Source organism: Schistocerca gregaria, unplaced genomic scaffold (genome assembly GCF_023897955.1).
Source record: "Schistocerca gregaria isolate iqSchGreg1 unplaced genomic scaffold, iqSchGreg1.2 ptg000352l, whole genome shotgun sequence".
Lineage (NCBI taxonomy): Eukaryota > Metazoa > Arthropoda > Insecta > Orthoptera > Acrididae > Schistocerca > Schistocerca gregaria.
Window position 1 is genome coordinate 1634287 of NW_026061812.1, and position 72089 is coordinate 1706375.

Sequence of the window (72089 nt, forward strand, 5' to 3'; positions counted from 1 at the left end):
TTTAGCTGGCTTTGGAGTCTTGGACATGAGGTAGGACCTTAAGATACTGCATGAAAGGAGGACTAGCAGCCGCGTTGCACGGGAGTATTTTGAAAAGTGTTCATATGTAGTAAAAAAGTGAGAAATCCGTCCGTTTTCGTCATTTGTTATCGAATCAACTTGAAGCCAGATCGTCACATGGTACTTATCGTCTGCAAAGCTATTTCGCGTGATGCGGTATGCGGAGACACTAAAAGCACCATAGTAGAACACAGATGAAGATTCTAAGTTGATGTAATAGCCAATAAGAAGTAGTAAAATTCAAGATTTAGGTATCGATTACTGACTATTTTGCTGGCTTTGGTGCCTTGGACATGAGCTAGGACCTTAAGATTCTGCATGAAAAGAGAACTAGCAGCCGCGTTGCACGGGAGTATGTGAAAAGTGTTCATATGTAGTAAAAACCTGAGAAATCCGTCCATTTTCGTCATTTGTTATCGAATCGACTTAAAGCCACATCGTCACATTGGCCGCTTTTCTCTCTGAAACGGTTGTACTTATCGTCTGCAAAGCTATGTCGCGTGCTGCAGTATGCGGAGACACTAAAAGCACCATAGTAGAACACAGATGAAGCTTCTAAGTTGATGTAATAGCATGCAGGAAGTAGTACAATTCAAGTTTAGGTATCGATTATTGATTTTTAGCTGGCTTTGGTGCCTTGGATATGATATAGGACCTTAAGATTCTGCATGAAAGGAGAACTAGCAGCCGAGTTGCACGGGAAAATGTGAAAAGTGTTCATATGTAGTAAAAACCAGAGAAATCCGTCCGTTTTCGTCATTTGTTATCGAATCGACTGAAAGCCAGATCGTCACATTGGCCGCTCTTCTCTCTGAAACGGTTGTACTTATCGTCTGCAAAGCTATGTCGCGTGCTGCGGTATGCGGAGACACTAAAAGCACCATAGTAGAACACAGATGAAGCTTCTAAGTTGATGTAATAGCTAGTAAGAAGTAGTACAGTTCTAGTTTTAGGTATCGATTATTGACTATTTAGCTGGCTTTGGTGCCTTGGACTTCAGCTAGGAGCTTAAGACTCTGCATGAAAGGAGGACTAGCAGCCGCGTTGCACGGAGTATGTGAAAATTGTTCATATGTAGTAAAATCATGAGAATCCGTCCGTTTTCGTCATTTGTTATGGAATCGACCTAAAGCCAGGTCGTCACATTGGCCGCTCTTCTCTCTGAAACGGTTGTACTTATCGTCTGCAAAGCTATGTCGCGTGCTGCGGTATGCGGAGACACTAAAAGCACCATAGTAGAACACAGATGAAGCTTCTAAGTTGATGTAATAGCTAGTAAGAAGTAGTACAGTTCAAGTTTTAGGTACCAATTATTGACTTTTTAGCTATCTTTGGTGCCTTGGACATGCGCTAGGACCTTAAGATTCTGCATGAAAGGAGGACTAGCAGTCGAGTTGCACGGGAGAATGTGAAAAATGTTCATATGTAGTAAAAACCTAAAGAAATCCGTCCGTTTTCGTCATTTGTTATCGAATCGACTTAAAGCCAGATCGTCACATTGGCCGCTCTTCTCTATGAAACGGTTGTACTTATCGTCTGCAATGCTATGTCGCGTGCTGCGGTATGCGGAGACACTAAAAGCACCATAGTAGAACACAGATGAAGCTTCTAAGTTGATGTAATAGCCAGTAAGAAGTAGTATAGTTCAAGTTTTAGGTATCGATTATTCAATATTTTGCTGGCTTTTGTGCCTTTATACATGAGCTAGGAGCTTAAGAATCTGCATGAAAAGAGGACTAGCAGCCGCGTTGCACGGGAGTATGTGAAAAGTGTTCATATGTAGTAACAACCTGAGAAATCCGTCCGTTTTCGTCATTTGTTATCGAATCGACTTAAAGCCAGATCGTCACATTGGCCGCTCTTCTCTCTGAAACGGTTGTACTTATCGTCTGCAAAGCTATGTCGCGTGCTGCGGTATGCGGAGACACTAAACCACCATAGTAGAACATAGATGAAGCTTCTAAGTTGATGTAATAGCCAGTAAGAAGTAGTACAATTTACGTTTTAGGTATCGATTTTTGACTTTTTAGCTGGCTTTGGAGTCTTGGACATGAGGTAGGACCTTAAGATACTGCATGAAAGGAGGACTAGCAGCCGCGTTGCACGGGAGTATTTTGAAAAGTGTTCATATGTAGTAAAAAAGTGAGAAATCCGTCCGTTTTCGTCATTTGTTATCGAATCAACTTGAAGGCAGATCGTCACATGGTACTTATCGTCTGCAAAGCTATGTCGCGTGATGCGGTATGCGGAGACACTAAAAGCACCATAGTAGAACACAGATGAAGATTCTAAGTTGATGTAATAGCCAATAAGAAGTAGTAAAATTCAAGATTTAGGTATCGATTACTGACTATTTTGCTGGCTTTGGTGCCTTGGACATGAGCTAGGACCTTAAGATTCTGCATGAAAAGAGAACTAGCAGCCGCGTTGCACGGGAGTATGTGAAAAGTGTTCATATGTAGAAAAAACCTGAGAAATCCGTCCATTTTCGTCATTTGTTATCGAATCGACTTAAAGCCACATCGTCACATTGTCCGCTTTTCTCTCTGAAACGGTTGTACTTATCGTCTGCAAAGCTATGTCGCGTGCTGCAGTATGCGGAGACACTAAAAGCACCATAGTAGAACACAGATGAAGCTTCTAAGTTGATGTAATAGCATGCAGGAAGTAGTACAATTCAAGTTTTGGGTATCGATTATTGATTTTTAGCTGGCTTTGGTGCCTTGGATATGATATAGGACCTTAAGATTCTGCATGAAAGGAGAACTAGCAGCCGAGTTGCACGGGAAAATGTGAAAAGTGTTCATATGTAGTAAAAACCAGAGAAATCCGTCCGTTTTCGTCATTTGTTATCGAATCGACTGAAAGCCAGATCGTCACATTGGCCGCTCTTCTCTCTGAAACGGTTGTACTTATCGTCTGCAATGCTATGTCGCGTGCTGCGGTATGCGGAGACACTAAAAGCACCATAGTAGAACACAGATGAAGCTTCTAAGTTGATGTAATAGCTAGTAAGAAGTAGTACAGTTCTAGTTTTAGGTATCGATTATTGACTATTTAGCTGGCTTTGGTGCCTTGGACTTTAGCTAGGAGCTTACGACTCTGCATGAAAGGAGGACTAGCAGCCGCGTTGCACGGAGTATGTGAAAATTGTTCATATGTAGTAAAATCATGAGAATCCGTCCGTTTTCGTCATTTGTTATGGAATCGACCTAAAGCCAGGTCGTCACATTGGCCGCTCTTCTCTCTGAAACGGTTGTACTTATCGTCTGCAAAGCTATGTCGCGTGCTGCGGTATGCGGAGACACTAAAAGCACCATAGTAGAACACAGATGAAGCTTCTAAGTTGATGTAATAGCTAGTAAGAAGTAGTACAGTTCAAGTTTTAGGTACCAATTATTGACTATTTAGATGGCTTTGGTGCCTTGGACATTAGCTAGGAGCTTAAGATTCTGCATGAAAGGAGGACTAGCAGCCGCGTTGCACGGGAGTATGTGAAAAGTGTTCATATGTAGTAAAAACCTGAGAAATCCGTCCGTTTTCGTCATTTGTTATCGAATCGACTTAAGGCCAGATCGACACATTGGCCGCTCTTCTCTCTGAACGGTTGTACTTATCGTCTGCAAAGCTATGTCCCGTGCTGCGGTATGCGGAGACACTAAAAGCACCATAGTAGAACACAGATGAAGCTTCTAAGTAATGTAATAGCCAGTAACAAGTAGTACAGTTCAACTTTTAGGTATCGAGTTTTGACTTTTTAGCTGGCTTTGGAGCCTTGGACATGAGCTAGGAATTAAGATTCTGCATGAAAGGAGGACTAGCAGCCGAGTTGCATGGGAGAATGTGAAAAGTGTTCATATGTAGTAAAAACCTAAAGAAATCCGTCCGTTTTCGTCATTTGTTATGGAATCGACTTAGAGCCAGATCGTCACATTGGCCGCTCTTCTCACTGTAAAGGTTGTACTTATCGTCTCCAAAGCTATGTCGCGTCCTGCGGTATGCGAAGACACTAAAAGCACCATAGTAGAACACAGATGAAGCTTCTAAGTTGATGTAATAGCTAGTAAGAAGTAGTACAGTTCAAGTTTTAGGTATCGATTATTGACTATTTAGATGGCTTTGGTGCCTTGGACATTAGCTAGGAGCTTAAGATTCTGCATGAAAGGAGGACTAGCAGCCGCGTTGCACGGGAGTATGTGAAAAGTGTTCATATGTAGTAAAAACCTGAGGAATCCGTCCGTTTTCGTCATTTGTTATCGAATCGACTGAAAGCCAGATCGTCACATTGGCCGCTCTTCTCTCTGAACGGTTGTACTTATCGTCTGCAAAGCTATGTAGCGTGCTGCGGTATGCGGAGACACTAAAAGCACCATAGTAGAACACAGATGAAGCTTCTAAGTAATGTAATAGCCAGTAACAAGTAGTACAGTTCAACTTTTAGGTATCGATTATTGACTTTTTAGCTATCTTTGGTGCCTTGGACATGCGCTAGGACCATAAGATTCTGCATGAAAGGAGGACTAGCAGCCGCGTTGCATGGGAGTATGTGAAAAGTGTTCATATGTAGTAAAAACCTGAGAAATCCGTCCGTTTTCGTCATTTGTTATCGAATCGATTTAAAGCCAGATCGTCACATTGGCCGCCCTTCTCTCTGAAACGGTTGTACGTATCGTCTGCAAAGCTATGTCGCGTGCTGCGGTATGCGGAGACACTAAAAGCACCATAGTAGAACACAGATGAAGCTTCTAAGTTGATGTAATAGCATGCAGGAAGTAGTACAATTCAAGTTTTAGTTATCGATTATTAATTTTTAGCTGGCTTTGGTGCCTTGGATTGGAGATAGGACCTTAAGATTCTGCATGAAAGGAGGACTAGCAGTCGAGTTGCACGGGAGAATGTGAAAAATGTTCATATGTATAAAAAACCCAAAGAAATCCGTCCGTTTTCGTCATTTGTTATCGAATCGACTTAAAGCCAGATCGTCACATTGGCCGCTCTTCTCTCTGAAACGGTTGTACTAATCGTCTGCAAAGCTATGTCGCGTGCTGCGGTATGCGGAGACACTAAAAGCACCATAGTAGAACACAGATGAAGCTTCTAAGTTGATGTAATAACCAGTAAGAAGTAGTACAGTTCAAGTTTTTGGTATCGATTATTCACTATTTTGCTGGCTTTTGTGCCTTTGTACATGAGCTAGGAGCTTACGATTCTGCATGAAAGGAGGACTAGCAGCCGCGTTGCACGGGAGTATGTGAAAAGTGTTCATATGTAGTAAAAACCAGAGAAATCCGTCCGTTTTCGTCATTTGTTATCGAATCGACTGAAAGCCAGATCGTCACATTGGCCGCTCTTCTCTCTGAAACGGTTGTACTTATCGTCTGCAAAGCTATGTCGCGTGCTGCGGTATGCGGAGACACTTAAATCACCATTGTAGAACACAGATGAAGCTTCTAAGTTGAAGTAATATCCAGTTAAATGTAGTACAATTCAAGACTTAAGTTCGATTATTGATTTTTTACCATTCTTTGGTGCCTTGGACATGAGCTAGGACCTTAAGATTCTGCATGAGAGGAGGACTAGCAGCCGAGTGGCATGGGAGAATGTGAAAAGTGTTCATATGTAGTAAAAACCTAAAGAAATCCGTCCGTTTTCGTCATTTGTTATCGAATCGACTTAAAGCCAGATCGTCACATTGGCCGCTCTTCTCTATGAAACGGTTGTACTTATCGTCTGCAATGCTATGTCGCGTGCTGCGGTATGCGGAGACACTAAAAGCACCATAGTAGAACACAGATGAAGCTTCTAAGTTGATGTAATAGCCAGTAAGAAGTAGTATAGTTCAAGTTTTAGGTATCGATTATTCACTATTTTGCTGGCTTTTGTGCCTTTATACATGAGGTAGGAGCTTAAGAATCTGCATGAAAAGAGGACTAGCAGCCGCGTTGCACGGGAGTATGTGAAAAGTGTTCATATGTAGTAACAACCTGAGAAATCCGTCCGTTTTCGTCATTTGTTATCGAATCGACTTAAAGCCAGATCGTCACATTGGCCGCTCTTCTCTCTGAAACGGTTGTACTTTTCGTCTGCAAAGCTATGTCGCGTGCTGCGGTATGCGGAGACACTAAACCACCATAGTAGAACATAGATGAAGCTTCTAAGTTGATGTAATAGCCAGTAAGAAGTAGTACAATTTACGTTTTAGGTATCGATTTTTGACTTTTTAGCTGGCTTTGGAGCCTTGGACATGAGGTAGGACCTTAAGATTCTGCATGAAAGGAGGACTAGCAGCCGCGTTGCACGGGAGTATTTTGAAAAGTGTTCATATGTAGTAAAAAAGTGAGAAATCCGTCCGTTTTCGTCATTTGTTATGGAATCGACTTAAAGCCAGGTCGTCACATTGGCCGCTCTTCTCTCTGAAACGGTTGTACTTATCGTCTGCAAAGCTATGTCGCGTGCTGCGGTATGCGGAGACACTAAAAGCACCATAGTAGAACACAGATGAAGCTTCTAAGTTGATGTAATAGCTAGTAAGAAGTAGTACAGTTCAAGTTTTAGGTATCGATTATTGACTATTTAGATGGCTTTGGTGCCTTGGACATTAGCTAGGAGCTTAAGATTCTGCATGAAAGGAGGACTAGCAGCCGCGTTGCACAGGAGTATGTGAAAAGTGTTCATATGTAGTAAAAACCTGAAAAAACCGTCCGTTTTCGTCATTTGTTATCGAATCGACTGAAAGCCAGATCGTCACATTGGCCGCTCTTCTCTCTGAACGGTTGTACTTTTCGTCTGCAAAGCTATGTCGCGTGCTGCGGTATGCGGAGACACTAAAAGCACCATAGTAGAACACAGATGAAGCTTCTAAGTAATGTAATAGCCAGTAACAAGTAATACAGTTCAACTTTTAGGTATCGATTATTGACTTTTTAGCTATCTTTGGTGCCTTGGACATGCGCTAGGACCTTAAGATTCTGCATGAAAGGAGGACTAGCAGTCGAGTTGCACGGGAGAATGTGAAAAATGTTCATATGTAGTAAAAACCTAAAGAAATCCGTCCGTTTTCGTCATTTGTTATCGAATCGACTTAAAGCCAGATCGTCACATTGGCCGCTCTTCTCTATGAAACGGTTGTACTTATCGTCTGCAATGCTATGTCGCGTGCTGCGGTATGCGGAGACACTAAAAGCACCATAGTAGAACACAGATGAAGCTTCTAAGTTGATGTAATAGCCAGTAAGAAGTAGTATAGTTCAAGTTTTAGGTATCGATTATTCACTATTTTGCTGGCTTTTGTGCCTTTATACATGAGCTAGGAGCTTAAGAATCTGCATGAAAAGAGGACTAGCAGCCGCGTTGCACGGGAGTATGTGAAAAGTGTTCATATGTAGTAACAACCTGAGAAATCCGTCCGTTTTCGTCATTTGTTATCGAATCGACTTAAAGCCAGATCGTCACATTGGCCGCTCTTCTCTCTGAAACGGTTGTACTTATCGTCTGCAAAGCTATGTCGCGTGCTGCGGTATGCGGAGACACTAAACCACCATAGTAGAACATAGATGAAGCTTCTAAGTTGATGTAATAGCCAGTAAGAAGTAGTACAATTTACGTTTTAGGTATCGATTTTTGACTTTTTAGCTGGCTTTGGAGCCTTGGACATGAGGTAGGACCTTAAGATTCTGCATGAAAGGAGGACTAGCAGCCGCGTTGCACGGGAGTATTTTGAAAAGTGTTCATATGTAGTAAAAAAGTGAGAAATCCGTCCGTTTTCGTCATTTGTTATCGAATCAACTTGAATCCAGATCGTCACATGGTACTTATCGTCTGCAAAGCTATGTCGCGTGATGCGGTATGCGGAGACACTAAAAGCACCATAGTAGAACACAGATGAAGATTCTAAGTTGATGTAATAGCCAATAAGAAGTAGTAAAATTCAAGATTTAGGTATCGATTACTGACTATTTTGCTGGCTTTGGTGCCTTGGACATGAGCTAGGACCTTAAGATTCTGCATGAAAAGAGAACTAGCAGCCGCGTTGCACGGGAGTATGTGAAAAGTGTTCATATGTAGTAAAAACCTGAGAAATCCGTCCATTTTCGTCATTTGTTATCGAATCGACTTAAAGCCACATCGTCACATTGGCCGCTTTTCTCTCTGAAACGGTTGTACTTATCGTCTGCAAAGCTATGTCGCGTGCTGCAGTATGCGGAGACACTAAAAGAACCATAGTAGAACACAGATGAAGCTTCTAAGTTGATGTAATAGCATGCAGGAAGTAGTACAATTCAAGTTTTGGGTATCGATTATTGATTTTTAGCTGGCTTTGGTGCCTTGGATATGATATAGGACCTTAAGATTCTGCGTGAAAGGAGAACTAGCAGCCGAGTTGCACGGGAAAATGTGAAAAGTGTTCATATGTAGTAAAAACCAGAGAAATCCGTCCGTTTTCGTCATTTGTTATCGAATCGACTGAAAGCCAGATCGTCACATTGGCCGCTCTTCTCTCTGAAACGGTTGTACTTATCGTCTGCAAAGCTATGTCGCGTGCTGCGGTATGCGGAGACACTAAAAGCACCATAGTAGAACACAGATGAAGCTTCTAAGTTGATGTAATAGCTAGTAAGAAGTAGTACAGTTCTAGTTTTAGGTATCGATTATTGACTATTTAGCTGGCTTTGGTGCCTTGGACTTTAGCTAGGAGCTTAAGACTCTGCATGAAAGGAGGACTAGCAGCCGCGTTGCACGGAGTATGTGAAAATTGTTCATATGTAGTAAAATCATGAGAATCCGTCCGTTTTCGTCATTTGTTATGGAATCGACCTAAAGCCAGGTCGTCACATTGGCCGCTCTTCTCTCTGAAACGGTTGTACATATCGTCTGCAAAGCTATGTCGCGTGCTGCGGTATGCGGAGACACTAAAAGCACCATAGTAGAACACAGATGAAGCTTCTAAGTTGATGTAATAGCTAGTAAGAAGTAGTACAGTTCAAGTTTTAGGTACCAATTATTGACTATTTAGATGGCTTTGGTGCCTTGGACATTAGCTAGGAGCTTAAGATTCTGCATGAAAGGAGGACTAGCAGCCGCGTTGCACGGGAGTATGTGAAAAGTGTTCATATGTAGTAAAAACCTGAGAAATCCGTCCGTTTTCGTCATTTGTTATCGAATCGACTTAAGGCCAGATCGACACATTGGCCGCTCTTCTCTCTGAACGGTTGTACTTAAGGTCTGCAAAGCTATGTCGCGTGCTGCGGTATGCGGAGACACTAAAAGCACCATAGTAGAACACAGATGAAGCTTCTAAGTAATGTAATAGCCAGTAACAAGTAGTACAGTTCAACTTTTAGGTATCGATTTTTGACTTTTTAGCTGGCTTTGGAGCCTTGGACATGAGCTAGGAATTAAGATTCTGCATGAAAGGAGGACTAGCAGCCGAGTTGCATGGGAGAATGTGAAAAGTGTTCATATGTAGTAAAAACCTAAAGAAATCCGTCCGTTTTCGTCATTTGTTATGGAATCGACTTAAAGCCAGATCGTCACATTGGCCGCTCTTCTCACTGTAAAGGTTGTACTTATCGTCTCCAAAGCTATGTCGCGTCCTGCGGTATGCGAAGACACTAAAAGCACCATAGTAGAACACAGATGAAGCTTCTAAGTTGATGTAATAGCTAGTAAGAAGTAGTACAGTTCAAGTTTTAGGTATCGATTATTGACTATTTAGATGGCTTTGGTGCCTTGGACATTAGCTAGGAGCTTAAGATTCTGCATGAAAGGAGGACTAGCAGCCGCGTTGCACGGGAGTATGTGAAAAGTGTTCATATGTAGTAAAAACCTGAGGAATCCGTCCGTTTTCGTCATTTGTTATCGAATCGACTGAAAGCCAGATCGTCACATTGGCCGCTCTTCTCTCTGAACGGTTGTACTTATCGTCTGCAAAGCTATGTAGCGTGCTGCGGTATGCGGAGACACTAAAAGCACCATAGTAGAACACAGATGAAGCTTCTAAGTAATGTAATAGCCAGTAACAAGTAGTACAGTTCAACTTTTAGGTATCGAGTATTGACTTTTTAGCTATCTTTGGTGCTTTGGACATGCGCTAGGACCATAAGATTCTGCATGAAAGGAGGACTAGCAGCCGCGTTGCATGGGAGTATGTGAAAAGTGTTCATATGTAGTAAAAACCTGAGAAATCCGTCCGTTTTCGTCATTTGTTATCGAATCGATTTAAAGCCAGATCGTCACATTGGCCGCCCTTCTCTCTGAAACGGTTGTACGTATCGTCTGCAAAGCTATGTCGCGTGCTGCGGTATGCGGAGACACTAAAAGCACCATAGTAGAACACAGATGAAGCTTCTAAGTTGATGTAATAGCATGCAGGAAGTAGTACAATTCAAGTTTTAGTTATCGATTATTAATTTTTAGCTGGCTTTGGTGCCTTGGATTGGATATAGGACCTTAAGATTCTGCATGAAAGGAGGACTAGCAGTCGAGTTGCACGGGAGAATGTGAAAAATGTTCATATGTATAAAAAACCCAAAGAAATCCGTCCGTTTTCGTCATTTGTTATCGAATCGACTTAAAGCCAGATCGTCACATTGGCCGCTCTTCTCTCTGAAACGGTTGTACTAATCGTCTGCAAAGCCATGTCGCGTGCTGCGGTATGCGGAGACACTAAAAGCACCATAGTAGAACACAGATGAAGCTTCTAAGTTGATGTAATAGCCAGTAAGAAGTAGTACAATTCAAGTTTTATGTATCGATTATTGACTTTTTAGCTGGCTTCGGTGCCTTGGACATGAGCTAGGACCTTAAGATTCTGCATGAAAGGAGGACTTGCAGCCGAGTTGCATGGGAGAATGTGAAAAGTGTTCATATGTAGTAAAAATATGAGAAATCCGTCCGTTTTCGTCATTTGTTATCGAATCGACTAAAAGCCAGATCGTCACATTGACCGCTCTTCTCTCTGAAACGGTTGTACTTATCGTCTGCAAAGCTATGTCGCGTGCTGCGGTATGCGGAGACACTAATAGCACCATAGTAGAACACAGATGAAGCTTCTAAGTTGATGTAATAGCATGCAGGAAGTAGTACAATTCAAGTTTTAGGTATCGATTATTGACTTTTTAGCTGGCTTTGGTGGCTTGGACATGAGCTAGGACCTTAAGATTCTGCATGAAAGAAGGACTAGCAGCCGAGTTGCACGGGAGAATGTGACAAGTGTTCAAGTGTAGTAAAAACCTGAGAAATCCGTCCGTTTTCGTCATTTGTTATCGAATCGACTTAAAGCCAGATCGTCACATTGGCCGATCTTCTCTCTGAAACGGTAGTACTTATCGTCTGCAAAGCTATGTCGCGTGCTGCGGTATGCGGAGACACTAAAAGCACCATAGTAGAACACAGATGAAGCTTCTAAGTTGATGTAATAACCAGTAAGAAGTAGTACAGTTCAAGTTTTTGGTATCGATTACTGACTATTTTGCTGGCTTTTGTGCCTTGGACATGAGCTAGGAGCTTAAGATTCTGCATGAAAGGAGGACTAGCAGCCGAGTTGCACGGGAGAATGTCAAAAGTGTTCATATGTAGTAAAAACCTGAGAAATCCGTCCGTTTTCATAATTTGTTATAGAATCTACTTAAATCAGGATCATCACATTGGCTGCAGTTCTGTCTGAAACGGTTGTACTTATCGTCTGCAAAGCTATGTCGCGTGCTGCGGTATGCGGAGACACTAAAAGCACCATAGTAGAACATAGATGAAGCTTCTAAGTTGATGTAATAGCCAGTAAGAAGTAGTACAATTTACGTTTTTGGTATCGATTATTGACTTTTTAGCTGGCTTTGGTGCCTTGGACATGAGCTAGGACCTTAAGATTCTGCATGAAAGGAGGACTAGCAGCCGAGTTTCATGGGAGAATGCGAAAAGTGTTCATATGTAGTAAAAACCTGAGAAATCCGTCCGTTTTCGTCATTTGTTATCGAATCGACTTAAAGCAAGATCGTCACATTGGCCGCCCTTCTCTCTGAAACGGTTGTACTTATCGTCTGCAAAGCTATGTCGCGTGCAGCGGTATGCGGAGACACTAAAAGCACCATAGTAGAACACAGATGAAGCTTCTAAGTTGATGTAATAGCCAGTAAGAAGTAGTAAAATTCAAGTTTTAGGTATCGATTACTGACTATTTTGCTGGCTTTGGTGCATTGGACATGAGCTAGGACCTTAAGATTTTGCATGAAAGGAGAACTAGCAATCGCGTTGCACGGGAGTATGTGAAAAGTGTTCATATGTAGTAAAAACCTGCGAAATCCGTCCGTTTTCGTCATTTGTTATCGAATCGATTTAAAGCCAGATCGTCACATTGCCGCCCTTCTCTCTGAAACGGTTGTACGTATCGTCTGCAAAGCTATGTCGCGTGCTGCGGTATGCGGAGACACTAAAAGCACCATAGTAGAACACAGATGAAGCTACTAAGTTGATGTAATAGCCAGTAAGGAGTAGTACAATTCAAGTTTTAGGTATCGAATATTGACTTTTTAGCTGGCTTTGGCGCCTTGGACATGAGCTAGGACCTTAAGAATCTGCATGAAAGGAGGACTAGCAGCCGCGTTGCACGGGACTGTGTGACAAGTGTTCATATGTAGTAAAAACCTGAGAAATCCGTCCATTTTCGTCATTTGTTATCGAATCGACTTAAAGCCAGTTCGTCACATTGGCCCCTCTTCTCTCTGAAACGGTTGTACTTATCGTCTGCAAAGCTATGTCGCGTGCTGCGGTATGCGGAGACACTAAAAGCACCATAGTAGAACACAGATGAAGATTCTAAGTTAATGTAATAGCCAGTAAGGAGTAGTACAATTCAAGTTTTAGGTATCGAATATTGACTTTTTAGCTGGCTTTGGTGCCTTGGACAAGAGCTAGGACATTAAGATTCTGCATGAAAGGAGGACTAGCAGCCGAGTTTAATGGGAGAATGCGAAAAGTGTTCATATGTAGTAAAAACATGAGAAATCCGTCCGTTTTCGTCATTTGTTATCGAATCGACTTAAAGCAAGATCGTCACATTGGCCGCTCTTCTCTCTGAAACGGTTGTACTAATCGTCTGCAAAGCTATGTCGCGTGCTGCGGTATGCGGAGACACTAAAAGCACCATAGTAGAACACAGATGAAGCTTCTAAGTTGATGTAATAGCCAGTAAGAAGTAGTACAATTCAAGTTTTATGTATCGATTATTGACTTTTTAGCTGGCTTCGGTGCCTTGGACATGAGCTAGGACCTTAAGATTCTGCATGAAAGGAGGACTAGCAGCCGAGTTGCATTGGAGAATGTGAAAAGTGTTCATATGTAGTAAAAATATGAGAAATACGTCCGTTTTCGTCATTTGTTATCGAATCGACTAAAAGCCAGATCGTCACATTGACCGCTCTTCTCTGTGAAACGGTTGTACTTATCGTCTGCAAAGCTATGTCGCGTGCTGCGGTATGCGGAGACACTAATAGCACCATAGTAGAACACAGATGAAGCTTCTAAGTTGATGTAATAGCATGCAGGAAGTAGTACAATTCAAGTTTTAGGTATCGATTATTGACTTTTTAGCTGGCTTTGGTGCCTTGGACATGAGCTAGGACCTTAAGATTCTGCATGAAAGAAGGACTAGCAGCCGAGTTGCACGGGAGAATGTGACAAGTGTTCAAATGTAGTAAAAACCTGAGAAATCCGTCCGTTTTCGTCATTTGTTATCGAATCGACTTAAAGCCAGATCGTCACATTGGCCGATCTTCTCTCTGAAACGGTAGTACTTATCGTCTGCAAAGCTATGTCGCGTGCTGCGGTATGCGGAGACACTAAAAGCACCATAGTAGAACAGAGATGAAGCTTCTAAGTTGATGTAATAACCAGTAAGAAGTAGTACAGTTCAAGTTTTTGGTATCGATTATTGACTTTTTTGCTGGCTTTGGTGCCTTGGACAAGAGCTAGGACCTTAAGATTCTGCATGAAAGGAGGACTAGCAGCCGAGTTGCACGGGAGAATGTGAAAAGTGTTCATATGTAGGAAAAACCTGAGAAATCCGTCCGTTTTCGTCATTTGTTATCGAATCGACTTAAAGCCAGATCGTCACATTGGCCCCTCTTCTGTGAAACGGTTGTACTTATCGTCTGCAAAGCTATGTCGCGTGCTGCGTTATGCGGAGACACTAAAAGCACCATAGTAGAACACAGATGAAGCTTCTAAGTTGATGTAATAACCAGTAAGAAGTAGTACAATTCAAGTTTTAAGTATAGATTACTGACTTTTTAGCTGGCTTTGGTGCCTTGGACATGAGCTAGGACCTTAAGATTCTGCATGAAAGAAGGACTAGCGGCCGAGTTGCACGGGAGAATTTAACAAGTGTTCAAATGTAGTAAAAACCTGAGAAATACGTCCGTTTTCATAATTTGTTATAGAAACGACTTAAATCAGTATCGTCACATTGGCGGCAGTTCTGTCTGAAACGGTTGTACTTATTGTCTGCACAGCTATGTCGCGTGCTGCGGTATGCGGAGACACTAAAAGCACCATAGTAGAACATAGATGAAGCTTCTATGTTGATGTAATAGCCTGTAAGAAGTAGTACAATTTACGATTTAGGTATCGATTTTTGACTTTTTAGCTGGCTTTGGTGCCTTGGACATGAGCTAGGACCTTAAGATTCTGCATGAAAGGAGGACTAGCAGCCGAGTTTAATGGGAGAATGCGAAAAGTGTTCATATGTAGTAAAAACATGAGAAATCCGTCCGTTTTCGTCATTTGTTATCGAATCGACTTAAAGCAAGATCGTCACATTGGCCGCTCTTCTCTCTGAAACGGTTGTACTAATCGTCTGCAAAGCTATGTCGCGTGCTGCGGTATGCGGAGACACTAAAAGCACCATAGTAGAACACAGATGAAGCTTCTAAGTTGATGTAATAGCCAGTAAGAAGTAGTACAATTCAAGTTTTATGTATCGATTACTGACTTTTTAGCTGGCTTCGGTGCCTTGGACATGAGCTAGGACCTTAAGATTCTGCATGAAAGGAGGACTAGCAGCCGAGTTGCATGGGAGAATGTGAAAAGTGTTCATATGTAGTAAAAATATGAGAAATACGTCCGTTTTCGTCATTTGTTATCGAATCGACTAAAAGCCAGATCGTCACATTGACCGCTCTTCTCTCTGAAACGGTTGTACTTATCGTCTGCAAAGCTATGTCGCGTGCTGCGGTATGCGGAGACACTAATAGCACCATAGTAGAACACAGATGATGCTTCTAAGTTGATGTAATAGCATGCAGGAAGTAGGACAATTCAAGTTTTAGGTATCGATTATTGATTTTTAGCTGGCTTTGGTGCCTTGGATATGAGATAGGACCTTAAGATTCTGCATGAAAGGAGGACTGGCAGTCGAGTTGCACGGGAGAATGTGAAAAGTGTTCATATGTAGTAAAAACCTAAAGAAATCTGTCCGTTTTCGTCATTTGTTATCGAATCGACTTAAAGCCAGATCGTCACATTGGCCCCTCTTCTCTGAAACGGTTGTACTTATCGTCTGCAAAGCTATCTCGCGTGTTGCGTTATGCCGAGACACTAAAAGCACCATAGTAGAGCACAGATGAAGCTTCTAGGTTGATGTAATAACCAGTAAAAAGTAGTACAATTCAAGTTTTAGGTATAGATTATTGACTTTTTAGCTGGCTTTGGTGCCTTGGACATGAGCTAGGACCTTAAGATTCTGCATGAAAGGAGGACTAGCAGCCGAGTTTAATGGGAGAATGCGAAAAGTGTTCACATGTAGTAAAAACATGAGAAATCAGTCCGTTTTTGTCATTTGTTATCGAATCGACTTAAAGCAAGATCGTCACATTGGCCGCTCTTCTCTCTGAAACGGTTGTACTAATCGTCTGCAAAGCTATGTCGCGTGCTGCGGTATGCGGAGACACTGAAAGCACCATAGTAGAACACAGATGAAGCTTCTAAGTTGATGTAATAGCCAGTAAGAAGTAGTACAATTCAAGTTTTATGTATCGATTATTGACTTTTTAGCTGGCTTCGGTGCCTTGGACATGAGCTAGGACCTTAAGATTCTGCATGAAAGGAGGACTAGCAGCCGAGTTGCATGGGAGAATGTGAAAAGTGTTCATATGTAGTAAAAATATGAGAAATCCGTCCGTTTTCGTCATTTGTTATCGAATCGACTAAAAGCCAGATCGTCACATTGACCGCTCTTCTCTCTGAAACGGTTGTACTTATCGTCTGCAAAGCTATGTCGCGTGCTGCGGTATGCGGAGACACTAATAGCACCATAGTAGAACACAGATGACGCTTCTAAGTTGATGTAATAGCATGCAGGAAGTAGTACAATTCAAGTTTTAGGTATCGATTATTGACTTTTTAGCTGGCTTTGGTGCCTTGGACAATAGCTAGGACCTTAAGATTCTGCATAAAAGAAGGACTAGCAGCCGAGTTGCACGGGAGAATGTGACAAGTGTTCAAATGTAGTAAAAACCTGAGAAATACGTCCGTTTTCGTCATTTGTTATCGAATCGACTTAAAGCCAGATCGTCACATTCGCCGATCTTCTCTCTGAAACGGTAGTACTTATCGTCTGCAAAGCTATGTCGCGTGCTGCGGTATGCGGAGACACTAAAAGCACCATAGTAGAACACAGATGAAGCTTCTAAGTTGATGTAATAACCAGTAAGAAGTAGTACAGTTCAAGTTTTTGGTATCGATTATTGACTTTTTTGCTGGCTTTGGTGCCTTGGACATGAGCTAGGACCTTAAGATTCTGCATGAAAGGAGGACTAGCAGCCGAGTTGCACGGGAGAATGTGAAAAGTGTTCATATGTAGGAAAAACCTGAGAAATCCGTCCGTTTTCGTCATTTGTTATCGAATCGACTTAAAGCCAGATCGTCACATTGGCCCCTCTTCTGTGAAACGGTTGTACTTATCGTCTGCAAAGCTATGTCGCGTGCTGCGTTATGCGGAGACACTAAAAGCACCATAGTAGAACACAGATGAAGCTTCTAAGTTGATGTAATAACCAGTAAGAAGTAGTACAATTCAAGTTTTAAGTATAGATTACTGACTTTTTAGCTGGCTTTGGTGCCTTGGACATGAGCTAGGACCTTAAGATTCTGCATGAAAGAAGGACTAGCGGCCGAGTTGCACGGGAGAATTTAACAAGTGTTCAAATGTAGTAAAAACCTGAGAAATACGTCCGTTTTCATAATTTGTTATAGAATCGACTTAAATCAGGATCGTCACATTGGCGGCAGTTCTGTCTGAAACGGTTGTACTTATCGTCTGCACAGCTATGTCGCGTGCTGCGGTATGCGGAGACACTAAAAGCACCATAGTAGAACATAGATGAAGCTTCTATGTTGATGTAATAGCCTGTAAGAAGTAGTACAATTTACGATTTAGGTATCGATTTTTGACTTTTTAGCTGGCTTTGGTGCCTTGGACATGAGCTAGGACCTTAAGATTCTGCATGAAAGGAGGACTAGCAGCCGAGTTTAATGGGAGAATGCGAAAAGTGTTCATATGTAGTAAAAACATGAGAAATCCGTCCGTTTTCGTCATTTGTTATCGAATCGACTTAAAGCAAGATCGTCACATTGGCCGCTCTTCTCTCTGAAACGGTTGTACTAATCGTCTGCAAAGCTATGTCGCGTGCTGCGGTATGCGGAGACACTAAAAGCACCATAGTAGAACACAGATGAAGCTTCTAAGTTGATGTAATAGCCAGTAAGAAGTAGTACAATTCAAGTTTTATGTATCGATTATTGACTTTTTAGCTGGCTTCGGTGCCTTAACCATGAGCTAGGACCTTAAGATTCTGCATGAAAGGAGGACTAGCAGTCGAGTTGCACGGAAAAATGTGAAAAGTGTTCATATGTAGTAAAAACCTAAACAAATCTGTCCGTTTTCGTCATTTGTTATCGAATCGACTTAAAGCCAGATCGTCACATTGGCCCCTCTTCTCTGAAACGGTTGTACTTATCGTCTGCAAAGCTATGTCGCGTGCTGCGTTATGCCGAGACACTAAAAGCACCATAGTAGAGCACAGATGAAGCTTCTAGGTTGATGTAATAACCAGTAAAAAGTAGTACAATTCAAGTTTTAGGTATAGATTATTGACTTTTTAGCTGGCTTTGGTGCCTTGGACATGAGCTAGGACCTTAAGATTCTGCATGAAAGAAGGACTAGCAGCCACGTTGCACGGGAGTATGTGAAAAGTGTTCATATGTAGTAAAAACCTTAGAAATCCGTCCGTTTTCGTCATTTGTTATCGAATCGACTTAAAGTCAGATCGTCACATTGGCCGCTCTTCTCTCTGAAACGGTTGTACTTATCGTCTGCACAGCTATGTCGCGTGCTGCGGTATGCGGAGACACTAAAAGCACCATAGTAGAACATAGATGAAGCTTCTAAGTTGATGTAATAGCCAGTAAGAAGTAGTACAATTTACGTTTTTGGTATCGATTTTTGACCTTTTAGCTGGCTTTGGTGCCTTGGACATGAGCCAGGACCTTAAGATTCTGCATGAAAGGAGGACTACCAGCCGAGTTTCATGGGAGAATGCGAAAAGTGTTCATATGTAGTAAAAACCTGAGAAATCCGTCCGTTTTCGTCATTTGTTATCGAATCGACTTAAAGCAAGATCGTCACATTGGCCGCTCTTTTCTCTGAAACGGTTGTACTTATCGTCTGCAAAGCTATGTCGCGTGCAGCGGTATGCGGAGACACTAAAAGCACCATAGTAGAACACAGATGAAGCTTCTAAGTTGATGTAATAGCTAGTAAGAAGTAGTACAATTTACGTTTTAGGTATCGATTTTTGACTTTTTAGCTGGCTTTGGAGCCTTGGACATGAGGTAGGACCTTAAGACTCTGCATGAAAGGAGGACTAGCAGCCGAGTTGCACGGGAGTATTGTGAAAAGTGTTCATATGTAGGAAAAACCTGAGAAATCCGTCCGTTTTCGTCATTTGTTGTCGAATCGACTTAAAGCAAGATCGTCACATTGGCCCCTCTTCTGTGAAACGGTTGTACTTATCGTCTGCAAAGCTATGTCGCGTGCTGCGTTATGCGGAGACACTAAAACCACCATAGTAGAACACAGATGAAGCTTGTAAGTTGATGTAATAACCAGTAAGAAGTAGTACAATTCAAGTTTTAAGTATAGATTATTGACTTTTTAGCTGGCTTTGGTGCCTTGGACATGAGCTAGGACCTTAAGATTCTGCATGAAAGGAGGACTACCAGCCGAGTTTCATGGGAGAATGCGAAAAGTGTTCATATGTAGTAAAAACCTGAGAAATCCGTCCGTTTTCGTCATTTGTTATCGAATCGACTTAAAGCAAGATCGTCACATTGGCCGCTCTTCTCTCTGAAACGGTTGTACTTATCGTCTGCAAAGCTATGTCGCGTGCAGCGGTATGCGGAGACACTAAAAGCACCATAGTAGAACACAGATGAAGCTTCTAAGTTGATGTAATAGCCAGTAAGAAGTAGTACAATTTACGTTTTAGGTATCGATTTTTGACTTTTTAGCTGGCTTTGGAGCCTTGGACATGAGGTAGGACCTTAAGATTCTGCATGAAAGGAGGACTAGCAGTCGAGTTGCACGGGAGAATGTGAAAAATGTTCATATGTATAAAAAACCCAAAGAAATCCGTCCGTTTTCGTCATTTGTTATCGAATCGACTGAAAGCCAGATCGTCACATTAGCCGCTCTTCTCTCTGAAAAGGTTGTACTTATCGTCTTCAAAGCTATGTCGCGTGCTGCTGTATGCTGAGACACTAAAAGCACCATAGTAGAACACAGATGAAGCTTCTAAGTTGATGTAACAGCCATTAAGAAGTAGTACAATTCAAGTTTTAGGTATCGATTATTGACTTTTTTGCTGGCTTTGGTGCCTTGGACAAGAGCTAGGACCTTAAGATTCTGCATGAAAGGAGGACTAGCAGCCGAGTTGCACGGGAGAATGTGAAAAGTGTTCATATGTAGTAAAAATATGAGAAATACGTCCGTTTTCGTCATTTGTTATCGAATCGACTAAAAGCAAGATCGTCACATTGACCGCTCTTCTCTCTGAAACGGTTGTACTTATCGTCTGCAAAGCTATGTCGCGTGCTGCGGTATGCGGAGACACTAATAGCACCATAGTAGAACACAGATGATGCTTCTAAGCTGATGTAATAGCATGCAGGAAGTAGTACAATTCAAGTTTTAGGTATCGATTATTGATTTTTAGCTGGCTTTGGTGCCTTGGATATGAGATAGGACCTTAAGATTCTGCATGAAAGGAGGCCTAGCAGTCGAGTTGCACGGGAGAATGTGAAAAGTGTTCATATGTAGTAAAATACTAAAGAAATCTGTCCGTTTTCGTCATTTGTTATCGAATCGACTTAAAGCCAGATCGTCACATTGGCCCCTCTTCTCTGAAACGGTTGTACTTATCGTCTGCAAAGCTATCTCGCGTGCTGCGTTATGCCGAGACACTAAAAGCACCATAGTAGAGCACAGATGAAGCTTCTAAGTTGATGTAATAACCAGTAAAAAGTAGTACAATTCAAGTTTTAGGTATAGATTATTGAATTTTTAGCTGGCTTTGGTGCCTTGGACATGAGCTAGGACCTTAAGATTCTGCATGAAAGAAGGACTAGCAGCCGAGTTGCACGGGAGAATGTGTCAAGTGTTCAAATGTAGTAAAAACCTGAGAAATCCGTCCGTTTTCGTCATTTGTTATCGAATCGACTTAAAGCCAGATCGTCACATTGGCCGATCTTCTCTCTGAAACGGTAGTACTAATCGTCTGCAAAGCTATGTCGCGTGCTGCGGTATGCGGAGACACTAAAAGCACCATAGTAGAACACAGATGAAGCTTCTAAGTTGATGTAATAACCAGTAAGAAGTAGTACAGTTCAAGTTTTTGGTATCGATTATTGACTATTTTGCTGGCTTTTGTGCCTTGGACATGAGCTAGGACCTTAAGATTCTGCATGAAAGGAGGACTAGCAGCCACGTTGCACGGGAGTATGTGAAAAGTGTTCATATGTAGTAAAAACCTTAGAAATCCGTCCGTTTTCGTCATTTGTTATCGAATCGACTTAAAGTCAGATCGTCACATTGGCCGCTCTTCTCTCTGAAACGGTTGTACTTATCGTCTGCACAGCTATGTCGCGTGCTGCGGTATGCGGAGACACTAAAAGCACCATAGTAGAACATAGATGAAGCTTCTAAGTTGATGTAATAGCCAGTAAGAAGTAGTACAATTTACGTTTTTGGTATCGATTTTTGACTTTTTAGCTGGCTTTGGTGCCTTGGACATGAGCTAGGACCTTAAGATTCTGCATGAAAGGAGGACTACCAGCCGAGTTTCATGGGAGAATGCGAAAAGTGTTCATATGTAGTAAAAACCTGAGAAATCCGTCCGTTTTCGTCATTTGTTATCGAATCGACTTAAAGCAAGATCGTCACATTGGCCGCTCTTCTCTCTGAAACGGTTGTACTTATCGTCTGCAAAGCTATGTCGCGTGCAGCGGTATGCGGAGACACTAAAAGCACCATAGTAGAACACAGATGAAGCTTCTAAGTTGATGTAATAGCCAGTAAGAAGTAGTACAATTTACGTTTTAGGTATCGATTTTTGACTTTTTAGCTGGCTTTGGAGCCTTGGACATGAGGTAGGACCTTAAGACTCTGCATGAAAGGACGACTAGCAGCCGAGTTGCACGGGAGTATTGTGAAAAGTGTTCATATGTAGTAAAAACCTGCGAAATCCGTCCGTTTTCGTCATTTGTTATCGAATAAACTTGAAGGCAGATCGTCACATTGGCCGCTCTTCTCTCTGAAACGGTTGTACTTATCGTCTGCAAAGCTATGTCGCGTGATGCGGTATGCGGAGACACTAAAAGCACCATAGTAGAACACAGATGAAGCTTCTAAGTTGATGTGATAGCCAGTAAGAAGTAGTAAAATTCAAGTTTTAGGTATCGATTACTGACTATTTTGCTGGCTTTGGTGCCTTGGACATGAGCTAGGACCTTAAGATTCTGCATGAAAGGAGAACTAGCAGCCGCGTTGCACGGCTGTATGCGAAAAGTGTTCATATGTAGTAAAAACCTGAGAAATCCGTCCGTTTTCGTCATTTGTTGTCGAATCGACTTAAAGCAAGATCGTCACATTGGCCGCTCTTCTCTCTGAAACGGTTGTACTTATCGTCTGCAAAGCTATGTCGCGTGCTGCGGTATGCGGAGACACTAAAAGCACCATAGTAGAACACAGATGAAGCTTCTAAGTTGATGTAATAGCCAGTAAGAAGTAGTACAATTCAAGTTTTATGTATCGATTATTGACTTTTTAGCTGGCTTCGGTGCCTTGGACATGAGCTAGGACCTTAAGATTCTGCATGAAAGGAGGACTAGCAGCCGAGTTGCATGGGAGAATGTGAAAAGTGTTCATATGTAGTAAAAATATGAGAAATACGTCCGTTTTCGTCATTTGTTATCGAATCGACTAAAAGCCAGATCGTCACATTGACCGCTCTTCTCTCTGAAACGGTTTACTTATCGTCTGCAAAGCTATGTCGCGTGCTGCGGTATGCGGAGACACTAATAGCACCATAGTAGAACACAGATGATGCTTCTAAGTTGATGTAATAGCACGCAGGAAGTAGTACAATTCAAGTTTTAGGTATCGATTATTGATTTTTAGCTGGCTTTGGTGCCTTGGATATGAGATAGGACCTTAAGATTCTGCATGAAAGGAGGACTAGCAGTCGAGTTGCACGGGAGAATGTGAAAAGTGTTCATATGTAGTAAAAACCTAAAGAAATCTGTCCGTTTTCGTCATTTGTTATCGAATCGACTTAAAGCCAGATCGTCACATTGGCCCCTCTTCTCTGAAACGGTAGTACTTATCGTCTGCAAAGCTATGTCGCGTGCTGCGGTATGCGGAGACACTAAAAGCACCATAGTAGAACACAGATGAAGCTTCTAAGTTGATGTAATAACCAGTAAGAAGTAGTACAGTTCAAGTTTTTGGTATCGATTATTGACTATTTTGCTGGCTTTTGTGCCTTGGACATGAGCTAGGAGCTTAAGATTCTGCATGAAAGGAGGACTAGCAGCCACGTTGCACGGGAGTATGTGAAAAGTGTTCATATGTAGTAAAAACCTTAGAAATCCGTCCGTTTTCGTCATTTGTTATCGAATCGACTTAAAGTCAGATCGTCACATTGGCCGCTCTTCTCTCTGAAACGGTTGTACTTATCGTCTGCACAGCTATGTCGCGTGCTGCGGTATGCGGAGACACTAAAAGCACCATAGTAGAACATAGATGAAGCTTCTAAGTTGATGTAATAGCCAGTAAGAAGTAGTACAATTTACGTTTTTGGTATCGATTTTTGACTTTTTAGCTGGCTTTGGTGCCTTGGACATGAGCTAGGACCTTAAGATTCTGCATGAAAGGAGGACTACCAGCCGAGTTTCATGGGAGAATGCGAAAAGTGTTCATATGTAGTAAAAACCTGAGAAATCCGTCCGTTTTCGTCATTTGTTATCGAATCGACTTAAAGCAAGATCGTCACATTGGCCGCTCTTCTCTCTGAAACGGTTGTACTTATCGTCTGCAAAGCTATGTCGCGTGCTGCGGTATGCGGAGACACTAATAGCACCATAGTAGAACACAGATGAAGCTTCTAAGTTGATGTAATAGCATGCAGGAAGTAGTACAATTCAAGTTTTAGGTATCGATTATTGATTTTTAGCTGGCTTTGGAGCCTTGGATATGAGATAGGACCTTAAGATTCTGCATGAAAGGAGGACTAGCAGTCGAGTTGCACGGGAGAATGTGAAAAGTGTTCATATGTAGTAAAAACCTAAAGAAATCTGTCCGTTTTCGTCATTTGTTATCGAATCGACTTAAAGCCAGATCGTCACATTGGCCCCTCTTCTCTGAAACGGTTGTACTTATCGTCTGCAAAGCTATCTCGCGTGCTGCGTTATGCCGAGACACTAAAAGCACCATAGTAGAGCACATATGAAGCTTCTAAGTTGATGTAATAATCAGTAAAAAGTAGTACAATTCAAGTTTTAGGTATAGATTATTGACTTTTTAGCTGGCTTTGGTGCCTTGGACATGAGCTAGGACCTTAAGATTCTGCATGAAAGAAGGACTAGCAGCCGAGTTGCACGGGAGAATGTGACAAGTGTTCAAATGTAGTAAAAACCTGAGAAATCTGTCCGTTTTCGTCATTTGTTATCGAATCGACTTAAAGCCAGATCGTCACATTGGCCGATCTTCTCTCTGAAACGGTAGTACTTATCGTCTGCAAAGCTATGTCGCGTGCTGCGGTATGCGGAGACACTAAAAGCACCATAGTAGAACACAGATGATGCTTCTAAGTTGATGTAATAGCATGCAGGAAGTAGTACAAATCAAGTTTTAGGTATCGATTATTGATTTTTAGCTGGCTTTGGAGCCTTGGATATGAGATAGGACCTTAAGATTCTGCATGAAAGGAGGACTAGCAGTCGAGTTGCACGGGAGAATGTGAAAAGTGTTCATATGTAGTAAAAACCTAAAGAAATCTGTCCGTTTTCGTCATTTGTTATCGAATCGACTTAAAGCCAGATCGTCACATTGGCCCCTCTTCTCTGAAACGGTTGTACTTATCGTCTGCAAAGCTATGTCGCGTGCTGCGGTATACGGAGACACTAAAAGTACCATAGTAGAACACAGGTGAAGCTTCTAAGTTGATGTAACAGCGAGTGAGAAGTAGAACAATTCAAGTCTTAGGTATCGATTATTGACTTTTTAGCTGGCTTTGGTGCCTTGGACATGAGCTAGGACCTTAAGATTCTGCATGAAAGGAGAACTAGCAGCCGCGTTGCACGGCTGTATGTGAAAAGTGTTCATATGTAGTAAAAACCTGAGAAATCCGTCCGTTTTCGTCATTTGTTGTCGAATCGACTTAAAGCAAGATCGTCACATTGGCCGCTCTTCTCTCTGAAACGGTTGTACTTATCGTCTGCAAAGCTATGTCGCGTGCTGCGGTATGCGGAGACACTAAAAGCACCATAGTAGAACACAGATGAAGCTTCTAAGTTGATGTAATAGCCAGTAAGAAGTAGTACAATTCAAGTTTTATGTATCGATTATTGACTTTTTAGCTGGCTTTGGTGCCTTGGACATGAGCTAGGACCTTAAGATTCTGCATGAAAGGAGGACTAGCAGCCGAGTTGCATGGGAGAATGTGAAAAGTGTTCATATGTAGTAAAAATATGAGAAATCCGTCCGTTTTCGTCATTTGTTATCGAATCGACTTAAAGCCAGATCGTCACATTATCCCCTCTTCTCTGAAACGGTTGTACTTATCGTCTGCAAAGCTATGTCGCGTGCTGCGTTATGCGGAGACACTAAAAGCACCATAGTAGAACACAGATGAAGCTTCTAAGTTGATGTAATAACCAGTAAGAAGTAGTACAATTCAAGTTTTAAGTATAGATTATTGACTTTTTAACTGGCTTTGGTGCCTTGGACATGAGCTAGGACCTTAAGATTCTGCATGAAAGAAGGACTAGCAGCCGAGTTGCACGGGAGAATGTGACAAGTGTTCATATGTAGTAAAAACCTGAGAAATCCGTCCGTTTTCGTCATTTGTTATCGAATCGATTTAAAGCCAGATCGTCACATTGGCCGCTCTCCTCTCTGAAACGGTTGTACTTATCGTCTGCAAAGCTATGTCGCGTGCTGCGTTATGCGGAGACACTAAAAGCACCATGATTGAACACAGATGAAGCTTCTAAGTTGATGTAATAGCAAGCAAGAAGTAGTACAATTCAAGTTTTAGGTATCGATTATTGACTTTTTAGCTGGCTTTGGTGCCTTGGACATGAGCTAGGACCTTAAGATTCTGCATGAAAGGAGGATTAGCAGCCGAGTTGCACGGGAGAATGTGAAAAGTGTTCATATGTAGTAAAAACCTGAGAAATCCGTCCGTTTTCGTCATTTGTTATCGAATCAACTTGAAGCCAGATCGTCACATTGGCCGCTCTTCTCTCTGAAACGGTTGTACTTATCGTCTGCAAAGCTATGTCGTGTGATGCGGTATGCGGAGACACTAAAAGCACCATAGTAGAACACAGATGAAGCTTCTAAGTTGATGTAATAGCCAGTAAGAAGTAGTACAATTCAAGTTTTAGGTATCGATTACTGACTATTTTGCTGGCTTTGGTGCCTTGGACATGAGCTAGGACCTTAAGATTTTGCATGAAAGGAGAACTAGCAATTGCGTTGCACGGGAGTATGTGAAAAGTGATCATATGTAGTAAAAACCTGAGAAATCCCTCCGTTTTCGTCATTTGTTTACGAATCGACTTAAAGCCAGATCGTCACATTGGCCCCTCTTCTCTGAAACGGTTGTACTTATCGTCTGCAAAGCTATGTCGCGTGCTGCATTATGCGGAGACACTAAAAGCACCATGATTGAACACAGATGAAGCTTCTAAGTTGATGTAATAGCAAGCAAGAAGTAGTACAATTCAAGTTTTAGGTATCGATTATTGACTTTTTAGCCGGCTTTGGTGCCTTGGACATGAGCTAGGACCTTATGATTCTGCATTAAAGGAGAACTAGCAGCTGCGTTGCACGGCTGTATGTGAAAAGTGTTCATATGTAGTAAAAACCTGAGAAATCCGTCCGTTTTCGTCATTTGTTATCGAATCGACTTAAAGCAAGATCGTCACATTGGCCGCTCTTCTCTCTGAAACGGTTGTACTTATCGTCTGCAAAGCTATGTCGCGTACTGCGGTATGCGGAGACACTAAAAGCACCATAGTAGAACACAGATGAAGCTTCTAAGTTGATGTAATAGCCAGTAAGAAGTAGTACAACTCAAGTTTTAGGTATCGATTATTGACTTTTTAGCTGGCTTTGGTGCCTTGGACATGAGCTATGTCCTTAAGATTCTGCATGAAAGGAGGACTAGCAGCCGAGTTGCATGGGAGAATGTGAAAGGTGTTCATATGTGGTAAAAACCAGAGAAATCGGGCCTTTTTCGTCAGTTGTTATCGAATCAACTTGAAGCCAGATCGTCAAATTGCCCGCCCTTCTCTCTGAAACGGTTGTACTTATCGTCTGCAAAGCTATGTCGCTTGCTGCGTTATGCGGAGACACTAAAAGCACCATGATTGAACACAGATGAAGCTTCTAAGTTGATGTAATAGCAACCAAGAAGTAGTACAATTCAAGTTTTAGGTATAGATTATTGACTTTTTAGCCGGCTTTGGTGCCTTGGACATGAGCTAGGACCTTAAGATTCTGCATGAAAGGAGGACTAGCAGCCGAGTTGCATGGGAGAATGTAAAAAGTGTTCATATGTAGTAAAAATATGAGAAATCCGTCCGTTTTCGTCATTTGTTATCGAATCGACTTAAAGCCAGATCGTCACATTATCCCCTCTTCTCTGAAACGGTTGTACTTATCGTCTGCAAAGCTATGTCGCGTGCTGCGTTATGCGGAGACACTAAAAGCACCATAGTAGAACACAGATGAAGCTTCTAAGTTGATGTAATAGCCAGTAAGAAGTAGTACAATTCAAGTTTTAGGTATCAATTATTGCCTTTTTGCTGGCTTTGATGCATTGGACGTGAGCTAGAACCTTAAGATTCTGCATGAAAGGAGGACTAGCAGCCGAGTTGCACGGGAGAATGTGAAAAGTGTTCATATGTAGTAAAAACCTTAGAAATTCGCCCGTTTTCGTCAATTTGTTATGGAATCAACTTAAAGCCAGATCATCACATTGGCCGCTCTTCTCTCTGAAACGGTTGTACTTATCGTCTGCACAGCTATGTCGCGTGCTGCGGTATGCGGAGACACTAAAAGCACCATAGTAGAACACAGATGAAGCTTCTAAGTTGATGTAATAGCCAGTAAGAAGTAGTACAATTCAAGTTTTGGGTACTGTTTATTTACTTTTTAGCTGGCTTTGGTGCCTTGGCCATGAGCTAGGACCTTAAGATTCTGCATTAAAGGAGGACTAGCAGCCAAGTTGCATGGGAGTATGCGAAAAGTGTTCATATGTAGTAAAAACCTGAGAAATCCGTCCGTTTTCGTCATTTGTTATCGAATCGACTTAAAGCCAGATCGTCACATTGGCCGCTCTTCTCTCTGAAACGGTTGTACTTATCGTCTGCAAAGCTATGTCGCGTGCTGCGGTATGCGGAGACACTAAAAGCACCATAGTAGAACACAGATCAAGCTTCTAAGTTGATGTAATAGCCAGTAAGAAGTAGTACAATTCAAGTTTTAGGTATCGATTATTGACTTTTTAGCTGGCTTTGGTGCCTTGGACATGAGCTAGGACCTTAAGATTCTGCATGAAAGGAGGATTAGCAGCTGAGTTGCACGGGAGAATGTGAAAAGTGTTCATATGTAGTAAAAACCTGAGAAATCCGTCCGTTTTCGTCATTTGTTATCGAATCAACTTGAAGCCAGATCGTCACATTGGCCGCTCTTCTCTCTGAAACGGTTGTACTTATCGTCTGCAAAGCTATGTCGCGTGATGCGTTATGCGGAGACACTAAAAGCACCATAGTAGAACACAGATGAAGCTTCTAAGTTGATGTAATAGCCAGTAAGAAGTAGTAAAATTCAAGTTTTAGGTATCGATTACTGACTATTTTGCTGGCTTTGGTGCCTTGGACATGAGCTAGGACCTTAAGATTTTGCATGAAAGGAGAACTAGCAATCGCGTTGCACGGGAGTATGTGAAAAGTGTTCATATGTAGTAAAAACCTGAGAAATCCGTCCGTTTTCGTCATTTGTTATCGAATCGACTTAAAGCCAGATCGTCACATTGGCCCCTCTTCTCTGAAACGGTTGTACTTATCGTCTGCAAAGCTATGTCGCGTGCTGCGGTATACGGAGACACTAAAAGCACCATAGTAGAACACAGGTGAAGCTTCTAAGTTGATGTTATAGCGAGTGAGAAGTAGAACAATTCAAGTCTTAGGTATCGATTATTGACTTTTTAGCTGGCTTTGGTGCCTTGGACATGAGCTAGGACCTTAAGATTCTGCATGAAAGGAGAACCAGCAGCCGAGTTGCATGGGAGAATGTGAAAAGTGTTCAAATGTAGTAAAAACCTGAGAAATCCGTCCGTTTTCGTCATTTGTTATCGAATCGATTTAAAGCCAGATCGTCACATTGGCCGCTCTCCTCTCTGAAACGGTTGTACTTATCGTCTGCAAAGCTATGTCGCGTGCTGCGTTATGCGGAGACACTAAAAGCACCATGATTGAACACAGATGAAGCTTCTAAGTTGATGTAATAGCAACCAAGAAGTAGTACAATTCAAGTTTTAGGTATCGATTATTGACTTTTTAGCCGGCTTTGGTGATTTGGACATGAGCTAGGACCTTATGATTCTGCATTAAAGGAGAACTCGCAGCCGCGTTGCACGGCTGTATGTGAAAAGTGTTCATATGTAGTAAAAACCTGAGAAATCCGTCCGTTTTCGTCATTTGTTATCGAATCGACTTAAAGCAAGATCGTCACATTGGCCGCTCTTCTCTCTGAAAAGGTTGTACTTATCGTCTGCAAAGCTATGTCGCGTACTGCGGTATGCGGAGACACTAAAAGCACCATAGTAGAACACAGATGAAGCTTCTAAGTTGATGTAATAGCCAGTAAGATGTAGTACAATTCAAGTTTTGGGTACTGTTTATTTACTTTTTAGCTGGCTTTGGTGCCTTGGCCATAAGCTAGGACCTTAAGATTCTGCATTAAAGGAGGACTAGCAGCCAAGTTGCATGGGAGAATGCGAAAAGTGTTCATATGTAGTAAAAACCTGAGAAATCCGTCCGTTTTCGTCATTTGTTATCGAATCAACTTAAAGCCAGATCGTCACATTGGCCGCTCTTCTCTCTGAAACGGTTGTACTTATCGTCTGCAAAGCTATGTCGCGTGCTGCGGTATGCGGAGACACTAAAAGCACCATAGTAGAACACAGATGAAGCTTCTAAGTTGATGTAATAGCCAGTAAGAAGTAGTACAATTCAAGTTTTACCTATCGATTATTGACATTTTAGCTGGCTTTGGTGCCTTGGACATGAGCTAGGACCTTAAGATTCAGAATGAAAGGAGGACTAGCAGCCGAGTTGCATGGGAGAATGTGAAAAGTGTTCATATGTAGTAAAAACCTGAGAAATCCGTCCGTTTTCGTCATTTGTTATCGAATCGACTTAAAGCAAAATCGTCACATTGGCCGCTCTTCTCTCTGAAACGGTTGTACTTATCGTCTGCAAAGCTATGTCGCGTACTGCGGTATGCGGAGACACTAAAAGCACCATAGTAGAACACAGATCAAGCTTCTAAGTTGATGTAATAGCCAGTAAGAAGTAGTACAATTCAAGTTTTAGGTATCGATTATTGACTTTTTAGCTGGCTTTGGTGCCTTGGACATGAGCTAGGACCTTAAGATTCTGCATGAAAGGAGGATTAGCAGCCGAGTTGCACGGGAGAATGTGAAAGGTGTTCATATGTAGTAAAAACCTGAGAAATCCGTCCGTTTTCGTCATTTGTTATCGAATCAACTTGAAGCCAGATCGTCACATTGGCCGCTCTTCTCTCTGAAACGGTTGTACTTATCGTCTGCAAAGCTATGTCGCGTGATGCGGTATGCGGAGACACTAAAAGCACCATAGTAGAACACAGATGAAGCTTCTAAGTTGATGTAATAGCCAGTAAGAAGTAGTAAAATTCAAGTTTTAGGTATCGATTACTGACTATTTTGCTGGCTTTGGTGCCTTGGACATGAGCTAGGACCTTAAGATTTTGCATGAAAGGAGAACTAGCAATCGCGTTGCACGGGAGTATGTGAAAAGTGTTCATATGTAGTAAAAACCTGAGCAATCCGTCCGTTTTCGTCATTTGTTATCGAATCGACTTAAAGCCAGATCGTCACATTGGCCCCTCTTCTCTGAAACGGTTGTACTTATCGTCTGCAAAGCTATCTCGCGTGCTGCGGTATACGGAGACACTAAAAGCACCATAGTAGAACACAGGTGAAGCTTCTAAGTTGATGTAATAGCGAGTGAGAAGTAGAACAATTCAAGTCTTAGGTATCGATTATTGACTTTTTAGCTGGCTTTGGTGCCTTGGACATGAGCTAGGACCTTAAGATTCTGCATGAAAGGAGAACTAGCAGCCGAGTTGCATGGGAGAATGTGAAAAGTGTTCAAATGTAGTAAAAACCTGAGAAATCCGTCCGTTTTCGTCATTTGTTGTCGAATCGACTTAAAGCAAGATCGTCACATTGGCCGCTCTTCTCTCTGAAACGGTTGTACTTATCGTCTGCAAAGCTATGTCGCGTGCTGCGGTATGCGGAGACACTAAAAGCACCATAGTAGAACACAGATGAAGCTTCTAAGTTGATGTAATAGCCAGTAAGAAGTAGTACAATTCAAGTTTTATGTATCGATTATTGACTTTTTAGCTGGCTTTGGTGCCTTGGACATTAGCTAGGACGTTAAGATTCTGCATGAAAGGAGGACTAGCAGCCGAGTTGCATGGGAGAATGTGAAAAGTGTTCATATGTAGTAAAAATATGAGAAATCCGTCCGTTTTCGTCATTTGTTATCGAATCGACTTAAAGCCAGATCGTCACATTATCCCCTCTTCTCTGAAACGGTTGTACTTATCGTCTGCAAAGCTATGTCGCGTGCTGCGTTATGCGGAGACACTAAAAGCACCATAGTAGAACACAGATGAAGCTTCTAAGTTGATGTAATAGCCAGTAAGAAGTAGTACAATTCAAGTTTTAGGTATCGATTATTGACTTTTTAGCTGGCTTTGGTGCCTTGGACATGAGCTAGGACCTTAAGATTCTGCATGAAAGGAGGATTAGCAGGCGAGTTGCACGGGAGAATGTGAAAAGTGTTCATATGTAGTAAAAACCTGAGAAATCCGTCCGTTTTCGTCATTTGTTATGGAATCGACTTCAAGCCAGATCGTCACATTGCCGCTCTTCTCTCTGAAACGGTTGTACTTATCGTCTGCAAAGCTATGTCGCGTGTTGCGTTATGCGGAGTCACTAAAATCACCATAGTATAACACAGATGAAGCTTCTAAGTTGATGTAATAGCCAGTAAGAAGTAGTACAATTCAAGTTTTGGGTACTGTTTATTTACGTTTTAGCTGGCTTTGGTGCCTTGGCCATGAGCTAGGACCTTAAGATTCTGCATTAAAGGAGGACTAGCAGCCAAGTTGCATGGGAGAATGCGAAAAGTGTTCATATGTAGCAAAAACCTGAGAAATCCGTCCGTTTTCGTCATTTGTTATCGAATCGACTTAAAGCCAGATCGTCACATTGGCCGCTCTTCTCTCTGAAACGGTTGTACTTATCGTCTGCAAAGATATGTCGCGTGCTGCGGTATGCGGAGACACTAAAAGCACCATAGTAGTACACAGATGAAGCTTCTAAGTTGATGTAATAGCCAGTAAGAAGTAGTACAATTCAAGTTTTACCTATCGATTATTGACATTTTAGCTGGCTTTGGTGCCTTGGAGATGAGCTAGGACCTTAAGATTCTGCAAGAAAGAAGGACTAGCAACCGAGTTGCACGGGAGAATGAGAAAAGTGTTCATATGTAGTAAAAACCTGAGAAATCCGTCCGTTTTCGTCATTTGTTATGGAATCGACTTAAAGCCATATCGTCACATTGCCGCTCTTCTCTCTGAAACTGTTGTACTTATCGTCTGCAAAGCTATGTCGCGTGCTACGTTATGCGGAGACACTAAAATCACCACAGGGGAACACGGATGAAGCTTCTAAGTTGATGTAATAGCCAGTATAAGTAGTACAATTCAAGTTTTAGGTATCGATTATTGACTTTTTAGCCGGCTTTGGTGCCTTGGACATGAGCTAGGACCTTAAGATTCAGTATGAAAGGAGGACTAGCAGCCGAGTTGCATGGGAGAATGTGAAAAGTGTTCATATGTAGTAAAAACCTGAGAAATCCGTCCGTTTTCGTCATTTGTTATGGAATCAACTTAAAGCCAGATCGTCACATTGGCCGCTCTTCTCTCTGAAACGGTTGTACTTATCGTCTGCAAAGCTATGTCGCGTGCTGCGTTATGCGGAGACACTAAAATCACCACAGTGGAACACAGATGAAGCTTCTAAGTTTATGTAATAGCCAGTAAGAAGTAGTACAATTCAAGTTTTAGGTATCGATTTTTGACTTTTTAGCTGGCTTTGATGCCTTGGACATGAGCTAGGACCTTAAGATTCTGCATGAAAGGAGGACTAGCAGCCGAGTTGCATGGGAGAATGTGAAAAGTGTTCAAATGTAGTAAAAACCTGAGAAATCCGTCCGTTTTCGTCATTTGTTATGGAATCAACTTAAAGCCAGATCGTCACATTGGCCGCTCTTCTCTCTGTAACGGTTGTACTTATCGTCAGCAAAGCTATGTCGCGTGCTGCGTTACGCGGAGACACTAAAATCACCACAGTGGAACACAGATGAAGCTTCTAAGTTGATGTAATAGCCAGTAAGAAGTAGTACAATTCAAGTTTTAGGTCTTCTAATAATTTCCGGGTATGCAGCCGGATCCCGTCGACATTCTGCCACGATATTTCGGCCCAGAGACGTCCGGCCATCATCAGGTGAGTACACAACTACTGAAGAGCCCAGGTGCAGTCGCGGTATTTATACCGATTCTCGCGCACGTGTTGACATGCGCGGCATAGCCGAGTTGTACGTGCTGCCCTCGGTGGTGAAAGTAAAAGATCATCTAGTCATTGAGTATCGAATGACGCTGTCTATTCCGCTGTGAATGTATAATTTTAATAACAGGATTCCAAGTTTTATCCAGTTGAAAGCCGTTGTCACGATTTATAAGATTATCGGCAAGACGTATTTCCACTGATTCCTTGATTACGGAATCCCAAAATCCGGAAACCGGAGCTAAAATTTTTGTTCCATTGTATTCCATTGAATGTCCCAATGAAATACAGTGCTCTGCTACTGCCGATTTTGACGGTTGCCGCAGACGGGTGTATCTTTCATGTTCTGTACATCGTTCATGGACAGTTCTTGTCGTCTGGCCAATATATACAGAGCCACATTCACAGGGAATTTTGTAGACGCCTGCTTTCTTCAGTTGTAAATCGTCTTTAACGGATCCAACCAGGGCCCGGTTCTTTGCTGGTGGACGGAAGATAACCTTGATTTTATTCTTCTTCAGTAATCGGCCTATTTTCGACGACACATTCCCGGCGTATGGAAGAAACGCAGTTGATTTAAAGTCGTCATCAGCGTCCTCAGTGCGCTGCTTCTTGTTATGACAGTTGCGCATGGCCTTTCTTATTTGGCGTGAAGTGTAGCCATTCTCTTTAAAAACCTTCTCCAAGTGTTCTAATTCTGCGTGGAGGTTTTCATCGTCCGATATTATATGCGCTCGATGTATTAAGGTACTGAGAACACCGGCTGTTTGTGCTGGGTGGTGGCAGCTTGACGCCTGGAGATACAGATCTGTGTGAGTCGGTTTCCTGTACACAGAACGTCCTAATGACCCATCATTTTTACGGCATACTAGCACGTCTAGAAATGGTAAAGTGCCATCTTTTTCAATCTCCATCGTGAATTTGATGTTCTCATGTAAAGAGTTTAAATGATGAAGGAATTTCTCCAGTTCCTGTCTGCCATGAGGCCATACAACAAAAGTATCATCTACGTACCGCCAGAAGACCGTAGGCTTTAAGACAGCAGACTCAAGTGCTTTCTCCTCAAAGTCCTCCATAAAGAGATTAGCTACCACAGGGGACAAAGGGCTCCCCATGGCGACGCCGTCTGTTTGTTCAAAGAATTCGTCATTGAATAGAAAGTACGTTGAGGAGAGTATATGTTCAAACAAGGCCGTCATTTCTGCACTGAATAAGTTACCAATAAGATGTAACGATTCCATTAAAGGCACTTTGGTAAATAGTGAGACCACATCAAAGCTGACTAATAAATCCGAGCTGTTAAGCTTAACTTCCTTCAAGCGACTGACAAAATCCTCGGAATTACGTATATGGTGGCAACACTTACCCACATACGGCTTTAGTAGTGAGGCCAGATATTTTGCTGTAGAATAGGTGGCAGCACCAATATTACTCACTATTAATCGTAGTGGGGCACCATCCTTGTGTATCTTGGGAAGACCGTAGAGTCTTGGTGGTACTGCATTGTGTGGTCTCAATCTCTTGATAATTTGTTCAGGTAGAGAACAGTCGTTCAGAAGGGTAGCAGTTTTCCTTGATATTCGGCTTGTTGGGTCCTTTTCAATTCTGCGGTACGTGGAATCATTTAGCTGACAATATATCTTCTCGTTGTAGGCTTCCCTTGTCAGAAGAACTGTGGCGTTACCCTTGTCCGCAGGCAGTACGACTGTGCTAGTATCTTCTCTGAGGCTGCGGAGAGCAGCTCTTTCAGCTGGTGAGATGTTACTCCGTTGTGGCGCACATTTCAACAATGTTCGGCAAGATTCACGTCGAATTTCGTCTGCATTATCCGCAGGGAGACGTCTAATAGCTTCCTCAATGGAACTGATGAAATCCGTTAAAGGCAGTGAAACAGGAGTAGGGGCGAAGTTTAAACCTTTCGCAAGCACTGACATCGTCGCATCGTCAAACGATTTCTCCGTAAGGTTCACCACGGATCGTCCAGAGATAGCTTCTTGCGGCTTTCGTGTTACGAGTTGGCTAAACTTCGCACTTTGCCTGTTCGTACTGTTCCTGTGAGCCCAGTCTGCCTTGGCCCAAGATACACCGTCAATCCAGTCCCAGCTAAGGGAAGAACATCTTGCTGCAATCTTCAGATGTAAATAATATAAATTCCTGGCAACAGTGTCTAACTCACGACGCGTATAACGGATTCGTTCTCTTAGTAAAGCCAGACTCGCCTTGCGTTTTATATTGTTGGCGGCCACACTATTAATAAAATGAACAACTCTGGCGAAAGTTGGAATCAAGTTATTGTTTCTACATTTCAGTAAAAAATTTAGTGAACACAGCAACCTGGCTCTTTTCTCACGTAATTTATCCAGTACGTGGATATCCTGAACCATCTCCTCCCCGTAAAGGTATTTGATGTGACTTCTGAAATTTTCCCGGCGTATTTGTTCTTCTAATAATTTCCGGGTATGCAGCCGGATCCCGTCGACATTCTGCCACGATATTTCGGCCCAGAGACGTCCGGCCATCATCAGGTGAGTACACAACTACTGAAGAGCCCAGGTGCAGTCGCGGTATTTATACCGATTCTCGCGCACGTGTTGACATGCGCGGCATAGCCGAGTTGTACGTGCTGCCCTCGGTGGTGAAAGTAAAAGATCATCTAGTCATTGAGTATCGAATGACGCTGTCTATTCCGCTGTGAATGTATAATTTTAATAACAGGATTCCAAGTTTTATCCAGTTGAAAGCCGTTGTCACGATTTATAAGATTATCGGCAAGACGTATTTCCACTGATTCCTTGATTACGGAATCCCAAAATCCGGAAACCGGAGCTAAAATTTTTGTTCCATTGTATTCCATTGAATGTCCCAATGAAATACAGTGCTCTGCTACTGCCGATTTTGACGGTTGCCGCAGACGGGTGTATCTTTCATGTTCTGTACATCGTTCATGGACAGTTCTTGTCGTCTGGCCAATATATGCAGAGCCACATTCACAAGGAATTTTGTAGACGCCTGCTTTCTTCAGTTGTAAATCGTCTTTAACGGATCCAACCAGGGCCCGGTTCTTTGCTGGTGGACGGAAGATAACCTTGATTTTATTCTTCTTCAGTAATCGGCCTATTTTCGACGACACATTCCCGGCGTATGGAAGAAACGCAGTTGATTTAAAGTCGTCATCAGCGTCCTCAGTGCGCTGCTTCTTGTTATGACAGTTGCGCATGGCCTTTCTTATTTGGCGTGAAGTGTAGCCATTCTCTTTAAAAACCTTCTCCAAGTGTTCTAATTCTGCGTGGAGGTTTTCATCGTCCGATATTATATGCGCTCGATGTATTAAGGTACTGAGAACACCGGCTGTTTGTGCTGGGTGGTGGCAGCTTGACGCCTGGAGATACAGATCTGTGTGAGTCGGTTTCCTGTACACAGAACGTCCTAATGACCCATCATTTTTACGGCATACTAGCACGTCTAGAAATGGTAAAGTGCCATCTTATTCAATCTCCATCGTGAATTTGATGTTCTCATGTAAAGAGTTTAAATGATGAAGGAATTTCTCCAGTTCCTGTCTGCCATGAGGCCATACAACAAAAGTATCATCTACGTACCGCCAGAAGACCGTAGGCTTTAAGACAGCAGACTCAAGTGCTTTCTCCTCAAAGTCCTCCATAAAGAGATTAGCTACCACAGGGGACAAAGGGCTCCCCATGGCGACGCCGTCTGTTTGTTCAAAGAATTCGTCATTGAATAGAAAGTACGTTGAGGAGAGTATATGTTCAAACAAGGCCGTCATTTCTGCACTGAATAAGTTACCAATAAGATGTAACGATTCCATTAAAGGCACTTTGGTAAATAGTGAGACCACATCAAAGCTGACTAATAAATCCGAGCTGTTAAGCTTAACTTCCTTCAAGCGACTGACAAAATCCTCGGAATTACGTATATGGTGGCAACACTTACCCACATACGGCTTTAGTAGTGAGGCCAGATATTTTGCTGTAGAATAGGTGGCAGCACCAATATTACTCACTATTAATCGTAGTGGGGCACCATCCTTGTGTATCTTGGGAAGACCGTAGAGTCTTGGTGGTACTGCATTGTGTGGTCTCAATCTCTTGATAATTTGTTCAGGTAGAGAACAGTCGTTCAGAAGGGTAGCAGTTTTCCTTGATATTCGGCTTGTTGGGTCCTTTTCAATTCTGCGGTACGTGGAATCATTTAGCTGACAATATATCTTCTCGTTGTAGGCTTCCCTTGTCAGAAGAACTGTGGCGTTACCCTTGTCCGCAGGCAGTACGACTGTGCTAGTATCTTCTCTGAGGCTGCGGAGAGCAGCTCTTTCAGCTGGTGAGATGTTACTCCGTTGTGGCGCACATTTCAACAATGTTCGGCAAGATTCACGTCGAATTTCGTCTGCATTATCCGCAGGGAGACGTCTAATAGCTTCCTCAATGGAACTGATGAAATCCGTTAAAGGCAGTGAAACAGGAGTAGGGGCGAAGTTTAAACCTTTCGCAAGCACTGACATCGTCGCATCGTCAAACGATTTCTCCGTAAGGTTCACCACGGATCGTCCAGAGATAGCTTCTTGCGGCTTTCGTGTTACGAGTTGGCTAAACTTCGCACTTTGCCTGTTCGTACTGTTCCTGTGAGCCCAGTCTGCCTTGGCCCAAGATACACCGTCAATCCAGTCCCAGCTAAGGGAAGAACATCTTGCTGCAATCTTCAGATGTAAATAATATAAATTCCTGGCAACAGTGTCTAACTCACGACGCGTATAACGGATTCGTTCTCTTAGTAAAGCCAGACTCGCCTTGCGTTTTATATTGTTGGCGGCCACACTATTAATAAAATGAACAACTCTGGCGAAAGTTGGAATCAAGTTATTGTTTCTACATTTCAGTAAAAAATTTAGTGAACACAGCAACCTGGCTCTTTTCTCACGTAATTTATCCAGTACGTGGATATCCTGAACCATCTCCTCCCCGTAAAGGTATTTGATGTGACTTCTGAAATTTTCCCGGCGTATTTGTTCTTCTAATAATTTCCGGGTATGCAGCCGGATCCCGTCGACATTCTGCCACGATATTTCGGCCCAGAGGCGTCCGGCCATCATCAGGTGAGTACACAACTACTGAAGAGCCCAGGTGCAGTCGCGGTATTTATACCGATTCTCGCGCACGTGTTGACATGCGCGGCATAGCCGAGTTGTACGTGCTGCCCTCGGTGGTGAAAGTAAAAGATCATCTAGTCATTGAGTATCGAATGACGCTGTCTATTCCGCTGTGAATGTATAATTTTAATAACAGGATTCCAAGTTTTATCCAGTTGAAAGCCGTTGTCACGATTTATAAGATTATCGGCAAGACGTATTTCCACTGATTCCTTGATTACGGAATCCCAAAATCCGGAAACCGGAGCTAAAATTTTTGTTCCATTGTATTCCATTGAATGTCCCAATGAAATACAGTGCTCTGCTACTGCCGATTTTGACGGTTGCCGCAGACGGGTGTATCTTTCATGTTCTGTACATCGTTCATGGACAGTTCTTGTCGTCTGGCCAATATATGCAGAGCCACATTCACAGGGAATTTTGTAGACGCCTGCTTTCTTCAGTTGTAAATCGTCTTTAACGGATCCAACCAGGGCCCGGTTCTTTGCTGGTGGACGGAAGATAACCTTGATTTTATTCTTCTTCAGTAATCAGCCTATTTTCGACGACACATTCCCGGCGTATGGAAGAAACGCAGTTGATTTAAAGTCGTCCTCAGTGCGCTGCTTCTTGTTATGACAGTTGCGCATGGCCTTTCTTATTTGGCGTGAAGTGTAGCCATTCTCTTTAAAAACCTTCTCCAAGTGTTCTAATTCTGCGTGGAGGTTTTCATCGTCCGATATTATATGCGCTCGATGTATTAAGGTACTGAGAACACCGGCTGTTTGTGCTGGGTGGTGGCAGCTTGACGCCTGGAGATACAGATCTGTGTGAGTCGGTTTCCTGTACACAGAACGTCCTAATGACCCATCATTTTTACGGCATACTAGCACGTCTAGAAATGGTAAAGTGCCATCTTTTTCAATCTCCATCGTGAATTTGATGTTCTCATGTAAAGAGTTTAAATGATGAAGGAATTTCTCCAGTTCCTGTCTGCCATGAGGCCATACAACAAAAGTATCATCTACGTACCGCCAGAAGACCGTAGGCTTTAAGACAGCAGACTCAAGTGCTTTCTCCTCAAAGTCCTCCATAAAGAGATTAGCTACCACAGGGGACAAAGGGCTCCCCATGGCGACGCCGTCTGTTTGTTCAAAGAATTCGTCATTGAATAGAAAGTACGTTGAGGAGAGTATATGTTCAAACAAGGCCGTCATTTCTGCACTGAATAAGTTACCAATAAGATGTAACGATTCCATTAAAGGCACTTTGGTAAATAGTGAGACCACATCAAAGCTGACTAATAAATCCGAGCTGTTAAGCTTAACTTCCTTCAAGCGACTGACAAAATCCTCGGAATTACGTATATGGTGGCAACACTTACCCACATACGGCTTTAGTAGTGAGGCCAGATATTTTGCTGTAGAATAGGTGGCAGCACCAATATTACTCACTATTAATCGTAGTGGGGCACCATCCTTGTGTATCTTGGGAAGACCGTAGAGTCTTGGTGGTACTGCATTGTGTGGTCTCAATCTCTTGATAATTTGTTCAGGTAGAGAACAGTCGTTCAGAAGGGTAGCAGTTTTCCTTGATATTCGGCTTGTTGGGTCCTTTTCAATTCTGCGGTACGTGGAATCATTTAGCTGACAATATATCTTCTCGTTGTAGGCTTCCCTTGTCAGAAGAACTGTGGCGTTACCCTTGTCCGCAGGCAGTACGACTGTGCTAGTATCTTCTCTGAGGCTGCGGAGAGCAGCTCTTTCAGCTGGTGAGATGTTACTCCGTTGTGGCGCACATTTCAACAATGTTCGGCAAGATTCACGTCGAATTTCGTCTGCATTATCCGCAGGGAGACGTCTAATAGCTTCCTCAATGGAACTGATGAAATCCGTTAAAGGCAGTGAAACAGGAGTAGGGGCGAAGTTTAAACCTTTCGCAAGCACTGACATCGTCGCATCGTCAAACGATTTCTCCGTAAGGTTCGCCACGGATCGTCCAGAGATAGCTTCTTGCGGCTTTCGTGTTACGAGTTGGCTAAACTTCGCACTTTGCCTGTTCGTACTGTTCCTGTGAGCCCAGTCTGCCTTGGCCCAAGATACACCGTCAATCCAGTCCCAGCTAAGGGAAGAACATCTTGCTGCAATCTTCAGATGTAAATAATATAAATTCCTGGCAACAGTGTCTAACTCACGACGCGTATAACGGATTCGTTCTCTTAATAAAGCTAGACTCGCCTTGCGTTTTATATTGTTGGCGGCCACACTATTAATAAAATGAACAACTCTGGCGAAAGTTGGAATCAAGTTATTGTTTCTACATTTCAGTAAAAAATTTAGTGAACACAGCAACCTGGCTCTTTTCTCACGTAATTTATCCAGTACGTGGATATCCTGAACCATCTCCTCCCCGTAAAGGTATTTGATGTGACTTCTGAAATTTTCCCGGCGTATTTGTTCTTCTAATAATTTCCGGGTATGCAGCCGGATCCCGTCGACATTCTGCCACGATATTTCGGCCCAGAGACGTCCGGCCATCATCAGGTGAGTACACAACTACTGAAGAGCCCAGGTGCAGTCGCGGTATTTATACCGATTCTCGCGCACGTGTTGACATGCGCGGCATAGCCGAGTTGTACGTGCTGCCCTCGGTGGTGAAAGTAAAAGATCATCTAGTCATTGAGTATCGAATGACGCTGTCTATTCCGCTGTGAATGTATAATTTTAATAACAGGATTCCAAGTTTTATCCAGTTGAAAGCCGTTGTCACGATTTATAAGATTATCGGCAAGACGTATTTCCACTGATTCCTTGATTACGGAATCCCAAAATCCGGAAACCGGAGCTAAAATTTTTGTTCCATTGTATTCCATTGAATGTCCCAATGAAATACAGTGCTCTGCTACTGCCGATTTTGACGGTTGCCGCAGACGGGTGTATCTTTCATGTTCTGTACATCGTTCATGGACAGTTCTTGTCGTCTGGCCAATATATGCAGAGCCACATTCACAGGGAATTTTGTAGACGCCTGCTTTCTTCAGTTGTAAATCGTCTTTAACGGATCCAACCAGGGCCCGGTTCTTTGCTGGTGGACGGAAGATAACCTTGATTTTATTCTTCTTCAGTAATCGGCCTATTTTCGACGACACATTCCCGGCGTATGGAAGAAACGCAGTTGATTTAAAGTCGTCATCAGCGTCCTCAGTGCGCTGCTTCTTGTTATGACAGTTGCGCATGGCCTTTCTTATTTGGCGTGAAGTGTAGCCATTCTCTTTAAAAACCTTCTCCAAGTGTTCTAATTCTGCGTGGAGGTTTTCATCGTCCGATATTATATGCGCTCGATGTATTAAGGTACTGAGAACACCGGCTGTTTGTGCTGGGTGGTGGCAGCTTGACGCCTGGAGATACAGATCTGTGTGAGTCGGTTTCCTGTACACAGAACGTCCTAATGACCCATCATTTTTACGGCATACTAGCACGTCTAGAAATGGTAAAGTGCCATCTTATTCAATCTCCATCGTGAATTTGATGTTCTCATGTAAAGAGTTTAAATGATGAAGGAATTTCTCCAGTTCCTGTCTGCCATGAGGCCATACAACAAAAGTATCATCTACGTACCGCCAGAAGACCGTAGGCTTTAAGACAGCAGACTCAAGTGCTTTCTCCTCAAAGTCCTCCATAAAGAGATTAGCTACCACAGGGGACAAAGGGCTCCCCATGGCGACGCCGTCTGTTTGTTCAAAGAATTCGTCATTGAATAGAAAGTACGTTGAGGAGAGTATATGTTCAAACAAGGCCGTCATTTCTGCACTGAATAAGTTACCAATAAGATGTAACGATTCCATTAAAGGCACTTTGGTAAATAGTGAGACCACATCAAAGCTGACTAATAAATCCGAGCTGTTAAGCTTAACTTCCTTCAAGCGACTGACAAAATCCTCGGAATTACGTATATGGTGGCAACACTTACCCACATACGGCTTTAGTAGTGAGGCCAGATATTTTGCTGTAGAATAGGTGGCAGCACCAATATTACTCACTATTAATCGTAGTGGGGCACCATCCTTGTGTATCTTGGGAAGACCGTAGAGTCTTGGTGGTACTGCATTGTGTGGTCTCAATCTCTTGATAATTTGTTCAGGTAGAGAACAGTCGTTCAGAAGGGTAGCAGTTTTCCTTGATATTCGGCTTGTTGGGTCCTTTTCAATTCTGCGGTACGTGGAATCATTTAGCTGACAATATATCTTCTCGTTGTAGGCTTCCCTTGTCAGAAGAACTGTGGCGTTACCCTTGTCCGCAGGCAGTACGACTGTGCTAGTATCTTCTCTGAGGCTGCGGAGAGCAGCTCTTTCAGCTGGTGAGATGTTACTCCGTTGTGGCGCACATTTCAACAATGTTCGGCAAGATTCACGTCGAATTTCGTCTGCATTATCCGCAGGGAGACGTCTAATAGCTTCCTCAATGGAACTGATGAAATCCGTTAAAGGCAGTGAAACAGGAGTAGGGGCGAAGTTTAAACCTTTCGCAAGCACTGACATCGTCGCATCGTCAAACGATTTCTCCGTAAGGTTCACCACGGATCGTCCAGAGATAGCTTCTTGCGGCTTTCGTGTTACGAGTTGGCTAAACTTCGCACTTTGCCTGTTCGTACTGTTCCTGTGAGCCCAGTCTGCCTTGGCCCAAGATACACCGTCAATCCAGTCCCAGCTAAGGGAAGAACATCTTGCTGCAATCTTCAGATGTAAATAATATAAATTCCTGGCAACAGTGTCTAACTCACGACGCGTATAACGGATTCGTTCTCTTAGTAAAGCCAGACTCGCCTTGCGTTTTATATTGTTGGCGGCCACACTATTAATAAAATGAACAACTCTGGCGAAAGTTGGAATCAAGTTATTGTTTCTACATTTCAGTAAAAAATTTAGTGAACACAGCAACCTGGCTCTTTTCTCACGTAATTTATCCAGTACGTGGATATCCTGAACCATCTCCTCCCCGTAAAGGTATTTGATGTGACTTCTGAAATTTTCCCGGCGTATTTGTTCTTCTAATAATTTCCGGGTATGCAGCCGGATCCCGTCGACATTCTGCCACGATATTTCGGCCCAGAGACGTCCGGCCATCATCAGGTGAGTACACAACTACTGAAGAGCCCAGGTGCAGTCGCGGTATTTATACCGATTCTCGCGCACGTGTTGACATGCGCGGCATAGCCGAGTTGTACGTGCTGCCCTCGGTGGTGAAAGTAAAAGATCATCTAGTCATTGAGTATCGAATGACGCTGTCTATTCCGCTGTGAATGTATAATTTTAATAACAGGATTCCAAGTTTTATCCAGTTGAAAGCCGTTGTCACGATTTATAAGATTATCGGCAAGACGTATTTCCACTGATTCCTTGATTACGGAATCCCAAAATCCGGAAACCGGAGCTAAAATTTTTGTTCCATTGTATTCCATTGAATGTCCCAATGAAATACAGTGCTCTGCTACTGCCGATTTTGACGGTTGCCGCAGACGGGTGTATCTTTCATGTTCTGTACATCGTTCATGGACAGTTCTTGTCGTCTGGCCAATATATGCAGAGCCACATTCACAGGGAATTTTGTAGACGCCTGCTTTCTTCAGTTGTAAATCGTCTTTAACGGATCCAACCAGGGCCCGGTTCTTTGCTGGTGGACGGAAGATAACCTTGATTTTATTCTTCTTCAGTAATCAGCCTATTTTCGACGACACATTCCCGGCGTATGGAAGAAACGCAGTTGATTTAAAGTCGTCCTCAGTGCGCTGCTTCTTGTTATGACAGTTGCGCATGGCCTTTCTTATTTGGCGTGAAGTGTAGCCATTCTCTTTAAAAACCTTCTCCAAGTGTTCTAATTCTGCGTGGAGGTTTTCATCGTCCGATATTATATGCGCTCGATGTATTAAGGTACTGAGAACACCGGCTGTTTGTGCTGGGTGGTGGCAGCTTGACGCCTGGAGATACAGATCTGTGTGAGTCGGTTTCCTGTACACAGAACGTCCTAATGACCCATCATTTTTACGGCATACTAGCACGTCTAGAAATGGTAAAGTGCCATCTTTTTCAATCTCCATCGTGAATTTGATGTTCTCATGTAAAGAGTTTAAATGATGAAGGAATTTCTCCAGTTCCTGTCTGCCATGAGGCCATACAACAAAAGTATCATCTACGTACCGCCAGAAGACCGTAGGCTTTAAGACAGCAGACTCAAGTGCTTTCTCCTCAAAGTCCTCCATAAAGAGATTAGCTACCACAGGGGACAAAGGGCTCCCCATGGCGACGCCGTCTGTTTGTTCAAAGAATTCGTCATTGAATAGAAAGTACGTTGAGGAGAGTATATGTTCAAACAAGGCCGTCATTTCTGCACTGAATAAGTTACCAATAAGATGTAACGATTCCATTAAAGGCACTTTGGTAAATAGTGAGACCACATCAAAGCTGACTAATAAATCCGAGCTGTTAAGCTTAACTTCCTTCAAGCGACTGACAAAATCCTCGGAATTACGTATATGGTGGCAACACTTACCCACATACGGCTTTAGTAGTGAGGCCAGATATTTTGCTGTAGAATAGGTGGCAGCACCAATATTACTCACTATTAATCGTAGTGGGGCACCATCCTTGTGTATCTTGGGAAGACCGTAGAGTCTTGGTGGTACTGCATTGTGTGGTCTCAATCTCTTGATAATTTGTTCAGGTAGAGAACAGTCGTTCAGAAGGGTAGCAGTTTTCCTTGATATTCGGCTTGTTGGGTCCTTTTCAATTCTGCGGTACGTGGAATCATTTAGCTGACAATATATCTTCTCGTTGTAGGCTTCCCTTGTCAGAAGAACTGTGGCGTTACCCTTGTCCGCAGGCAGTACGACTGTGCTAGTATCTTCTCTGAGGCTGCGGAGAGCAGCTCTTTCAGCTGGTGAGATGTTACTCCGTTGTGGCGCACATTTCAACAATGTTCGGCAAGATTCACGTCGAATTTCGTCTGCATTATCCGCAGGGAGACGTCTAATAGCTTCCTCAATGGAACTGATGAAATCCGTTAAAGGCAGTGAAACAGGAGTAGGGGCGAAGTTTAAACCTTTCGCAAGCACTGACATCGTCGCATCGTCAAACGATTTCTCCGTAAGGTTCGCCACGGATCGTCCAGAGATAGCTTCTTGCGGCTTTCGTGTTACGAGTTGGCTAAACTTCGCACTTTGCCTGTTCGTACTGTTCCTGTGAGCCCAGTCTGCCTTGGCCCAAGATACACCGTCAATCCAGTCCCAGCTAAGGGAAGAACATCTTGCTGCAATCTTCAGATGTAAATAATATAAATTCCTGGCAACAGTGTCTAACTCACGACGCGTATAACGGATTCGTTCTCTTAATAAAGCTAGACTCGCCTTGCGTTTTATATTGTTGGCGGCCACACTATTAATAAAATGAACAACTCTGGCGAAAGTTGGAATCAAGTTATTGTTTCTACATTTCAGTAAAAAATTTAGTGAACACAGCAACCTGGCTCTTTTCTCACGTAATTTATCCAGTACGTGGATATCCTGAACCATCTCCTCCCCGTAAAGGTATTTGATGTGACTTCTGAAATTTTCCCGGCGTATTTGTTCTTCTAATAATTTCCGGGTATGCAGCCGGATCCCGTCGACATTCTGCCACGATATTTCGGCCCAGAGACGTCCGGCCATCATCAGGTGAGTACACAACTACTGAAGAGCCCAGGTGCAGTCGCGGTATTTATACCGATTCTCGCGCACGTGTTGACATGCGCGGCATAGCCGAGTTGTACGTGCTGCCCTCGGTGGTGAAAGTAAAAGATCATCTAGTCATTGAGTATCGAATGACGCTGTCTATTCCGCTGTGAATGTATAATTTTAATAACAGGATTCCAAGTTTTATCCAGTTGAAAGCCGTTGTCACGATTTATAAGATTATCGGCAAGACGTATTTCCACTGATTCCTTGATTACGGAATCCCAAAATCCGGAAACCGGAGCTAAAATTTTTGTTCCATTGTATTCCATTGAATGTCCCAATGAAATACAGTGCTCTGCTACTGCCGATTTTGACGGTTGCCGCAGACGGGTGTATCTTTCATGTTCTGTACATCGTTCATGGACAGTTCTTGTCGTCTGGCCAATATATGCAGAGCCACATTCACAGGGAATTTTGTAGACGCCTGCTTTCTTCAGTTGTAAATCGTCTTTAACGGATCCAACCAGGGCCCGGTTCTTTGCTGGTGGACGGAAGATAACCTTGATTTTATTCTTCTTCAGTAATCGGCCTATTTTCGACGACACATTCCCGGCGTATGGAAGAAACGCAGTTGATTTAAAGTCGTCATCAGCGTCCTCAGTGCGCTGCTTCTTGTTATGACAGTTGCGCATGGCCTTTCTTATTTGGCGTGAAGTGTAGCCATTCTCTTTAAAAACCTTCTCCAAGTGTTCTAATTCTGCGTGGAGGTTTTCATCGTCCGATATTATATGCGCTCGATGTATTAAGGTACTGAGAACACCGGCTGTTTGTGCTGGGTGGTGGCAGCTTGACGCCTGGAGATACAGATCTGTGTGAGTCGGTTTCCTGTACACAGAACGTCCTAATGACCCATCATTTTTACGGCATACTAGCACGTCTAGAAATGGTAAAGTGCCATCTTATTCAATCTCCATCGTGAATTTGATGTTCTCATGTAAAGAGTTTAAATGATGAAGGAATTTCTCCAGTTCCTGTCTGCCATGAGGCCATACAACAAAAGTATCATCTACGTACCGCCAGAAGACCGTAGGCTTTAAGACAGCAGACTCAAGTGCTTTCTCCTCAAAGTCCTCCATAAAGAGATTAGCTACCACAGGGGACAAAGGGCTCCCCATGGCGACGCCGTCTGTTTGTTCAAAGAATTCGTCATTGAATAGAAAGTACGTTGAGGAGAGTATATGTTCAAACAAGGCCGTCACTTCTGCACTGAATAAGTTACCAATAAGATGTAACGATTCCATTAAAGGCACTTTGGTAAATAGTGAGACCACATCAAAGCTGACTAATAAATCCGAGCTGTTAAGCTTAACTTCCTTCAAGCGACTGACAAAATCCTCGGAATTACGTATATGGTGGCAACACTTACCCACATACGGCTTTAGTAGTGAGGCCAGATATTTTGCTGTAGAATAGGTGGCAGCACCAATATTACTCACTATTAATCGTAGTGGGGCACCATCCTTGTGTATCTTGGGAAGACCGTAGAGTCTTGGTGGTACTGCATTGTGTGGTCTCAATCTCTTGATAATTTGTTCAGGTAGAGAACAGTCGTTCAGAAGGGTAGCAGTTTTCCTTGATATTCGGCTTGTTGGGTCCTTTTCAATTCTGCGGTACGTGGAATCATTTAGCTGACAATATATCTTCTCGTTGTAGGCTTCCCTTGTCAGAAGAACTGTGGCGTTACCCTTGTCCGCAGGCAGTACGACTGTGCTAGTATCTTCTCTGAGGCTGCGGAGAGCAGCTCTTTCAGCTGGTGAGATGTTACTCCGTTGTGGCGCACATTTCAACAATGTTCGGCAAGATTCACGTCGAATTTCGTCTGCATTATCCGCAGGGAGACGTCTAATAGCTTCCTCAATGGAACTGATGAAATCCGTTAAAGGCAGTGAAACAGGAGTAGGGGCGAAGTTTAAACCTTTCGCAAGCACTGACATCGTCGCATCGTCAAACGATTTCTCCGTAAGGTTCACCACGGATCGTCCAGAGATAGCTTCTTGCGGCTTTCGTGTTACGAGTTGGCTAAACTTCGCACTTTGCCTGTTCGTACTGTTCCTGTGAGCCCAGTCTGCCTTGGCCCAAGATACACCGTCAATCCAGTCCCAGCTAAGGGAAGAACATCTTGCTGCAATCTTCAGATGTAAATAATATAAATTCCTGGCAACAGTGTCTAACTCACGACGCGTATAACGGATTCGTTCTCTTAATAAAGCCAGACTCGCCTTGCGTTTTATATTGTTGGCGGCCACACTATTAATAAAATGAACAACTCTGGCGAAAGTTGGAATCAAGTTATTGTTTCTACATTTCAGTAAAAAATTTAGTGAACACAGCAACCTGGCTCTTTTCTCACGTAATTTATCCAGTACGTGGATATCCTGAACCATCTCCTCCCCGTAAAGGTATTTGATGTGACTTCTGAAATTTTCCCGGCGTATTTGTTCTTCTAATAATTTCCGGGTATGCAGCCGGATCCCGTCGACATTCTGCCACGATATTTCGGCCCAGAGACGTCCGGCCATCATCAGGTGAGTACACAACTACTGAAGAGCCCAGGTGCAGTCGCGGTATTTATACCGATTCTCGCGCACGTGTTGACAAGCGCGGCATAGCCGAGTTGTACGTGCTGCCCTCGGTGGTGAAAGTAAAAGATCATCTAGTCATTGAGTATCGAATGACGCTGTCTATTCCGCTGTGAATGTATAATTTTAATAACAGGATTCCAAGTTTTATCCAGTTGAAAGCCGTTGTCACGATTTATAAGATTATCGGCAAGACGTATTTCCACTGATTCCTTGATTACGGAATCCCAAAATCCGGAAACCGGAGCTAAAATTTTTGTTCCATTGTATTCCATTGAATGTCCCAATGAAATACAGTGCTCTGCTACTGCCGATTTTGACGGTTGCCGCAGACGGGTGTATCTTTCATGTTCTGTACATCGTTCATGGACAGTTCTTGTCGTCTGGCCAATATATGCAGAGCCACATTCACAGGGAATTTTGTAGACGCCTGCTTTCTTCAGTTGTAAATCGTCTTTAACGGATCCAACCAGGGCCCGGTTCTTTGCTGGTGGACGGAAGATAACCTTGATTTTATTCTTCTTCAGTAATCGGCCTATTTTCGACGACACATTCCCGGCGTATGGAAGAAACGCAGTTGATTTAAAGTCGTCCTCAGTGCGCTGCTTCTTGTTATGACAGTTGCGCATGGCCTTTCTTATTTGGCGTGAAGTGTAGCCATTCTCTTTAAAAACCTTCTCCAAGTGTTCTAATTCTGCGTGGAGGTTTTCATCGTCCGATATTATATGCGCTCGATGTATTAAGGTACTGAGAACACCGGCTGTTTGTGCTGGGTGGTGGCAGCTTGACGCCTGGAGATACAGATCTGTGTGAGTCGGTTTCCTGTACACAGAACGTCCTAATGACCCATCATTTTTACGGCATACTAGCACGTCTAGAAATGGTAAAGTGCCATCTTTTTCAATCTCCATCGTGAATTTGATGTTCTCATGTAAAGAGTTTAAATGATGAAGGAATTTCTCCAGTTCCTGTCTGCCATGAGGCCATACAACAAAAGTATCATCTACGTACCGCCAGAAGACCGTAGGCTTTAAGACAGCAGACTCAAGTGCTTTCTCCTCAAAGTCCTCCATAAAGAGATTAGCTACCACAGGGGACAAAGGGCTCCCCATGGCGACGCCGTCTGTTTGTTCAAAGAATTCGTCATTGAATAGAAAGTACGTTGAGGAGAGTATATGTTCAAACAAGGCCGTCATTTCTGCACTGAATAAGTTACCAATAAGATGTAACGATTCCATTAAAGGCACTTTGGTAAATAGTGAGACCACATCAAAGCTGACTAATAAATCCGAGCTGTTAAGCTTAACTTCCTTCAAGCGACTGACAAAATCCTCGGAATTACGTATATGGTGGCAACACTTACCCACATACGGCTTTAGTAGTGAGGCCAGATATTTTGCTGTAGAATAGGTGGCAGCACCAATATTACTCACTATTAATCGTAGTGGGGCACCATCCTTGTGTATCTTGGGAAGACCGTAGAGTCTTGGTGGTACTGCATTGTGTGGTCTCAATCTCTTGATAATTTGTTCAGGTAGAGAACAGTCGTTCAGAAGGGTAGCAGTTTTCCTTGATATTCGGCTTGTTGGGTCCTTTTCAATTCTGCGGTACGTGGAATCATTTAGCTGACAATATATCTTCTCGTTGTAGGCTTCCCTTGTCAGAAGAACTGTGGCGTTACCCTTGTCCGCAGGCAGTACGACTGTGCTAGTATCTTCTCTGAGGCTGCGGAGAGCAGCTCTTTCAGCTGGTGAGATGTTACTCCGTTGTGGCGCACATTTCAACAATGTTCGGCAAGATTCACGTCGAATTTCGTCTGCATTATCCGCAGGGAGACGTCTAATAGCTTCCTCAATGGAACTGATGAAATCCGTTAAAGGCAGTGAAACAGGAGTAGGGGCGAAGTTTAAACCTTTCGCAAGCACTGACATCGTCGCATCGTCAAACGATTTCTCCGTAAGGTTCGCCACGGACCGTCCAGAGATAGCTTCTTGCGGCTTTCGTGTTACGAGTTGGCTAAACTTCGCACTTTGCCTGTTCGTACTGTTCCTGTGAGCCCAGTCTGCCTTGGCCCAAGATACACCGTCAATCCAGTCCCAGCTAAGGGAAGAACATCTTGCTGCAATCTTCAGATGTAAATAATATAAATTCCTGGCAACAGTGTCTAACTCACGACGCGTATAACGGATTCGTTCTCTTAATAAAGCTAGACTCGCCTTGCGTTTTATATTGTTGGCGGCCACACTATTAATAAAATGAACAACTCTGGCGAAAGTTGGAATCAAGTTATTGTTTCTACATTTCAGTAAAAAATTTAGTGAACACAGCAACCTGGCTCTTTTCTCACGTAATTTATCCAGTACGTGGATATCCTGAACCATCTCCTCCCCGTAAAGGTATTTGATGTGACTTCTGAAATTTTCCCGGCGTATTTGTTCTTCTAATAATTTCCGGGTATGCAGCCGGATCCCGTCGACATTCTGCCACGATATTTCGGCCCAGAGACGTCCGGCCATCATCAGGTGAGTACACAACTACTGAAGAGCCCAGGTGCAGTCGCGGTATTTATACCGATTCTCGCGCACGTGTTGACATGCGCGGCATAGCCGAGTTGTACGTGCTGCCCTCGGTGGTGAAAGTAAAAGATCATCTAGTCATTGAGTATCGAATGACGCTGTCTATTCCGCTGTGAATGTATAATTTTAATAACAGGATTCCAAGTTTTATCCAGTTGAAAGCCGTTGTCACGATTTATAAGATTATCGGCAAGACGTATTTCCACTGATTCCTTGATTACGGAATCCCAAAATCCGGAAACCGGAGCTAAAATTTTTGTTCCATTGTATTCCATTGAATGTCCCAATGAAATACAGTGCTCTGCTACTGCCGATTTTGACGGTTGCCGCAGACGGGTGTATCTTTCATGTTCTGTACATCGTTCATGGACAGTTCTTGTCGTCTGGCCAATATATGCAGAGCCACATTCACAGGGAATTTTGTAGACGCCTGCTTTCTTCAGTTGTAAATCGTCTTTAACGGATCCAACCAGGGCCCGGTTCTTTGCTGGTGGACGGAAGATAACCTTGATTTTATTCTTCTTCAGTAATCGGCCTATTTTCGACGACACATTCCCGGCGTATGGAAGAAACGCAGTTGATTTAAAGTCGTCATCAGCGTCCTCAGTGCGCTGCTTCTTGTTATGACAGTTGCGCATGGCCTTTCTTATTTGGCGTGAAGTGTAGCCATTCTCTTTAAAAACCTTCTCCAAGTGTTCTAATTCTGCGTGGAGGTTTTCATCGTCCGATATTATATGCGCTCGATGTATTAAGGTACTGAGAACACCGGCTGTTTGTGCTGGGTGGTGGCAGCTTGACGCCTGGAGATACAGATCTGTGTGAGTCGGTTTCCTGTACACAGAACGTCCTAATGACCCATCATTTTTACGGCATACTAGCACGTCTAGAAATGGTAAAGTGCCATCTTTTTCAATCTCCATCGTGAATTTGATGTTCTCATGTAAAGAGTTTAAATGATGAAGGAATTTCTCCAGTTCCTGTCTGCCATGAGGCCATACAACAAAAGTATCATCTACGTACCGCCAGAAGACCGTAGGCTTTAAGACAGCAGACTCAAGTGCTTTCTCCTCAAAGTCCTCCATAAAGAGATTAGCTACCACAGGGGACAAAGGGCTCCCCATGGCGACGCCGTCTGTTTGTTCAAAGAGTTCGTCATTGAATAGAAAGTACGTTGAGGAGAGTATATGTTCAAACAAGGCCGTCATTTCTGCACTGAATAAGTTACCAATAAGATGTAACGATTCCATTAAAGGCACTTTGGTAAATAGTGAGACCACATCAAAGCTGACTAATAAATCCGAGCTGTTAAGCTTAACTTCCTTCAAGCGACTGACAAAATCCTCGGAATTACGTATATGGTGGCAACACTTACCCACATACGGCTTTAGTAGTGAGGCCAGATATTTTGCTGTAGAATAGGTGGCAGCACCAATATTACTCACTATTAATCGTAGTGGGGCACCATCCTTGTGTATCTTGGGAAGACCGTAGAGTCTTGGTGGTACTGCATTGTGTGGTCTCAATCTCTTGATAATTTGTTCAGGTAGAGAACAGTCGTTCAGAAGGGTAGCAGTTTTCCTTGATATTCGGCTTGTTGGGTCCTTTTCAATTCTGCGGTACGTGGAATCATTTAGCTGACAATATATCTTCTCGTTGTAGGCTTCCCTTGTCAGAAGAACTGTGGCGTTACCCTTGTCCGCAGGCAGTACGACTGTGCTAGTATCTTCTCTGAGGCTGCGGAGAGCAGCTCTTTCAGCTGGTGAGATGTTACTCCGTTGTGGCGCACATTTCAACAATGTTCGGCAAGATTCACGTCGAATTTCGTCTGCATTATCCGCAGGGAGACGTCTAATAGCTTCCTCAATGGAACTGATGAAATCCGTTAAAGGCAGTGAAACAGGAGTAGGGGCGAAGTTTAAACCTTTCGCAAGCACTGACATCGTCGCATCGTCAAACGATTTCTCCGTAAGGTTCACCACGGATCGTCCAGAGATAGCTTCTTGCGGCTTTCGTGTTACGAGTTGGCTAAACTTCGCACTTTGCCTGTTCGTACTGTTCCTGTGAGCCCAGTCTGCCTTGGCCCAAGATACACCGTCAATCCAGTCCCAGCTAAGGGAAGAACATCTTGCTGCAATCTTCAGATGTAAATAATATAAATTCCTGGCAACAGTGTCTAACTCACGACGCGTATAACGGATTCGTTCTCTTAGTAAAGCCAGACTCGCCTTGCGTTTTATATTGTTGGCGGCCACACTATTAATAAAATGAACAACTCTGGCGAAAGTTGGAATCAAGTTATTGTTTCTACATTTCAGTAAAAAATTTAGTGAACACAGCAACCTGGCTCTTTTCTCACGTAATTTATCCAGTACGTGGATATCCTGAACCATCTCCTCCCCGTAAAGGTATTTGATGTGACTTCTGAAATTTTCCCGGCGTATTTGTTCTTCTAATAATTTCCGGGTATGCAGCCGGATCCCGTCGACATTCTGCCACGATATTTCGGCCCAGAGACGTCCGGCCATCATCAGGTGAGTACACAACTACTGAAGAGCCCAGGTGCAGTCGCGGTATTTATACCGATTCTCGCGCACGTGTTGACATGCGCGGCATAGCCGAGTTGTACGTGCTGCCCTCGGTGGTGAAAGTAAAAGATCATCTAGTCATTGAGTATCGAATGACGCTGTCTATTCCGCTGTGAATGTATAATTTTAATAACAGGATTCCAAGTTTTATCCAGTTGAAAGCCGTTGTCACGATTTATAAGATTATCGGCAAGACGTATTTCCACTGATTCCTTGATTACGGAATCCCAAAATCCGGAAACCGGAGCTAAAATTTTTGTTCCATTGTATTCCATTGAATGTCCCAATGAAATACAGTGCTCTGCTACTGCCGATTTTGACGGTTGCCGCAGACGGGTGTATCTTTCATGTTCTGTACATCGTTCATGGACAGTTCTTGTCGTCTGGCCAATATATGCAGAGCCACATTCACAGGGAATTTTGTAGACGCCTGCTTTCTTCAGTTGTAAATCGTCTTTAACGGATCCAACCAGGGCCCGGTTCTTTGCTGGTGGACGGAAGATAACCTTGATTTTATTCTTCTTCAGTAATCGGCCTATTTTCGACGACACATTCCCGGCGTATGGAAGAAACGCAGTTGATTTAAAGTCGTCATCAGCGTCCTCAGTGCGCTGCTTCTTGTTATGACAGTTGCGCATGGCCTTTCTTATTTGGCGTGAAGTGTAGCCATTCTCTTTAAAAACCTTCTCCAAGTGTTCTAATTCTGCGTGGAGGTTTTCATCGTCCGATATTATATGCGCTCGATGTATTAAGGTACTGAGAACACCGGCTGTTTGTGCTGGGTGGTGGCAGCTTGACGCCTGGAGATACAGATCTGTGTGAGTCGGTTTCCTGTACACAGAACGTCCTAATGACCCATCATTTTTACGGCATACTAGCACGACTAGAAATGGTAAAGTGCCATCTTTTTCAATCTCCATCGTGAATTTGATGTTCTCATGTAAAGAGTTTAAATGATGAAGGAATTTCTTCTCCAGTTCCTGTCTGCCATGAGGCCATACAACAAAAGTATCATCTACGTACCGCCAGAAGACCGTAGGCTTTAAGACAGCAGACTCAAGTGCTTTCTCCTCAAAGTCCTCCATAAAGAGATTAGCTACCACAGGGGACAAAGGGCTCCCCATGGCGACGCCGTCTGTTTGTTCAAAGAATTCGTCATTGAATAGAAAGTACGTTGAGGAGAGTATATGTTCAAACAAGGCCGTCATTTCTGCACTGAATAAGTTACCAATAAGATGTAACGATTCCATTAAAGGCACTTTGGTAAATAGTGAGACCACATCAAAGCTGACTAATAAATCCGAGCTGTTAAGCTTAACTTCCTTCAAGCGACTGACAAAATCCTCGGAATTACGTATATGGTGGCAACACTTACCCACATACGGCTTTAGTAGTGAGGCCAGATATTTTGCTGTAGAATAGGTGGCAGCACCAATATTACTCACTATTAATCGTAGTGGGGCACCATCCTTGTGTATCTTGGGAAGACCGTAGAGTCTTGGTGGTACTGCATTGTGTGGTCTCAATCTCTTGATAATTTGTTCAGGTAGAGAACAGTCGTTCAGAAGGGTAGCAGTTTTCCTTGATATTCGGCTTGTTGGGTCCTTTTCAATTCTGCGGTACGTGGAATCATTTAGCTGACAATATATCTTCTCGTTGTAGGCTTCCCTTGTCAGAAGAACTGTGGCGTTACCCTTGTCCGCAGGCAGTACGACTGTGCTAGTATCTTCTCTGAGGCTGCGGAGAGCAGCTCTTTCAGCTGGTGAGATGTTACTCCGTTGTGGCGCACATTTCAACAATGTTCGGCAAGATTCACGTCGAATTTCGTCTGCATTATCCGCAGGGAGACGTCTAATAGCTTCCTCAATGGAACTGATGAAATCCGTTAAAGGCAGTGAAACAGGAGTAGGGGCGAAGTTTAAACCTTTCGCAAGCACTGACATCGTCGCATCGTCAAACGATTTCTCCGTAAGGTTCACCACGGATCGTCCAGAGATAGCTTCTTGCGGCTTTCGTGTTACGAGTTGGCTAAACTTCGCACTTTGCCTGTTCGTACTGTTCCTGTGAGCCCAGTCTGCCTTGGCCCAAGATACACCGTCAATCCAGTCCCAGCTAAGGGAAGAACATCTTGCTGCAATCTTCAGATGTAAATAATATAAATTCCTGGCAACAGTGTCTAACTCACGACGCGTATAACGGATTCGTTCTCTTAATAAAGCCAGACTCGCCTTGCGTTTTATATTGTTGGCGGCCACACTATTAATAAAATGAACAACTCTGGCGAAAGTTGGAATCAAGTTATTGTTTCTACATTTCAGTAAAAAATTTAGTGAACACAGCAACCTGGCTCTTTTCTCACGTAATTTATCCAGTACGTGGATATCCTGAACCATCTCCTCCCCGTAAAGGTATTTGATGTGACTTCTGAAATTTTCCCGGCGTATTTGTTCTTCTAATAATTTCCGGGTATGCAGCCGGATCCCGTCGACATTCTGCCACGATATTTCGGCCCAGAGACGTCCGGCCATCATCAGGTGAGTACACAACTACTGAAGAGCCCAGGTGCAGTCGCGGTATTTATACCGATTCTCGCGCACGTGTTGACATGCGCGGCATAGCCGAGTTGTACGTGCTGCCCTCGGTGGTGAAAGTAAAAGATCATCTAGTCATTGAGTATCGAATGACGCTGTCTATTCCGCTGTGAATGTATAATTTTAATAACAGGATTCCAAGTTTTATCCAGTTGAAAGCCGTTGTCACGATTTATAAGATTATCGGCAAGACGTATTTCCACTGATTCCTTGATTACGGAATCCCAAAATCCGGAAACCGGAGCTAAAATTTTTGTTCCATTGTATTCCATTGAATGTCCCAATGAAATACAGTGCTCTGCTACTGCCGATTTTGACGGTTGCCGCAGACGGGTGTATCTTTCATGTTCTGTACATCGTTCATGGACAGTTCTTGTCGTCTGGCCAATATATGCAGAGCCACATTCACAGGGAATTTTGTAGACGCCTGCTTTCTTCAGTTGTAAATCGTCTTTAACGGATCCAACCAGGGCCCGGTTCTTTGCTGGTGGACGGAAGATAACCTTGATTTTATTCTTCTTCAGTAATCGGCCTATTTTCGACGACACATTCCCGGCGTATGGAAGAAACGCAGTTGATTTAAAGTCGTCATCAGCGTCCTCAGTGCGCTGCTTCTTGTTATGACAGTTGCGCATGGCCTTTCTTATTTGGCGTGAAGTGTAGCCATTCTCTTTAAAAACCTTCTCCAAGTGTTCTAATTCTGCGTGGAGGTTTTCATCGTCCGATATTATATGCGCTCGATGTATTAAGGTACTGAGAACACCGGCTGTTTGTGCTGGGTGGTGGCAGCTTGACGCCTGGAGATACAGATCTGTGTGAGTCGGTTTCCTGTACACAGAACGTCCTAATGACCCATCATTTTTACGGCATACTAGCACGTCTAGAAATGGTAAAGTGCCATCTTTTTCAATCTCCATCGTGAATTTGATGTTCTCATGTAAAGAGTTTAAATGATGAAGGAATTTCTCCAGTTCCTGTCTGCCATGAGGCCATACAACAAAAGTATCATCTACGTACCGCCAGAAGACCGTAGGCTTTAAGACAGCAGACTCAAGTGCTTTCTCCTCAAAGTCCTCCATAAAGAGATTAGCTACCACAGGGGACAAAGGGCTCCCCATGGCGACGCCGTCTGTTTGTTCAAAGAATTCGTCATTGAATAGAAAGTACGTTGAGGAGAGTATATGTTCAAACAAGGCCGTCATTTCTGCACTGAATAAGTTACCAATAAGATGTAACGATTCCATTAAAGGCACTTTGGTAAATAGTGAGACCACATCAAAGCTGACTAATAAATCCGAGCTGTTAAGCTTAACTTCCTTCAAGCGACTGACAAAATCCTCGGAATTACGTATATGGTGGCAACACTTACCCACATACGGCTTTAGTAGTGAGGCCAGATATTTTGCTGTAGAATAGGTGGCAGCACCAATATTACTCACTATTAATCGTAGTGGGGCACCATCCTTGTGTATCTTGGGAAGACCGTAGAGTCTTGGTGGTACTGCATTGTGTGGTCTCAATCTCTTGATAATTTGTTCAGGTAGAGAACAGTCGTTCAGAAGGGTAGCAGTTTTCCTTGATATTCGGCTTGTTGGGTCCTTTTCAATTCTGCGGTACGTGGAATCATTTAGCTGACAATATATCTTCTCGTTGTAGGCTTCCCTTGTCAGAAGAACTGTGGCGTTACCCTTGTCCGCAGGCAGTACGACTGTGCTAGTATCTTCTCTGAGGCTGCGGAGAGCAGCTCTTTCAGCTGGTGAGATGTTACTCCGTTGTGGCGCACATTTCAACAATGTTCGGCAAGATTCACGTCGAATTTCGTCTGCATTATCCGCAGGGAGACGTCTAATAGCTTCCTCAATGGAACTGATGAAATCCGTTAAAGGCAGTGAAACAGGAGTAGGGGCGAAGTTTAAACCTTTCGCAAGCACTGACATCGTCGCATCGTCAAACGATTTCTCCGTAAGGTTCACCACGGATCGTCCAGAGATAGCTTCTTGCGGCTTTCGTGTTACGAGTTGGCTAAACTTCGCACTTTGCCTGTTCGTACTGTTCCTGTGAGCCCAGTCTGCCTTGGCCCAAGATACACCGTCAATCCAGTCCCAGCTAAGGGAAGAACATCTTGCTGCAATCTTCAGATGTAAATAATATAAATTCCTGGCAACAGTGTCTAACTCACGACGCGTATAACGGATTCGTTCTCTTAATAAAGCCAGACTCGCCTTGCGTTTTATATTGTTGGCGGCCACACTATTAATAAAATGAACAACTCTGGCGAAAGTTGGAATCAAGTTATTGTTTCTACATTTCAGTAAAAAATTTAGTGAACACAGCAACCTGGCTCTTTTCTCACGTAATTTATCCAGTACGTGGATATCCTGAACCATCTCCTCCCCGTAAAGGTATTTGATGTGACTTCTGAAATTTTCCCGGCGTATTTGTTCTTCTAATAATTTCCGGGTATGCAGCCGGATCCCGTCGACATTCTGCCACGATATTTCGGCCCAGAGACGTCCGGCCATCATCAGGTGAGTACACAACTACTGAAGAGCCCAGGTGCAGTCGCGGTATTTATACCGATTCTCGCGCACGTGTTGACATGCGCGGCATAGCCGAGTTGTACGTGCTGCCCTCGGTGGTGAAAGTAAAAGATCATCTAGTCATTGAGTATCGAATGACGCTGTCTATTCCGCTGTGAATGTATAATTTTAATAACAGGATTCCAAGTTTTATCCAGTTGAAAGCCGTTGTCACGATTTATAAGATTATCGGCAAGACGTATTTCCACTGATTCCTTGATTACGGAATCCCAAAATCCGGAAACCGGAGCTAAAATTTTTGTTCCATTGTATTCCATTGAATGTCCCAATGAAATACAGTGCTCTGCTACTGCCGATTTTGACGGTTGCCGCAGACGGGTGTATCTTTCATGTTCTGTACATCGTTCATGGACAGTTCTTGTCGTCTGGCCAATATATGCAGAGCCACATTCACAGGGAATTTTGTAGACGCCTGCTTTCTTCAGTTGTAAATCGTCTTTAACGGATCCAACCAGGGCCCGGTTCTTTGCTGGTGGACGGAAGATAACCTTGATTTTATTCTTCTTCAGTAATCGGCCTATTTTCGACGACACATTCCCGGCGTATGGAAGAAACGCAGTTGATTTAAAGTCGTCATCAGCGTCCTCAGTGCGCTGCTTCTTGTTATGACAGTTGCGCATGGCCTTTCTTATTTGGCGTGAAGTGTAGCCATTCTCTTTAAAAACCTTCTCCAAGTGTTCTAATTCTGCGTGGAGGTTTTCATCGTCCGATATTATATGCGCTCGATGTATTAAGGTACTGAGAACACCGGCTGTTTGTGCTGGGTGGTGGCAGCTTGACGCCTGGAGATACAGATCTGTGTGAGTCGGTTTCCTGTACACAGAACGTCCTAATGACCCATCATTTTTACGGCATACTAGCACGTCTAGAAATGGTAAAGTCCCATCTTTTTCAATCTCCATCGTGAATTTGATGTTCTCATGTAAAGAGTTTAAATGATGAAGGAATTTCTCCAGTTCCTGTCTGCCATGAGGCCATACAACAAAAGTATCATCTACGTACCGCCAGAAGACCGTAGGCTTTAAGACAGCAGACTCAAGTGCTTTCTCCTCAAAGTCCTCCATAAAGAGATTAGCTACCACAGGGGACAAAGGGCTCCCCATGGCGACGCCGTCTGTTTGTTCAAAGAATTCGTCATTGAATAGAAAGTACGTTGAGGAGAGTATATGTTCAAACAAGGCCGTCATTTCTGCACTGAATAAGTTACCAATAAGATGTAACGATTCCATTAAAGGCACTTTGGTAAATAGTGAGACCACATCAAAGCTGACTAATAAATCCGAGCTGTTAAGCTTAACTTCCTTCAAGCGACTGACAAAATCCTCGGAATTACGTATATGGTGGCAACACTTACCCACATACGGCTTTAGTAGTGAGGCCAGATATTTTGCTGTAGAATAGGTGGCAGCACCAATATTACTCACTATTAATCGTAGTGGGGCACCATCCTTGTGTATCTTGGGAAGACCGTAGAGTCTTGGTGGTACTGCATTGTGTGGTCTCAATCTCTTGATAATTTGTTCAGGTAGAGAACAGTCGTTCAGAAGGGTAGCAGTTTTCCTTGATATTCGGCTTGTTGGGTCCTTTTCAATTCTGCGGTACGTGGAATCATTTAGCTGACAATATATCTTCTCGTTGTAGGCTTCCCTTGTCAGAAGAACTGTGGCGTTACCCTTGTCCGCAGGCAGTACGACTGTGCTAGTATCTTCTCTGAGGCTGCGGAGAGCAGCTCTTTCAGCTGGTGAGATGTTACTCCGTTGTGGCGCACATTTCAACAATGTTCGGCAAGATTCACGTCGAATTTCGTCTGCATTATCCGCAGGGAGACGTCTAATAGCTTCCTCAATGGAACTGATGAAATCCGTTAAAGGCAGTGAAACAGGAGTAGGGGCGAAGTTTAAACCTTTCGCAAGCACTGACATCGTCGCATCGTCAAACGATTTCTCCGTAAGGTTCACCACGGATCGTCCAGAGATAGCTTCTAGCGGCTTTCGTGTTACGAGTTGGCTAAACTTCGCACTTTGCCTGTTCGTACTGTTCCTGTGAGCCCAGTCTGCCTTGGCCCAAGATACACCGTCAATCCAGTCCCAGCTAAGGGAAGAACATCTTGCTGCAATCTTCAGATGTAAATAATATAAATTCCTGGCAACAGTGTCTAACTCACGACGCGTATAACGGATTCGTTCTCTTAATAAAGCCAGACTCGCCTTGCGTTTTATATTGTTGGCGGCCACACTATTAATAAAATGAACAACTCTGGCGAAAGTTGGAATCAAGTTATTGTTTCTACATTTCAGTAAAAAATTTAGTGAACACAGCAACCTGGCTCTTTTCTCACGTAATTTATCCAGTACGTGGATATCCTGAACCATCTCCTCCCCGTAAAGGTATTTGATGTGACTTCTGAAATTTTCCCGGCGTATTTGTTCTTCTAATAATTTCCGGGTATGCAGCCGGATCCCGTCGACATTCTGCCACGATATTTCGGCCCAGAGACGTCCGGCCATCATCAGGTGAGTACACAACTACTGAAGAGCCCAGGTGCAGTCGCGGTATTTATACCGATTCTCGCGCACGTGTTGACATGCGCGGCATAGCCGAGTTGTACGTGCTGCCCTCGGTGGTGAAAGTAAAAGATCATCTAGTCATTGAGTATCGAATGACGCTGTCTATTCCGCTGTGAATGTATAATTTTAATAACAGGATTCCAAGTTTTATCCAGTTGAAAGCCGTTGTCACGATTTATAAGATTATCGGCAAGACGTATTTCCACTGATTCCTTGATTACGGAATCCCAAAATCCGGAAACCGGAGCTAAAATTTTTGTTCCATTGTATTCCATTGAATGTCCCAATGAAATACAGTGCTCTGCTACTGCCGATTTTGACGGTTGCCGCAGACGGGTGTATCTTTCATGTTCTGTACATCGTTCATGGACAGTTCTTGTCGTCTGGCCAATATATGCAGAGCCACATTCACAGGGAATTTTGTAGACGCCTGCTTTCTTCAGTTGTAAATCGTCTTTAACGGATCCAACCAGGGCCCGGTTCTTTGCTGGTGGACGGAAGATAACCTTGATTTTATTCTTCTTCAGTAATCGGCCTATTTTCGACGACACATTCCCGGCGTATGGAAGAAACGCAGTTGATTTAAAGTCGTCATCAGCGTCCTCAGTGCGCTGCTTCTTGTTATGACAGTTGCGCATGGCCTTTCTTATTTGGCGTGAAGTGTAGCCATTCTCTTTAAAAACCTTCTCCAAGTGTTCTAATTCTGCGTGGAGGTTTTCATCGTCCGATATTATATGCGCTCGATGTATTAAGGTACTGAGAACACCGGCTGTTTGTGCTGGGTGGTGGTAGCTTGACGCCTGGAGATACAGATCTGTGTGAGTCGGTTTCCTGTACACAGAACGTCCTAATGACCCATCATTTTTACGGCATACTAGCACGTCTAGAAATGGTAAAGTGCCATCTTTTTCAATCTCCATCGTGAATTTGATGTTCTCATGTAAAGAGTTTAAATGATGAAGGAATTTCTCCAGTTCCTGTCTGCCATGAGGCCATACAACAAAAGTATCATCTACGTACCGCCAGAAGACCGTAGGCTTTAAGACAGCAGACTCAAGTGCTTTCTCCTCAAAGTCCTCCATAAAGAGATTAGCTACCACAGGGGACAAAGGGCTCCCCATGGCGACGCCGTCTGTTTGTTCAAAGAATTCGTCATTGAATAGAAAGTACGTTGAGGAGAGTATATGTTCAAACAAGGCCGTCATTTCTGCACTGAATAAGTTACCAATAAGATGTAACGATTCCATTAAAGGCACTTTGGTAAATAGTGAGACCACATCAAAGCTGACTAATAAATCCGAGCTGTTAAGCTTAACTTCCTTCAAGCGACTGACAAAATCCTCGGAATTACGTATATGGTGGCAACACTTACCCACATACGGCTTTAGTAGTGAGGCCAGATATTTTGCTGTAGAATAGGTGGCAGCACCAATATTACTCACTATTAATCGTAGTGGGGCACCATCCTTGTGTATCTTGGGAAGACCGTAGAGTCTTGGTGGTACTGCATTGTGTGGTCTCAATCTCTTGATAATTTGTTCAGGTAGAGAACAGTCGTTCAGAAGGGTAGCAGTTTTCCTTGATATTCGGCTTGTTGGGTCCTTTTCAATTCTGCGGTACGTGGAATCATTTAGCTGACAATATATCTTCTCGTTGTAGGCTTCCCTTGTCAGAAGAACTGTGGCGTTACCCTTGTCCGCAGGCAGTACGACTGTGCTAGTATCTTCTCTGAGGCTGCGGAGAGCAGCTCTTTCAGCTGGTGAGATGTTACTCCGTTGTGGCGCACATTTCAACAATGTTCGGCAAGATTCACGTCGAATTTCGTCTGCATTATCCGCAGGGAGACGTCTAATAGCTTCCTCAATGGAACTGATGAAATCCGTTAAAGGCAGTGAAACAGGAGTAGGGGCGAAGTTTAAACCTTTCGCAAGCACTGACATCGTCGCATCGTCAAACGATTTCTCCGTAAGGTTCACCACGGATCGTCCAGAGACAGCTTCTTGCGGCTTTCGTGTTACGAGTTGGCTAAACTTCGCACTTTGCCTGTTCGTACTGTTCCTGTGAGCCCAGTCTGCCTTGGCCCAAGATACACCGTCAATCCAGTCCCAGCTAAGGGAAGAACATCTTGCTGCAATCTTCAGATGTAAATAATATAAATTCCTGGCAACAGTGTCTAACTCACGACGCGTATAACGGATTCGTTCTCTTAGTAAAGCCAGACTCGCCTTGCGTTTTATATTGTTGGCGGCCACACTATTAATAAAATGAACAACTCTGGCGAAAGTTGGAATCAAGTTATTGTTTCTACATTTCAGTAAAAAATTTAGTGAACACAGCAACCTGGCTCTTTTCTCACGTAATTTATCCAGTACGTGGATATCCTGAACCATCTCCTCCCCGTAAAGGTATTTGATGTGACTTCTGAAATTTTCCCGGCGTATTTGTTCTTCTAATAATTTCCGGGTATGCAGCCGGATCCCGTCGACATTCTGCCACGATATTTCGGCCCAGAGACGTCCGGCCATCATCAGGTGAGTACACAACTACTGAAGAGCCCAGGTGCAGTCGCGGTATTTATACCGATTCTCGCGCACGTGTTGACATGCGCGGCATAGCCGAGTTGTACGTGCTGCCCTCGGTGGTGAAAGTAAAAGATCATCTAGTCATTGAGTATCGAATGACGCTGTCTATTCCGCTGTGAATGTATAATTTTAATAACAGGATTCCAAGTTTTATCCAGTTGAAAGCCGTTGTCACGATTTATAAGATTATCGGCAAGACGTATTTCCACTGATTCCTTGATTACGGAATCCCAAAATCCGGAAACCGGAGCTAAAATTTTTGTTCCATTGTATTCCATTGAATGTCCCAATGAAATACAGTGCTCTGCTACTGCCGATTTTGACGGTTGCCGCAGACGGGTGTATCTTTCATGTTCTGTACATCGTTCATGGACAGTTCTTGTCGTCTGGCCAATATATGCAGAGCCACATTCACAGGGAATTTTGTAGACGCCTGCTTTCTTCAGTTGTAAATCGTCTTTAACGGATCCAACCAGGGCCCGGTTCTTTGCTGGTGGACGGAAGATAACCTTGATTTTATTCTTCTTCAGTAATCGGCCTATTTTCGACGACACATTCCCGGCGTATGGAAGAAACGCAGTTGATTTAAAGTCGTCATCAGCGTCCTCAGTGCGCTGCTTCTTGTTATGACAGTTGCGCATGGCCTTTCTTATTTGGCGTGAAGTGTAGCCATTCTCTTTAAAAACCTTCTCCAAGTGTTCTAATTCTGCGTGGAGGTTTTCATCGTCCGATATTATATGCGCTCGATGTATTAAGGTACTGAGAACACCGGCTGTTTGTGCTGGGTGGTGGCAGCTTGACGCCTGGAGATACAGATCTGTGTGAGTCGGTTTCCTGTACACAGAACGTCCTAATGACCCATCATTTTTACGGCATACTAGCACGTCTAGAAATGGTAAAGTGCCATCTTTTTCAATCTCCATCGTGAATTTGATGTTCTCATGTAAAGAGTTTAAATGATGAAGGAATTTCTCCAGTTCCTGTCTGCCATGAGGCCATACAACAAAAGTATCATCTACGTACCGCCAGAAGACCGTAGGCTTTAAGACAGCAGACTCAAGTGCTTTCTCCTCAAAGTCCTCCATAAAGAGATTAGCTACCACAGGGGACAAAGGGCTCCCCATGGCGACGCCGTCTGTTTGTTCAAAGAATTCGTCATTGAATAGAAAGTACGTTGAGGAGAGTATATGTTCAAACAAGGCCGTCATTTCTGCACTGAATAAGTTACCAATAAGATGTAACGATTCCATTAAAGGCACTTTGGTAAATAGTGAGACCACATCAAAGCTGACTAATAAATCCGAGCTGTTAAGCTTAACTTCCTTCAAGCGACTGACAAAATCCTCGGAATTACGTATATGGTGGCAACACTTACCCACATACGGCTTTAGTAGTGAGGCCAGATATTTTGCTGTAGAATAGGTGGCAGCACCAATATTACTCACTATTAATCGTAGTGGGGCACCATCCTTGTGTATCTTGGGAAGACCGTAGAGTCTTGGTGGTACTGCATTGTGTGGTCTCAATCTCTTGATAATTTGTTCAGGTAGAGAACAGTCGTTCAGAAGGGTAGCAGTTTTCCTTGATATTCGGCTTGTTGGGTCCTTTTCAATTCTGCGGTACGTGGAATCATTTAGCTGACAATATATCTTCTCGTTGTAGGCTTCCCTTGTCAGAAGAACTGTGGCGTTACCCTTGTCCGCAGGCAGTACGACTGTGCTAGTATCTTCTCTGAGGCTGCGGAGAGCAGCTCTTTCAGCTGGTGAGATGTTACTCCGTTGTGGCGCACATTTCAACAATGTTCGGCAAGATTCACGTCGAATTTCGTCTGCATTATCCGCAGGGAGACATCTAATAGCTTCCTCAATGGAACTGATGAAATCCGTTAAAGGCAGTGAAACAGGAGTAGGGGCGAAGTTTAAACCTTTCGCAAGCACTGACATCGTCGCATCGTCAAACGATTTCTCCGTAAGGTTCACCACGGATCGTCCAGAGATAGCTTCTAGCGGCTTTCGTGTTACGAGTTGGCTAAACTTCGCACTTTGCCTGTTCGTACTGTTCCTGTGAGCCCAGTCTGCCTTGGCCCAAGATACACCGTCAATCCAGTCCCAGCTAAGGGAAGAACATCTTGCTGCAATCTTCAGATGTAAATAATATAAATTCCTGGCAACAGTGTCTAACTCACGACGCGTATAACGGATTCGTTCTCTTAATAAAGCCAGACTCGCCTTGCGTTTTATATTGTTGGCGGCCACACTATTAATAAAATGAACAACTCTGGCGAAAGTTGGAATCAAGTTATTGTTTCTACATTTCAGTAAAAAATTTAGTGAACACAGCAACCTGGCTCTTTTCTCACGTAATTTATCCAGTACGTGGATATCCTGAACCATCTCCTCCCCGTAAAGGTATTTGATGTGACTTCTGAAATTTTCCCGGCGTATTTGTTCTTCTAATAATTTCCGGGTATGCAGCCGGATCCCGTCGACATTCTGCCACGATATTTCGGCCCAGAGACGTCCGGCCATCATCAGGTGAGTACACAACTACTGAAGAGCCCAGGTGCAGTCGCGGTATTTATACCGATTCTCGCGCACGTGTTGACATGCGCGGCATAGCCGAGTTGTACGTGCTGCCCTCGGTGGTGAAAGTAAAAGATCATCTAGTCATTGAGTATCGAATGACGCTGTCTATTCCGCTGTGAATGTATAATTTTAATAACAGGATTCCAAGTTTTATCCAGTTGAAAGCCGTTGTCACGATTTATAAGATTATCGGCAAGACGTATTTCCACTGATTCCTTGATTACGGAATCCCAAAATCCGGAAACCGGAGCTAAAATTTTTGTTCCATTGTATTCCATTGAATGTCCCAATGAAATACAGTGCTCTGCTACTGCCGATTTTGACGGTTGCCGCAGACGGGTGTATCTTTCATGTTCTGTACATCGTTCATGGACAGTTCTTGTCGTCTGGCCAATATATGCAGAGCCACATTCACAGGGAATTTTGTAGACGCCTGCTTTCTTCAGTTGTAAATCGTCTTTAACGGATCCAACCAGGGCCCGGTTCTTTGCTGGTGGACGGAAGATAACCTTGATTTTATTCTTCTTCAGTAATCGGCCTATTTTCGACGACACATTCCCGGCGTATGGAAGAAACGCAGTTGATTTAAAGTCGTCATCAGCGTCCTCAGTGCGCTGCTTCTTGTTATGACAGTTGCGCATGGCCTTTCTTATTTGGCGTGAAGTGTAGCCATTCTCTTTAAAAACCTTCTCCAAGTGTTCTAATTCTGCGTGGAGGTTTTCATCGTCCGATATTATATGCGCTCGATGTATTAAGGTACTGAGAACACCGGCTGTTTGTGCTGGGTGGTGGTAGCTTGACGCCTGGAGATACAGATCTGTGTGAGTCGGTTTCCTGTACACAGAACGTCCTAATGACCCATCATTTTTACGGCATACTAGCACGTCTAGAAATGGTAAAGTGCCATCTTTTTCAATCTCCATCGTGAATTTGATGTTCTCATGTAAAGAGTTTAAATGATGAAGGAATTTCTCCAGTTCCTGTCTGCCATGAGGCCATACAACAAAAGTATCATCTACGTACCGCCAGAAGACCGTAGGCTTTAAGACAGCAGACTCAAGTGCTTTCTCCTCAAAGTCCTCCATAAAGAGATTAGCTACCACAGGGGACAAAGGGCTCCCCATGGCGACGCCGTCTGTTTGTTCAAAGAATTCGTCATTGAATAGAAAGTACGTTGAGGAGAGTATATGTTCAAACAAGGCCGTCATTTCTGCACTGAATAAGTTACCAATAAGATGTAACGATTCCATTAAAGGCACTTTGGTAAATAGTGAGACCACATCAAAGCTGACTAATAAATCCGAGCTGTTAAGCTTAACTTCCTTCAAGCGACTGACAAAATCCTCGGAATTACGTATATGGTGGCAACACTTACCCACATACGGCTTTAGTAGTGAGGCCAGATATTTTGCTGTAGAATAGGTGGCAGCACCAATATTACTCACTATTAATCGTAGTGGGGCACCATCCTTGTGTATCTTGGGAAGACCGTAGAGTCTTGGTGGTACTGCATTGTGTGGTCTCAATCTCTTGATAATTTGTTCAGGTAGAGAACAGTCGTTCAGAAGGGTAGCAGTTTTCCTTGATATTCGGCTTGTTGGTACAACGAGAAGATATATTGTCAGCTAAATGATTCCACGTACCGCAGCCTCAGAGAAGATACTAGCACAGTCGTACTGCCTGCGGACAAGGGTAACGCCACAGTTCTTCTGACAAGGGAAGCCTACAACGAGAAGATATATTGTCAGCTAAATGATTCCACGTTCCGCAGAATTGAAAAGGACCCAACAAGCCGAATATCAAGGAAATCTGCTACCCTTCTGAACGACTGTTCTCTACCTGAACAAATTATCAAGAGATTGAGACCACACAATGCAGTACCACCAAGACTCTACGGTCTTCCCAAGATACACAAGGATGGTGCCCCACTACGATTAATAGTGAGTAATATTGGTGCTGCCACCTATTCTACAGCAAAATATCTGGCCTCACTACTAAAGCCGTATGTGGGTAAGTGTTGCCACCATATACGTAATTCCGAGGATTTTGTCAGTCGCTTGAAGGAAGTTAAGCTTAACAGCTCGGATTTATTAGTCAGCTTTGATGTGGTCTCACTTTTTACCAAAGTGCCTTTAATGGAATCGTTACATCTTATTGGTAACTTATTCAGTGCAGAAGTGACGGCCTTGTTTGAACATATACTCTCCTCAACGTACTTTCTATTCAATGACGAATTCTTTGAACAAACAGACGGCGTCGCCATGGGGAGCCCTTTGTCCCCTGTGGTAGCTAATCTCTTTATGGAGGACTTTGAGGAGAAAGCACTTGAGTCTGCTGTCTTAAAGCCTACGGTCTTCTGGCGGTACGTAGATGATACTTTTGTTGTATGGCCTCATGGCAGACAGGAACTGGAGAAATTCCTTCATCATTTAAACTCTTTACATGAGAACATCAAATTCACGATAGAGATTGAAAAAGATGGCACTTTACCATTTCTAGACGTGCTAGTATGCCGTAAAAATGATGGGTCATTAGGACGTTCTGTGTACAGGAAACCGACTCACACAGATCTGTATCTCCAGGCGTCAAGCTGCCACCACCCAGCACAAACAGCCGGTGTTCTCAGTACCTTAATACATCGAGCGCATATAATATCGGACGATGAAAACCTCCACGCAGAATTAGAACACTTGGAGAAGGTTTTTAAAGAGAATGGCTACACTTCACGCCAAATAAGAAAGGCCATGCGCAACTGTCATAACAAGAAGCAGCGCACTGAGGACGCTGATGACGACTTTAAATCAACTGCGTTTCTTCCATACGCCGGGAATGTGTCGTCGAAAATAGGCCGATTACTGAAGAAGAATAAAATCAAGGTTATCTTCCGTCCACCAGCAAAGAACCGGGCCCTGGTTGGATCCGTTAAAGACGATTTACAACTGAAGAAAGCAGGCGTCTACAAAATTCCCTGTGAATGTGGCTCTGCATATATTGGCCAGACGACAAGAACTGTCCATGAACGATGTACAGAACATGAAAGATACACCCGTCTGCGGCAACCGTCAAAATCGGCAGTAGCAGAGCACTGTATTTCATTGGGACATTCAATGGAATACAATGGAACAAAAATTTTAGCTCCGGTTTCCGGATTTTGGGATTCCGTAATCAAGGAATCAGTGGAAATACGTCTTGCCGATAATCTTATAAATCGTGACAACGGCTTTCAACTGGATAAAACTTGGAATCCTGTTATTAAAATTATACATTCACAGCGGAATAGACAGCGTCATTCGATACTCAATGACTAGATGATCTTTTACTTTCACCACCGAGGGCAGCACGTACAACTCGGCTATGCCGCGCATGTCAACACGTGCGCGAGAATCGGTATAAATACCGCGACTGCACCTGGGCTCTTCAGTAGTTGTGTACTCACCTGATGATGGCCGGACGTCTCTGGGCCGAAATATCGTGGCAGAATGTCGACGGGATCCGGCTGCATACCCGGAAATTATTAGAAGAACAAATACGCCGGGAAAATTTCAGAAGTCACATCAAATACCTTTACGGGGAGGAGATGGTTCAGGATATCCACGTACTGGATAAATTACGTGAGAAAAGAGCCAGGTTGCTGTGTTCACTAAATTTTTTACTGAAATGTAGAAACAATAACTTGATTCCAACTTTCGCCAGAGTTGTTCATTTTATTAATAGTGTGGCCGCCAACAATATAAAACGCAAGGCGAGTCTGGCTTTACTAAGAGAACGAATCCGTTATACGCGTCGTGAGTTAGACACTGTTGCCAGGAATTTATATTATTTACATCTGAAGATTGCAGCAAGATGTTCTTCCCTTAGCTGGGACTGGATTGACGGTGTATCTTGGGCCAAGGCAGACTGGGCTCACAGGAACAGTACGAACAGGCAAAGTGCGAAGTTTAGCCAACTCGTAACACGAAAGCCGCAAGAAGCTATCTCTGGACGATCCGTGGTGAACCTTACGGAGAAATCGTTTGACGATGCGACGATGTCAGTGCTTGCGAAAGGTTTAAACTTCGCCCCTACTCCTGTTTCACTGCCTTTAACGGATTTCATCAGTTCCATTGAGGAAGCTATTAGACGTCTCCCTGCGGATAATGCAGACGAAATTCGACGTGAATCTTGCCGAACATTGTTGAAATGTGCGCCACAACGGAGTAACATCTCACCAGCTGAAAGAGCTGCTCTCCGCAGCCTCAGAGAAGATACTAGCACAGTCGTACTGCCTGCGGACAAGGGTAACGCCACAGTTCTTCTGACAAGGGAAGCCTACAACGAGAAGATATATTGTCAGCTAAATGATTCCACGTACCGCAGAATTGAAAAGGACCCAACAAGCCGAATATCAAGGAAAACTGCTACCCTTCTGAACGACTGTTCTCTACCTGAACAAATTATCAAGAGATTGAGACCACACAATGCAGTACCACCAAGACTCTACGGTCTTCCCAAGATACACAAGGATGGTGCCCCACTACGATTAATAGTGAGTAATATTGGTGCTGCCACCTATTCTACAGCAAAATATCTGGCCTCACTACTAAAGCCGTATGTGGGTAAGTGTTGCCACCATATACGTAATTCCGAGGATTTTGTCAGTCGCTTGAAGGAAGTTAAGCTTAACAGCTCGGATTTATTAGTCAGCTTTGATGTGGTCTCACTATTTACCAAAGTG